Below are 72,089 nucleotides of genomic sequence, written 5' to 3'. Positions count from 1 at the left end.
TGGAGCGAGTTTTATTGTTGATGACGTCAAGACCGTTACTCGATCATTTGCTATTATATATATATATATATATATATATATATATATATATGAGGATTCTGTCGGTGGGTTCTATCCTTACAGTATAAGAAAACACTACAAATGTCTCTGTGTTTTAAACAAAGCGACATTTTTATGCGTGGTTGTGGTTAAAGGAATATGCTTCTGCCTGTCAAAAGATGGGTGGCAGTAGAGAGAACTCGCGCTGCCATCTTGGACTTCATATGAGTTTTTTAATACTCCTTTCGTATCTCAAAAACTATTTAATTGCGTGTAAAATTCCTAATATATCTGAACCAGTGGCTCCCAAAATGGTCCGCAGGGACCCCCAAGGGTCCATGTAAAAGAAATAAAAAATGGGGGTGCACGAGAGGCTAATAGGGGACCACAAACCTAGACCCTATAAAAGCATATTAACACTAAATTTTGGCATTCTATAAGTGCTTCAAAGCGCAAAAAAAAAAAAAAAAAAAAAAAAAAAAAAATTTTTACTTGTACACCGTTACGAGTCCGGTGCAACTTCAAACTTTCTTCGAAATGACTTTCTTGAGAAAACGCAGGAGATTTATTTACAAATATTAATAATAGAGCAGGTAACAACAGCAAACATCCAGCAATTAATCGAATATCGTTAAACACTGTACATTACTCAGTACACCACGCATTTAAATCCAACATACGTGAAAAGAACAACAATTCGAAAATCACAGCGCAAGCGCTAATAAATTCACAGACAGCAGTGAAAACGAGACTAAACAAACTGACTCTCGTCATTCACAAGACGCCCTGCGTTTTATACCTATCAAAGAAATATCCAGAAAAACCTATTACCTTCTACTAATTTCTCATATTTTTTTTTTTAATTCATTCATGAATCTTATCAATCAGAAATGGGGGAGCCGTATACTTCGGTCGAATGTTAGGGGGTTGTATGTACATTACAAGAAACTATTTACAGGTTACGTTACTATAAGGTAATTTTAGATGAAAAATAATGAAATAAACGCCAGATTTAGCCAGATTACAACAAATTAATCACAAAAATAGTTACTATTTACAGAATTTGTAACAATACTTTCATAGTAGTGTATATGACAATAGTAAGCAGATTCAAGAATTTTTTCTCGTTTTAAGAGGTGAATAAAAATTTTGAAACTTATACCCACAACTTCTTTAAATTGTTAAGTTATTTTTTTTTTAATGAAACCCTGGTTATCTTTTTTTTTGAAATATGAAAAATTTATCATCGAAAATTACCCGTTTTCGTTATTTCACCCCACTTACGGTGTAAGATGGCGAACAGCCAATGTAAACAGCTAAATTTACACATTAAGAGAGAAAAATGATACTTTAAAAATACGTACAAACAGATTAAATCGGAAAGATCAACATGTTCTCCCTTCCAAAACCCAGAACAAGTTCGGAGCATGTTGACTATCTATATCCTTCGCAAATAGTTCCCCAGTCTCCAGTTGTAAAGAGCTTGGCAGAATGGCTCAGATGAAACAATTCATAATGAGTAATTTTTAATGTTGAGTGAAATGTAAGTTGCAGGATTTAAACAAGGTACATAACTAAATAAATAGATGAAAAGGGAGTGGGAACTAATAGTAGGAATAGTAGGTCTTAGTAGTCTATAAAGCTTTGTTTAGCGCACCCACTTCATATAAAGAAAAATCAATATCTTCGCCTCAGAACAACAATAGAATATTTTACTGTTATTTCTGAGATTTGATTCTTACTGTTGCTCTGAGGCGACGATATTTACAGCGTTAGAAATTTTAAAACCCATCAGTTTTTCAAAGTATCTTTTTTCTTTTTTCAATTTCGGATTCTTCTGCGATCTAGCCCTTCTTCGTCACAAAGTCTGCTGGTTTGCTAAAGCTGGGCTTTTCTCTCTCTCTCTTGCCTTGTAGTCTCTCGGTATCTCTCCTCACTGCGTGGGGTACGCTAAATATTCGAATATCAATGAGTCCAAAGATGGCGGCCGGATAGACAGCGAGGAAGAAGAGAGCGAAAGGGGATCCCGGCTGACCTACTGAGGATGCAGACAGGCTCAACAGGCTTCCCCCCGAGGCAGCGTCGTCTGCCGGAGATGGCTTATAAAAAGAAGGCAACCCCCGCCACAACATCACCACCTTCTTCGTCAGAACATTCATCCCACCATGCTCTTACAGGTAAGTGGCCGATTTCTGATCTCTCTATCTGTCTCACCCCGAAAGATACTAAATAATGTATAGCTCATTTCTGAAAATCATTGGTTTGAGAAAATGAATTAAATTTTTGCGTCAAAAAGAAGATTACGTTTCTTTTATAACTAAATTACTCCAATGTTAGGTTTATAAAATTAAGTATTTTTTGAACGGCTTACTAAACTTGTTACTTGAAACACGGGTTCGCAAATATGCCTTTATGTACAATTTATCCTCCTCCCTCTCTAAAAATTCAAGTGCATGTGGTATTTTTTTTAGTTTATCTTTAGCAAAGCGTTTGCTTTTGATTAGTGTTTTCTCATTTATTGCAAAGTTAATTACAGTGAGGTGTATCAACTATTTCCCCTTATAAATGTGGCAATTATTGATCACTGTTGTATGTAATTGTTGAGCATTTTCATTTCTTGCTGCAAATATGATCGGAAAAAGATAATAAGTACACAGTTTTAGTACTTTCAGATGACTATTAACGTTTTTCAACTGTAAATACTATAAAAACATTAAGAATATTAAGAAATATGGAAAAAAAGTAACACAAGATTAACGAAGAGTATTCAAAAGCATTTAGAAATTTTTAAATGTTGAGTTTTTCTAGTTTATTTTTATTTTTTCCAAAAAAATTAAATAAAAATCAATAATCTTGTCTACTGCTTAACTGGGACTCGTGATTATTTTTATATTGCTTAAAGTATTATTTATTAATTACTGTTGTATAAACATTTTAAAATATGTACTGACTACTCTAAACTTCGTAGCATATTACAGCCAAACCAGCATTTAGAGCTGCTGCATTTACTGGACAAGCTAGAAATAACTTTTCATATTTTGTTTTGGTATAAATACAGCAGTCCCATTAATAAAAACTTTCCCCCTATGCATGATCTATTGGTAGTTATTCCTATTATTTAATTCGAATTCAATTATTCAGCTTGGAAACTAAACATTTCATTTAATTTCATTATTGCTTCAAACACATTTTGATAGTTAAAATTTCAAAAACTCTCCCATTATCAAACTGAATCCAACAAAACACAAATTAAAGAAAGAAACGTAGAAGGTTAATAAACCAAAAACCAAAACAGAAAACAAATATTATCTAAATCAAAGACCAAACTAAATCGAAAACCAAATAAACCTTCCGTCACGGCCATAATTCGAATGGAAATGGTTTCTTTCAATACACCAAAGCTAAACAGAATTTTAAAATAGGGAAAAAACTAATTTTTGGAATCATTATTATATTCTTTTTTATCTCACGGTACATATCGATTGCTCGTAAGAAATTGGTATCACATCGTTGAAATAAGCATGTTAAATTATGTGATTTGAAAGTTGTCGAAATTATTTTTTAAGCACCAAGAGTTAAAATAACTCAAAATCATTTTTGCTATTGGTAAGCTTTGACATTGTGATAAAAATAATTCATGCTGAATCGTAATTTTCCTTCTTACTTATGCCAGAAAAATGTTAATATTTTTCTTCTTTCTATATTGTCAACCTATTTTAACCTTTGCATTCAACAGTTGATAGCTCCACGTTTTGAAAAGCTATTGTTTAATTTCAGATTTTCGTTTGAAGTTTTTTTTTCATACTAATCATCAAATGGAACGGACTCGAATAAAACGGAACTCTTTAGAAGTCATACTATAATGCGTAAAACAATGGTCAAAAAATTAATTACATGCAGCAAGAAATCAGAGCAGCTGTATAATGTCAAATAAATATACTGATAAAAAAATTGACATTAATTTTTTACTAGGCAACATAATAATTAAAAACAATATTCTGAATGAATTACATTAAATAACTTTCGTGTAAAGAAATTCTTAAATTTGACTTGATTTAAAGAGAAATCACATTTACAATTACGGTGTATAAGCACTTGAAGTATAAAATAATGTTTCAAGGCTCTATGTAAAAAAGGATGAGAACAAAGAATATCCTATCAAGGAAAAAAGAGACAAAATACGAGTACAAGGGAAAAGAAACACGGTATTTTTACATGTGAAGAAAACTGTTGATAATGTGCTTTCTCTAGGCATGGAATGATTTTTTTTTCTAAAAAATGCAATTTTCAAGAAGTAAAGTAATTTGTCTCTTCTGATTAAAATCGCCTGGTTTTGACAAAAGAGCGGAATACCACTCGCGGTGCTAAGAAAACAATAAGAGGTAAAAAACGGAACAAAAGTGCTAGGTGATACAAAAACTATAATTCTACGCTCAAAAAGGCGCTTAGAGAGTAGGAAAAAAAAGCAAGGGATTGACATTTAAAAATATATATATAATACAAATTTATCCTTGTACAATTTAACATATGTGCAGATATTTACTGTTTTTTATCTCTTTATGTTCAGATCGTCACTGTGTGCACATTAGCCAGTCTGGTTGCCGCCCAGTACGGCCCAGCGGGTCTTGCAAAGCAAGATGAAGCTCAGGTAAGAAATTAGCTGTCTATAGTAGATTTCCATAATTGAAAAGTTAACAGTCCTTTTTTTACCAGCACACCATTAACAAGAATATTAAGCGTTATTGTAATCTCTCCCCCCCCCCATCTATCTACCTATTTATCTCTCTGCCGCACAGTAAGTCGTGGATTTAAATATTAAACTAAAATTTTACTTTAAATATGTGTCAAAGAGCTGTTAATATATATTTCAAATCGAGGTATATGTACTAAATATTTAATAATCTTTAAATATATTTTGCATTATAAATATAATTTGTGGAATTCTTCTTTGTAAATATGTTGGAAATAAATGTGCTAGAGAATCTGTTTACACTTTCTTTTTTCTTTCTTTCTTTCTTTTTTTTTTTTTTTTTTTTTTTTTTGTGTGTTGTGTAGTTTAAAATTTTTTTCCAATGTTTCAAATTAGTTCGTTTTAATCCTTTAACTTCCTATTTTCAATTTTTATACTATCACTTCGGTGGAAAATTGAAGAAAGAAAAAGTAACGAAATTAATCCAATTCATTTTTAGTGAAGTTTCATTGTTTTTGTTGTTGATTGTTTGTATCAATTACTTATTCTGCTGTATAACTTAATTTGAGAATAAAGTATTTTTAATAATTCATTACACTACTTTCATTAGTATTATTATTATTGACTTTCCTTTTGACAGCTCAAAAATCTTTTATGAATTAATAAATATAGGCTGTAAATGCATGCCTTCCATAAAAGCATTTATAAGCTTTCTTTATGCATGAATATGCATGCTAAAAATTTCAATGTTTCTAAACCTTCTCTTTCTTCTATAGAGCCTAGCCAGATAATTTCAATCTGCTCTGTTTTCTGAAATTCTTCTCTATTTTTCTCCTTTAGACTTGAAAATCTCATGCCTCCAACTGTACTGTGACTCCCCCCCCCCCTTTTTTTTGTCTCTCTGTATCCAACATACGTTGGACTCTCTCTCTTTGGTGGTTCACCACTCTTCATTCTTTCACGGAAAGGCACTTAGCTCAGCTGCAAATGACTAACAGGTGAACCCTAAAATGCACCTCTCCCTTATTTCTCTGGCTTGATTTAAGTTTTTTCATGGTCTTGCTTGCTAATGTCCAAGTTTCGGAAGCAAAATACACTGAGCAAAAGTTTTTTTTTTCTACTAAAAAAAAGCAGTTAACTTTTAAAATATAGATATATTTACATTATTACTCAAGTTCCTCGAATTGTCGTCGAAAATGTGTATTTTTCAAATAAATAAATAAAGAAAACCACATAACATCCTTGCTAAAAGAACTTTCTAAAATGAACTCGGAAAAATTGGTGACTATTCCTCTTTCATTTCTTCTAGTATCCACCCCAGCCATATCAATTCGGATATGAGGCCCAAGACGAGACTGGCAGCAGTTCCTTCAGGAGGGAGTCCGGAGATGCCAACGGTAGAGTACAAGGCTCCTATGGATACAAGGACCACCAGGGCATCGAAAGGATAGTCGAGTACGTGGCTGACCAGAACGGATACAGGGCACAGGTACGTCCACGTAACATTTAGAAGCTTGAAAATACATTGTAATAGTAAAGGGTGGTTTTTTTTTTTTTTTTTTTTTTTTTAATAGGTATAGAACTTTAAGTCGGGAACACTGTTTGATCTGTGGGCCATTTTGAGTTTTGTGTTTAGTTTTGTTTGCCATTTCATCATAAATAGACAAAAGGACGGTGCAACACGCCACACAGCGCGTATCACAATTGATTTATTGAAAGAAACTTTCGGTGAACGAATAATTTCGCTTAATGGAGCCGTGAATTGGCCTGCGAGATCATGCGATTTAACTACGCTGGCCTTTTTTTTTGGGGGGGGGGGGGGCTGTGTGAAGTCTCAGGTCTTCACCGATAAGCCACAGACGATTGACGCCTTGGACAAGAACATTCGCCACATATCACTCACATACGGTCCCCATTGCTGCAAAAAGTGATAGAAAACTTCTCGATTAGACGTTCTCCAAGCCAGTCAAAGTGGCCATATACCAGAAATCACATTTAAATAAAAATGGCAAAGAATCATCTTTCGAATAAAGCCAAATTCATGGCAATTTATATCATTTAACGGTGTTTTATTTGAACCTAAAATTCTATACCTCTAAAAAAACACCCTTTATAATAATCGATGTACTAAAGCAGTGGTCTTGAAACTTTATTAGTTCACGCAATATTAGGATGCATTGTAGAACTTCTATTGTCCGATGTAAACGGGGCTGATCTTCTTTTGGAAGGTCGGACTTTATGACAAGTAAGTATGCGTCGCTCCTCAGGCGCTGCTGCATATGCCACTTCTTGATGCAAAAAGACACTAAAAGAGTAAAACTGCAGCAAAACAAACACAGAAAGAAATTCGTAGAGTGGCAGGAAACTGGTGTGGCCTTGATAGGTTGAGCTATGACATTTACAATGTTTACCTATTTTTGGGTGATAGAACAGGGTAATAGGCGCTGAGTTGAGCTGGGTTACTTTCGCAGAATTTCGCAAAGGTACGTATTTTAATTCAAATCCACGCCAATAACACGTCTCTTTTCATTGAACTCCCCCAAAAGAGGGAAACATTGTCAAGTTCATAGCCAAACTCATTAGAGCCGTACCATACCTGTGTTTTAATTCTTAAACGCAGGCTTAAAAGAAGTGATAAACCTTTACCTGTACGTGAAATTTTTTTCACAAATTTTTACCAATCAAAAGAGAAACGCTTAGAAACAAACTCTGTAAAACTATCTTTCCTACAACAACGCGCAGCATTGCAGACGTCACCGTCCAAAGGCTTCACAAGTCCAAATCACTGCACAAGCGTCACACATTAAATGGGAAAAAATATCCAAGGTGGGATTTTCCGCCATGACTCAAATGTTCAGTGGGAGATTTATGAACACTACCAGCAGATTGACTTTCGTTGTGAGGGATTTCGGAAAATGTTGCTGGAATTCCCCAATCCTGCGTTCTAGTGCGAACTCCAGAAGTTTTCAAAAGTTTGGTAAATACTCAGACGGTGATATATAGCTTGTAAAAGTTAAGTTTCGTGTTTATTAATTTCATTAACAAACTTTAGAGGGTACGGGACATTCTGCAGTAATGGCAATTTTTGCATCTTAAAAAATTCCAACAATAAATTTTAGAGAACAAGAGAACTTATACACAAACTTATTTTTCATGTTATTTATTGTTCTATTTTACTGAAAATACTTGGCAAATGTCAAGTTGAAATTGGAAGTTTTAGCACAGTTGAAAACATAATTAAATTTAATTTTAAAGTTATTTGTAATATATTTCACCAGAATCATATCAGCAATAAATAATTTTACCCCAAAATTAGGATTTAACACTTTTTAAAGTTATAAAATGCTATGAGTTCCTTCTTTTAATGCTTTTTCTTATATGTTTCATGGCACTACAAATGTCCCTTTTTATTAATCATTATTTATTCCGCATTAAAAAGGCAAAAACTAACATCAATAAATAAAATAACAACTAAATAAAACAACACCTTTGTCCAGAAATTATAAATGCTAAACGTGACGTTAATACAGCACCTACCAAATTTTCAAGCTCCAACAAAAATGCTTTTTATGAGTAGTAAGAAAGAATTTTGAATCGGAAAAAGAAGGACAAATTAAGTTCGTAGTTCGAATAGACTTTACAAGAGCTGATTTTTTTCTTCTCAAAATAAGTTCAGTTTTCAATTTCAAGTAAAATGAAAATTCACAGTAAAGTTGTTCAATTACCCAGACTACATTTAGAACCGGGTGTTTACATCGCACCTCGGCGACGAAAGTGACACACTTCAAAAATCATCAATCCTTGCAAACTGACAAACAAAAATATCCTGAATTTGTATTTCCCGATTAAAAAGTATTATTTCTAATGTTTTAGTTCCGTTTTATCTGTTGGTGTGTTCAAAACAATAGTATATATAGTTTTGAAAATTCGAAAGTTTTACCATAAATTATGGATTTAAATTTTTTAGTTGCGCCACTTCTGTTGCGGATGTGCGATATAAAACATAATTAATTGTGGACTTTATTCCTGTACTGAAATAATGTGCATTTTCTAAGTTAAAAATATTTCTACATTTTGTGACATTTTTGCTGTGCAATTTTTTTTTTTTTTTGCCTTTTTATCAGAGGGTCGAGACAAGCGATACGTGTCATATGCGTTAAGCGAACCTTAGATTAAGGAACATTTGAAAAAAAAAAAAAACTATTTATTGTCAGGAATTTGGAAGTGGAATTCAAATTACGTAGTACTAAGCCAGTTATCGTTTATTTATTCGTTTTAAAACCATCAATCAACAAAATAATTCAATCACGAAAAGTTGTTTTGTATTTAATCTGCTGCTGTAGTCAGTGCTGTTTAATATTTAACAAAACGGTTTTCAAAATCGAAGTTCTAAGAGTTTCGGGATCCAAATAACTTGAATGCAGTTGGTGCCAAGCAAGTCACTTCGAAATTTTACGGGTTGAGTGATTGGTGCAAATAGTTATGTATTCAGTATATGTTGTGGGAAAAAAACAACAGAGCACACGCACAAATGCACAATTACATTGTTTCTAAAATTGTGGGGGGGGGGGGGGGCATTTGACACCTCGTACCTATTTTCTAAATGAAAGGGTGATTGGAACTGGAACGCACCAGATAGTTGTTCTGGGGCTGCTGCTTTTTTAGGCAAATTTGTTTTAACTTAATGTTTGACCAAACTTTGATTATAATATTAAACATTCTGCTTTTTGTTCCCTTTTTCATTCATCCTTTGCCTGAGAATTGATAGAATTTTCCAATAAAAACAGAAGACTAGCATCCTTCAGCAAAAGAAACGTTCCGTTTTCCATGCATGTAGCTGTTTTTTAACATGAAAATTCAATGCTATGGGGCTTACAGAATCAGAGAGAGGTGTGTTGTTTGTTTTTGATTATTTAGCAATTTTAAACTATTAATTACAAAGAGAGAAATTGAGAAATCTGGCGAAAACTTATTTTATTCAATGGAATCAATTGAGCACAAAATAGCTGAATGGTTGAAAGGTACCTCGAATGTGAATTTAACGTTCTCGAAATCCCTTTGTCTTACATAGTGATACTCTATGCAACGAAATGCGTTACAGAAATCCTGTGATGCTACAAAGAAAAATGGGAAGCTTTTAAGCAAGGCCGTGACAATCGCTGAAACTCGTGGCAACAAAGAGGGTGCTACGGGGAACCCTTGTATTCATTACGTTGCCATTGATTGGTGGATGCAGGGGTTCCGTTCAGCGCCTCTTGCGGTCAAAGGGTGATATCCAATCAAAAATAAACAAACTTTGAGACGTTGACATTGATTGGTGGATGCATTAGCGGATCATAGTTGTATTTTCTTAACACAGAAAAGTCATAAATTGTCAAGGCTCGTCAGAGTCAGTGCCATCTAGTGGGGCCATGCATTAAGTTTAAAAATAATAATAATAATTTTTCTGGTTCAAGGCAACCGTACTTTTATTGGAATAGTGATTCATTTTACGTTACTATCCTCACGTGATTTGAAGTGCCCCAGTGTGGCAGATCATTTTAATCAAGGATAAAAATATACTTTAAATTATTTTAACAATTATAATTTCTTAATTTTGGCTACTTTTTTGAGGATTTTATTCAGTTTTATGGCAATAGAAGTAACAATACTACCCTCTCAGAAACACGTGCTCGAGTCTCACAATATTTTCATCATATTTGACAAAATGGCTTCGTGAAAAATGATCCGAATAAACGTTTCGTCAAATTGAAAAAAAATTCGTGAGACTTCGATCTGAGCTTCTGACCCAGTGAGAAAAGAATCGTCGTCAATGACGAATTTCGTTTTATGATTGAAAGAGCACTATTCATTTCTGAGAGTGTAGTGAGAAATGAGTGGAACAGCCAAAATATAAGCAATTTCGAATGATGGTTGTTTGAGCAGAAGTTGTCCCAAAAAGTAATGTTTCGAAACAACAACAGTAATGTCTTTTTTAGTTTCCGTGATTCTGTGCTAGAAGCTTCGTTTTCTAAGTCGGAGGTAGTGGGTTTGATTTCTTTCTCTTATGTTGTAAATCTCTCCTGTATGCCTCCGGAGGCAAGTATGTGATGCTGTTAAGCATCTGTATAGATAAATAAATGCTCTTCTTTCATGCAGGTTAAGACAAACGAGCCTGGCACTGAGAGCAAGAGCCCCGCCGACATCGAGCTCTACGCTAACCCTATCCTGGTGAATTATGTTCCACAGCCCTCTAGGTACCAGCCCGAAAAGCCCTATTAGGTGAGTACCCGTTGCATACATCTACATTTTACATTTGTATTCATTTGTATTCATTGTGTAGGAAATCTCGAGCAAGCACTTCTAAGAATTTGTGTCCACAAGCAGGGCTTAATTTGCATGGAAGCTCACGGGAACTCTCTCAGTTCTTGTACTTCTTTCCGAAGTTTCGTAAATTTGCAAATTTGGCGAAATTTAGATTAATTAGGCATTAAAATCCTTTCTCAGAACTTTTGAGAAATGCTTTCTCACTTCTTTTGCTAGAAATTAAGCACTTTCCACAAGTGTCTTCCCATATTAACCTATGCCACATAATATACATATTCCTACTAACTCGTACCGTTTTAGAAATAATACTGTTGATTTCGTTGAAGTTGTATTCAGTTGTATGTAATAATGAGGATTGGGCAATTCCCCATGATGATGTATTCTTAATGTATTCGTTAATGTATGTGACTGAATATGTATGTGACTGGTAATAGTGGGACAGAAAGATCCAATGAGACCATAGAGTAAGAATAGAACTAGAGCGCACGATAGGGTTATTTTTCGGCTGTTAGGACAGAAGTGGCTTTTTCAACCACTGTTTGATGAGTGCAACGGTTTAGCTATCAGCCAAGCACACAAATTTAGCCAAACACGTACTAAAACTTCACCATGATTTGGGCGAGAAAGATGTCCATTATAGAACCCCTCTTCGCCTTTGACCACCAAAGGCAGACAATTTTTGCCTTGCGGGAAGGAGCACGCTCTCTATTCTGTATATAATCTCCATTAGGCAAACTGGTGTAAGTGACGAATTTGAAAATGTGGAGATTATTAATGCTAACATGGATGGAAAAACACCGTATTTTATGATAAGTGATTTTAATGGTAGAAGTAACCCTAACATTGAAGCAATTTACAATGCTTTCTTAGGATTGAATTTACGTTAGGTTTCCTATACAATTCGAACTTTGATCGCGTTATACTCAAAATCTGTAATTTATCACTTGCGCTCCTCTGCGTTTCTCTACATTCATCGTCTTGTACAAGTGTACTAAAAAACACATTACTCCTCATTTTTAGCCGTCGTCTCTACTGCCTATCATTTCTGGATTGTTCCTATACGAGCAAGGGATCGACTCTCGTCAAAAGAAGCTTGTTCATGCTGTTCCATAACACTTGGTAATGTTCGTAATAAAGTTTGTTGTTCGTCTTGCTCAACATGTTGTGTTCTCTTTCTTTCGTTGTCATAAAAATCTTCCTGAAGCATCTTATGCACATAAATTTATACACAAGCACACATACATGAAAACAAATATATGTTTTTCTATTCCCCTATGCATGAACTCCTATAGCGAGCTATCTGCTCAACTAATCAGGCCAAAGCTTCAGTTGTTTGAAGGTGCGTCCTGGAGATTGTGAGTATGTAGTCAGAGCAACTGCTTGACATATTAGAAGCGGTGGGTTTCAGCTCCCACCCTCGCTCCGGATGTATTTCCCCCTTCTGTGCTTGATTGTTAATCGAACTTTCTGTAATAGCTACCTATGTCGCCTCCTATTTATATCCTCCAGATGGGTGTCACCCCGGGCGGACCGCCCCTTCTCAAGAATGGTTTTTCGACTTGGCAAATAAGTTTTTTTTTCTCTCAAGATACAGCTTTCAAAAATTGAAAATACACGATTTGATCAACATCTATTTGTCAAACATTAAAGAGCATCAAATTGATCCTGTTAATTTTGCCCCTTCCCATGAGAGGAGAAATTAAAAATAATAATAATAAAATAAAATAAATAAATAATGTTGGAGTCGGAGTCAGACGTTTCAAAATCCAGGAGTCGGAGTCGGCCACTTTCCTTCCGAATCCGCTGCCCTGGTATGCACGCTGAATACACCATCAACTTGCTTCAAGTTTGTTAAAAAATTATTTTTTGTTACTGAAGGATGGAGACTAAACTATTTATTCTACTCCATTGGCGCACCCAAGGAAGGAGATAAGGGTCTTAAGCCACTCCAAAAGAACAGAAGCAATTCAGAAATGGCCATAACCCTCTTGACCAGACCCAAGAAAAGGCCGAAAGCGTTTTTATTGGGTCTTTAATTTTGGAAATTTTAGGAAATGGTTGATTATAACTCTTCTTAAAATACAGCTGCTGTAAAAATCCTTCCATAAAAGAATTTTCTCTCTACACAAAGGGAGTCATCTTTTTTTTTCTTTCCTTTTTTTAAAAATAATATTTGTTGCATTATTTCTTTAGTCAATGTTTTTTCTTAATTTGAGCAAAATTGGATTGTTTCCGAAATTTTAAAAGTATTTTTTTCTGAAAGAGCATGTTTAAAAACATAGGGTTTTACCAATTTTTAAATAATTTGAAAGCGTTTAATATTTTAAAATATTATTTTAATCGGTGGGTATTCATTTTTTACGCTTCTGCACATGACATCACAAATGATGAAATACCATTCACTAATGCCATTAGCGCAGAGCGCAATATTTAATTTTCTTCTTTACTCATATGTAGTGGCCACGATGTGGTAGATAGCAAGTATAGAGCGCAATACCTAATTCGCTTCTGTACTGTCATAATCTGGAAACGCGGTAGACAGTTAGCGTAAATATTTAACGCGCCAGTGGAATAGCGTCAAAGTAAATCATTTGTGACGTCAGACCACGTCTTGTTTGAAAAATCAGACACTTAAAAAAATTAATTAAAAGTTAAATGTTTTGAAAATTAAAGATTTTCCTAGTTCCATGTTATTATTTTTTGTTCATTGTATCAACTTGAGTGACTAAATATAGCACTTTTGACTGATGGAAATAACCCCATTAGATTGGTGTGTATCTTTCATGATTTGAAAATTCACCCTAATTTTGGGTTTTGATAGATAGAGAGAAAGATAGCATTGAGAACAGAAGCGAAAAAATTTAATCTTCCCTGGAATTTTATTAAGTCAGTTTATAATTAAAATAAAAACTGTATAAAACTTTACTAATTCGAAACTTAAAAAAAATCTGCATGAATCTGGGAGAGGTTGAAAAATTGCTGATTTTGCCCCTTTCACGTATCCGAAAAATTCTAACCCCTCCCAGGAAAAACTAATGAGTGCGCCACTGTTCTACTCTCAAATTTTCATTTTGTGTTTAATTGCATTACGTTAACAAGTTCACTAATGTCAAAAATTTCTTGCATCTCTTTCTTGACTTCTTGATGTGGTAAATATGCACACACATCGGGCAAAAGCTGCAGCAACTTCGTGGTCCATTTTGTAAACAAACGAAGCGGATTTGACATTGACAGTTGAAAAGTGTGTGAATGCTCGTGACGTCTTTGCGCAAAACACTGGCTCGAGAGTGTGTACGCCCCTCTCATTCAGCGCTCCCCTCGCCAATCTCTGGGCCATAAAAAACCTCTCGTGCTCTCGGGGGAGAATGTGGAGGAAGCGTTTAAGAAATATGGCTCTTGAGGGTCTCAGGAGTGAAGATAACTGTGGACTTTTTATTCGATAATGTTCGATGGGTGAACTGTTCCTTCTAAAGCACTTTGCAACCGATTTTAAACGGTCGTTACAAGTACTATTTATGCAACTTTGAGGGTACAAAAAATTCAATTTAATATCCAACAAAAGGCCCTTTGGGACAATAGTTTTTTTTTTTCTTTTTGAGGGTAGTGCGTTTTGAAAAACGGCCTTTCGTGCTACAGTCGAAACTAATAACCATTATCATTTAAATTTGGTTCCACATATGCATTGAAACATTTTCACATTCACTTTTTTTTTTTTTTTGTTTTTGTTTTCGCAAATGCCAAAATAATTGCTAAGAACTATTTATTTATATTGTCATCTCAAAAACGTAGAATCATTATATTGTCCTTGTAGTACAATTTTGAACATTCCATGCATTTTGTAGAAATAGGCAAACGTGGTATTTAATGATAGTTTATATTTATGGACAGAGGGGTGCCCTGAGTTAAAACTTTTGTGAGTAGGGGAAGTTCTCAATTTAACGAATGAAATTCCAAACTTCACGGAATTAGGAATCAATTGAAAAATAATGTAATTTTTTTTTTTTTCAAAAAAAAAAAAAAAAAAATCGCAATGTTGCAGTACTGTCTCCAAATTTGTCGAACCATCAACAAAAGTTGTTGAATAATAAAATTTTTAAGTGCTTACACTGATCTTTTATTTGCGGAGGAGTTAGGAAAGAATGAATATTTTTGAAACATATTTTTAATTAAAAAATATCAATATTTTTCAGTCCAGAATATGAAGTTTGTAAACTTTGATTTGAATAAGCATTCGAAGAATAATCCCCCCCCCCCCTTCCTTCTTCCTTTATTTTTATTGCAACTGTTATTTCTTGCGTAAGTTCATATAACGATATTCTTGAGTATCTGGGTAATAACTCAATTGACTTGTTAATTGCAATCAGCTAATTACAGTAAGTTTACAAAATGCCATTCCGTAATCAGGTACTGTCAAAAGAGGTCAAATAAATAAATAATTACTTTAAAATAAAAACGAAAACACGTAAACTCGTATTAAATAAAAATCAACAAATCAATTGATGAAAAAGTTATCAAATTTTTAACCAAAAGAAAAAGAAAAACAAAGTAAACCAAACAAACCTAACTAAAAATAATTTGTGAACAATGAAAGAAAAAGAGAAGCGTAAAAGAAAAGTGACAGATCAAATAGAATAAATACCCTATCAAAGTATTATGCCAAAAATGATAAGCTAAAAGTTGACATTCAAAGGGAAGAGAAAACCAGGTTATGAATAAAACCGGCATTTTTGAAAACTGCCTTTATAAATTTGGGGTAATAATTTACCATTTCTTTGAGCAGGAGGATAGCAGATAAAACTTTTGCACCTGCAAACTTTCCTTGTGCAAAATCTATTTTTAAGAAGGTAATGGTCATAGGAAAACGGTCTCTTCTCCAGTATCTGCTCAAAGAAATTCAATAACAGGATAATAAACATTAAAAAAGTATTCTGAGAGGTGGAATTTCCAAAGCGAATTTCAAATTATGAGGGTCCTTTTTCAATAAAATTTTTTCTAAGCTACAAAACTTGTAAAATTTGAAAATAATTGCACAAAAAAAAAATTATTCATTCATTCATTCACTCATTCATTTATCCATCCGTTCTTTCATTCATTCATCCATTCGTCCATCCATCCATTCATTCATCCATTCATTCATTCATCCATTCATCCAACCATTCATTCAACCATTCATTCAACCATTTATTTATTTATTTATTGAGAATTATTGATGCATTAATGCATTTATTCATAGATAAAAAATAGTTTTCCTCTAGATCATTTAATAACACTGATCCACAAAAAAAAAAAAAACTTTTTTTCTGTCCTAAAACTTCTGTTGACATGGTAGTATTTTTCAGGCTGAATTTGAAAATGTAAACCATTTTTCCACACCACATAAGGGTTTTGCATGAAAGTTGCTGTAAAGATTCACGCGAGAAGCATTTGCACTAAGGAAATCAGATAATGTGCACCTTTTCTCAAAGGCCTGACTTTAGGCATGTTTCGACTAGTGATTGCAATACCGGTATTTGGAGCTATTTTGCAATTTCGTAATACCGGTATCTGCTGGGGTAGAATACACGATTCGGTATTAGCAAAAAATGACAAACAATTTTCAATTCAACTAACTGGATATCTACTGTTAATTTAAATATATGTTACGGCCAAAGCCCGAAATCGGCCAGGTCGCGAACTGGCCAACTTTGCTGAAAACTTACTGGCCAAAGCCCGAAATTTTCTTGATTTCGGGGTTTGGCCAGCCAATTCGCGAAATGGCTAGGAACGATCGGTCAAAGTACGAAGGAAGAAAGAAAACAAGAGCAGATTGTTTTACACATTTTTAAAAATTATGTATTTTGAAATGAGTACTTCGGTGTACTTTTTCTTAAGTACACTTATTTCAGAAGCGAGTTCAACTGTAAGTGACAGCTCAGGCCGTGGCAATCGCTGAAACCACGGAGTAGGTCTCTACCTCCCTGGCTGAAACCATTGAGCTGGCTGAAACTCATGCCACTGGCTACCCCTGTTTTTGTTTCCACTTGGCGTGATTGTGAGCGTTGGCGCTTTGGCATCTGTGAATACGTGATTTCTCGACTTATTATCGGGCGTACGTCATTTGACGAAAATTTTAATTTCAAAAGAAGAAGGAATGAAGAGAAAAAGTGCTGAATAAACATTGTATTACAAAGGTGAAGAGCATTTCTTATTGTTATTTTAATATCATATCAAAAATTAAGCGTAATGAAAATTTTAAACTAAACAGAAAAAACATATGATTTTTTTAAAAATATTAATGCGTAATTCTTAATACATTTTTTCAAACGCTTTTTTTTTTTTTTTTTTGAAAGCTTTGCATATAATTTTCAAATTTTTTATTGAAAATCCCTTGGGGTTTCCTTTTTGGATACAACAGTTCTAAGATTGATGATATATGGCAGGCAGCCCTCACCTCATTTCTAATTTTACATGCTCATTTACATGCGAATTTTTTCTGCTCAATAAATTACATCGTAAAAAAAAAAAAAAAAAAAAAAAAAACACGCTCCGCAATCTGTAAATACATTCATTTCTCAAAACTTGAGAGGGTCATTCATTGCCCCTTTTGATCCTGATGAGGATTAGAGGGGGGGGGGGAGGGAAAGGAATTTACGTTAACAATTGCCATTCTTTTCGCACGTAATGTAGTGTATATTTTACAACGAATACTAGAATTTAACTAAAAATGTACGCTGGGAACAGGCCCGACATTTAAAAATTTCCGGGGGGAGGGCAAAGGTTCTGTGTTCGGGAAAAAACAACAAAATACGAGCAAAAATGCCTAATTTATGTATGTGTGTAAAATTTAGGGGTGTCATAATTGCCCCCTCCCCCCGTGATATCCCCACTTGACAGGCCTGGTTAGGAATATTCTTTTTTAAATGAAGAAGAACAATAGAAAAGTTAAAAATATGATGGCAGTTTAAGAAAATGAACCATTAACATAATTTTAAAAACATTTAAAATCAGAGTGTGTCTAATACATGGTTCTACGACGGGTCCGTGATTCTCGCACCAATATTTTACGGACACCAAAATAATGTCATTTATCTTTTTCCCCTTCCATTTTTAGCACATCTCATGTTATAATAACTTTAGTGTAGATTTTAGTAGTATATTAGTGCACAATACGCATAGAAATGCACAAACGTTTAGTGCACAAGAGCTATTTCGAAAAAGGGCAGATTTTTTTCATTACGAAAGGAAATTCATAGAATAATCAAAAAATAAATAAAAATAACATGGAACTAGAAAAAACTTTCATTTTCCCGACGCTTAGTTTTTAATTAATTTTTTTAAATGTCCGATTTGGAAAATAAGGCGTGGTTTTTATGACGTCACAAATGATGTACTTTGGCGCATCTGTCTACCGTGTTTCTTCTATGATCAAGAAGCGAATTACATATTGCACTCTACGCTTACTATCAATCATATAGTTGCCAACACATATGAGTAAAGATACTAATTGAATATTGTGCTCTGTGAGTGGCATCAGTGAATGGCATTTCATCATTTGTGATGTCATCAGCGGAAGATATATATATATATATATGTAATATGAAAAATCCTTTGCTAGGCCTTTTCCATATTAAGTTCTATTCACTTATATGTCAGCGCGTATGAGTCACTGACATTATTTATTACACACTTAAATGCTTCTCATACCATATATGGCTATGTTCTGGGCTCAGATGAGATTCCCCTTAAAGTACCTATCAGACACTTTTTTTTCCCTCCAGACTTAAGCCAGCCTCTGTCTGCGGTGCAAAGCCCAATAATATTTCGTTGTTGCAATCTGCTCCTCCTATACAGATCACGTGAGATCACATGATCAAGGGATAATTATCTGTAATCTTTTAATGATATTCCCTTTATAAAAATCGTGGCACAACTAAACAAGTTAGTTAAGAGAAGTTCCTGCTGTTATATTCCATGTAAAAATAAAGATGTGATTTGTGAATGTAGCTTTGTCCTCTTCCTACGTGGTGGATTATCACGGCACAACACTGCAACAAGATTCGTAATAAGAACCGAGCGGCGGTTCTTACAAGCCGGTAGGATGATAAATGAGGGCAGAACTGTAGCATTTTAAAATTTTTACAGCATTGAGTGATTTGCGTAAGATAATACCATGCTTCATCCGCAAGAGGATTTTTTGCTTCAAGACATCGAAACAGTGTCTTTCGGAGTTAACCGCTAACAACAGTGAAACCACTTCAGAATATCCTAAGAAAGAAAAAGAAAGTTTTAAGTGCCAGATGGAGACCAGAGATCATTTCAGTGGAACTCCAGCGAAGATTTTTCCGAGTGTTGGTGCTCAGCGCATTGGCTGAATGTGTGTGTGTGACCCATCCAGTGTGCGAAAACATCATTAGGATCCACTTGCTGGTGATAAATTGTGCCACCATATGGTTTACTGTGATGATCAGATGAAAGGGCCCTCGCTCGTTGAAAGTTCGATTTGCAAGGATCTCTTGTGTGTTTTTTTCCCTTTCGTTCAATTGAAATCTTGAGATCAGGCTGGTGATTGAGTTACATTTGTTTTTAGATTTCGGAATATGATACTTTTACTTTCTTGAAATAAGTATTTTCGTTCATATTGTGATTTCTAGGGAAAGGTTTTCATGATCTCTTTGCATTAATTATGGTTAATATGTATAATATTTATCGGCCAAGCTCTTTAAAAGGCTCATGCCGTTATGGTAGTATTTTGTTTGGTTGCCAAAAATATTTCATGTAATGTAAATGTGTTTTCTGTTCTGATTTAAAGTAAGATAGTCTCTTTTGTGGTACTATTTTTATATGTCTTTAATTTGTAGCATTTGTTAAAATTTTACTAAATAATTTGAATATGAATGTGAAAAGTAGAAGAAATGCTTTAAAGTTTGGTGAAATTAGAGATAATGATATTGCGTAGTGGCAAAACTAGTCAAAACCTTGAAATAGACAATGACTCAGAAATAGTCCCTTCTAATAAAAATAATTCAAAAATGGAAAACAAAGAGTCAAATCTAAAAGATGCGGAAACTCAAGCTGAGGTACCGCCTGAATTAAACGTAAATAACACAGATGCGGAATGCCAAACTGTTACTGAGAGAAAACAAGAACTAAATTTAGCCGGGATTTCTGCTTCTGAAAATGAAGCAAAACAAACAAATACGGGTAGCAATCCAGAAATCTTATTGTTTGAGCCAGAGTTGGGAATAAATTTTTCAGCTTGGTTAGCTCATTTTAACCAACAAACGAACCTAAATAAATTAAACGATAGCTGGAAGTTAAAAAATTTTCAGAAATTTATTCGCGGATCCGCCTTAAAAATCTATGTTAATCAATGTTTGTGGTGCACTTCTTTTCGCGAGATAATAGACATTTTTGAGGAACATTATTTCACCCCGATGAGTAGTTTCACAGATTTCCAGAACTTAAGATTCTCGGGAAACGCCAAAGAATTATTCTCTTATTTCACTGAAAAAGTAGAACTGGGGAGGAAAATAAATCTCAGTAACAAACATATTCTAGAAGGGCTCTCAGTTGGGTTGCCGCAACAAATTAAATCTTTTCTGCTAATTAAAGACCCGCAAACTCCCACAGAATGGCTTCAAGTGGTCACTAAGATAATTAACGAGGTACCACATGAAATGTCAAAATATGAATTTAAGACCAAGACACAACAACCAAGTGCTTATAGGGGACCTACCCAATTTTATGAAAACTGGGTACCGCGAAACCAAATGCAAAACAATTTTCGGCAAAACCCTAATTACGCTCACCAAAGTAGAAATAATTTTTCACGAAATAATTTTAGTCAACCACAGGACAAACAACGTCGTGTTTTAAACCAAAATGAGGAAAAGAACGCCCGTAAAAAACAAACAACACATTATACACTGGAGCTACCTCCTAATCCTTGTAAATTCTGCGCACAACAAGGAATTATTAACGCATATCATTGGGGACAAACCTGCATAAATAAACCAAATACCTCGACGGTTGAACCATTACTAGAGTCCCCGAATAAGGATAAACAATTTAGGGAAGGAGAGGAAAATTCAAATGAAGCATGACAATTACTAGTTCCCGGGTATATAGAAGGCGAAATAATCTACAAAAGTGAAAATAAATTATATAATGAAGTGTATACTAAAACTAAAAGAAACTCGAGTTTATTACAAAAGATTTGTTTAAATTTAGATACAGGATCAACCTTAAACATTATTCCTAGTGTGATTGCAAAAACATTAAATGTCTCGATTGAAGAAAAAACAATCGTGAATGTTAAGCAAACGCTGGGAATTCTGACACTTAACCGAACATGCACGCTCCACCTTAAAGTTGGTAATATCGTTAGACCGGTGGAATTTTTTATTCTAGACACCGATTTACCATATGCCATATTAGGTTTAAAGAGTTGCATTCGATTTCATTTAGTCATTGACTGTATGAGACGGGTCGTTATGCAGGATCGGAAAAAAACTGATCACTTTTTCTGAGTCCGCGCTAAATGATTTGTCTTTGCACATTTTGCCTGAAATCAAGGTTAAGGACGGTGAAAATAATGATTCTGGAAATGAAAATACTAAGTTAAAGAAAAGTAAGCGTAGAAAAAAAGTTAACAAAACTAAAAAGAAAAAATGTTTTAAGGAAAATGGAACTGAAAATAGCATAAAAAAGGCAATTAATAGCACCAGTAATCAAGAAGGAGAAGAAAAGAAAATTTGGAGAAGCGAAAAAAATGATCCTCTTCATTTTTCTAAGGTTTCCGTGTTGGATTGCGTGGGTGGAGGCCTATGCTCACGTCAGTCAATCAACGGGGATTCGGAAAACGGAGAAAATGCGTAACTGAAGGAAATGCTCCAAAATTATGACGATATATTTTCGATAAATAAGTATGATGTTGGAACTATTAGAATTGAACCACAACGGGTAAGGTTAACATCCGACTTACCGGTGACATTAAGGACATATAAAACGTCCCCTAAACAACAGGAATAAATTGACAATCAAATTCGAGAATTGTTAAAAGCAAAAATAATAAAAGAGAACTTACAAAAAGTATTGAGTATTACATAATTTTACCTCAAACTAAAATGTCATTTTAATTGTACTGTGTTTTTATAACTTTAGTGTTATTGTATATGTAATGTGTATAATGTTATAACATTTCAGATTGAAGAAAAAAAAAAGGAAAGAGGTTGCAGATAATTTCCCGTCTTTATTTTTTTTTCTTATTCAATCCTGTCGTATTCTTTGGGGGAGGGGGGATGTAATATGAAAAATCCTTTGCTAGGCCTTTTCCATATTAAGTTCTGTTCACTTATATGTCAGCGCGGATGAGTCACTGACATTATTTATTACACACTTAAATGCTTCTCATACCATATATGGCTATGTTCTGGGCTCAGATGAGATTCCCCTTAAAGTACCTATCAGACACTTTTTTCCCCTCCAGACTTAAGCCAGCCTCTGTCTGCGGTGCAAAGCCCAATAATATTTCGTTGTTGCAATCTGCTCCTCCTATACAGATCACGTGAGATCACATGATCAAGGGATAATTATCTGTAATCTTTTAATGATATTCCCTATATAAAAATCGTGGCACAACTAAACAAGTTAGTTAAGAGAAGTTCCTGCTGTTATATTCCATGTAAAAATAAAGATGTGATTTGTGAATGTAGCTTTGTCCTCTTCCTACGTGGTGGATTATCACGGCACAACACTGCAACAAGATTCGTAATAAGAACCGAGCGGCGGTTCTTACATATATATATATATATATATATATATATATATATATATATATATATATATATATATATATATATATATATATATATATATATATATATATATATATATATATATATCCCATCCTATATTTATACGGTGAATAGGGACCGCATAAAAAAATCGTGTAAAAAAAATGCTTGAAACTTCACCAGTAACTTTAAAAAGTTTTCGTAACTGAGTTAAAAAATATTTTTTTATGCGGTGGATAGGGACTGCATAAAAAAAGTCTCGCATAGAAAATACCCAAAATGTTATATTTAAACGAAATCAAAATAAACCAAGCAATGATAATTTTGCCGACTCCCGAAAAATTTCCCGAATTAAGAAATTTTTGGAAAGTCACAGTGACTTCCCATCGGATGCCCCTGTAGACCTTTGATGATACTACCACGCACTCGTTTGACAAATAATTTTCGCTCGTTTTATAAATAATTTTTATAAACTACACAAAAAAAGGACCGCACAAAAACAGGTTTGGGTGTACACACACACATCGGAAGGCGCACAGACCGAAGAGCGTTCACTTTAGCTCAGGTTCTATCCCCACCTCCAGGCTCCCACCTTACCTATAGCATCCCAGGTGCTATTGCTTCAATATATTTTTCAATTGTTATAAAGTGTTCACGCAGTAAATAATCTTTATGATAAAGGTCGGATTCGGCCATAAAATATTTATCTAATTTACGGCCTCGTATTACCTATTCTAGAAAATTAACAGTCATATTATGACGGGTGCAAATTTCTTGGTCATTTCCATTTCATTCCATTTGCAGAAACAAGAAACCCAACAAGTAGGATCCTATTGCAATTCATGATCGTGAATAACTTAATTCGAACTCAAGCAGCCAAAATTCAAATTACTATAATTTTTCAAAATTAATTTTTAACATTTAACAAATACATGCAATAGGGAAAGAAACTCCTCGAATATCTACACATGAATTCTACACATGAAAACTAATTTTTTAAAAGAAATGGGGAATAGATTATTTTACAAAATATCAACACTGTTGATATTTTGTAAAATTCTAGCAGGGGAGAGTTCCGCACAAAATTTATTATCGATAATGTTATATTAGAAAAATTGGCAAAAAAACCAAATGAAGCGAATATGTGCGAACGCAAGCATTCCTTGCGTTCGACGAACCTCACCGGTCGACGGTTACTAACCGCAGCGTTCTATGATCAACCGGTTACCGTTCTAAGCAGTTGATTGGAGCACGTGATCATTAGCTATCACGTGGGTAACTAACCGGTAGCTACCGCAACGTAAGCATTGAGAGCGTTTCAAATTTCGCCGCCGGGAACATTATGGGCGCCGAGCATTTTGGACGCCGGAAACATTGGGCGCCGAGCATTTTGCGCCCCGGGAATACTGGGCACAATATGCTCGGCGCCCAAAGTTCCCGGCGCCCAAAATGCTCGGCGCCCAAAGTTCCCAGCGCCCAAAATGCTCGGCGCCCAAAGTTCCCAGCGCCCAAAATGCTCGGCGCCCAAAGTTCCCGGCGCCCAAAATGCTCGGCGCCCAAAGTTCCCGGCGCCCAATATGCGGCGCCCAATAGTCGGCGCCCAATCTTCGGCGCCCAATCTTCCCATTTCGGCCTGAGGCAAGGCTTCTTCTTCTGTAGGATTAACATGGAGAGTATGACAGTGCTGTGGAAAAACCCAGAATCTGGAAAATTATAGGTGAGTCCAAGATTTTAATGCTCATATTACTGTTCTGGAGTGTTCAAATTATACGTGTGTAGCTTTACTTGAGTGAGTCCATTCCTATTTCTTTAACTATCGCGTAATTATGTCAAGAACATGTGTTCCGGTGTGATAAAATTTTATTTTGACACTTTATTTGGGTCTTTTATAGTTATTTTTTCTGTTAAATCGATGAGTCCAATCACAACGTTATTGAAACACAACACTTTAATACAAGGCAAAAGTTTAAATTGTGTAAATTAAATTTTTTTAACGATAGATTTCTGCATTCGGTTTGGTGCGATCAATTTCGTTCTTGGCGACGAGTGGAAGTAAACAAAACATACACTTGTGATGTGAGGTGATCTTAACTTGTGATTTGTATTATAAATACTGTATGTTGCAGAAATTTTTATTTTAAATGAATGTGACTTTACATTAAAACACATTTTAACTTATGTTTTAATGTTAAGGTTTTTATTTTTCCTGATCATTTCTTAGACAAAAATTGACTTATGAATCTTTTTTAATGTTCCTTCAAGCTATGACTCCAAGTTAAATCTTCTTTTTAAGTGTCAATTTTTTTTTTTTTTTTTTTTTGTTATGATTTTCTGCCATATATTTATTAGTTAAAATTTGTAAAAAAAAATGTCAATTCAATTATGAAATTAATGTGACCACATGAATTTGCCAAAGCGTTTGAGGTGGATATGAAATAAAACACTTGCTTGACACAAGGCACAGTTTTCATCAATTTTTTAGGTTGAGCGAGCCAATTTGAAACGTACTAGTTTATCAAAAATTCAATGAATTGCAGGTAGTTTTGGTTATTTTTGTAATTTACTCTTTTTTTTAATTAAACAAGCATGTCAGTCGCTGTGTGTTCCATCATAAATAGAAAACTGGGGAGTTCTAAGTTCGGTTCAAGTAGTGTGTTGGTATTTTTTTATTATATATGCTCTAATTAGGGTTTACTAATTTTTAGGTTGCCTAGTTGTTTCCTTTACATGCTACACTTACTTTATCACCTGAAGAATAAAGTGCATGCTATCACCCCACTTCAGTTTAGTAAAAATTTCTATTTTTATTGAGAAAATGATTTTGAAATAATTATGCCATAATTGATACATAGTTGAGTTTTAACAAATGTTTAATTACCTTTGAGATAAGGACTGTTATCGTGGGTTTTTGAGATTGTAAAAGTCCTCCCAGCCACAAAGCTCTTGTTTGTCAGAAATTAGGTACATTTAAAGTTTTGCGGGTTGAAATATCAATACTTTTATGATAAAATGCTGAATCAAAGATTTTTTAAGTGAAACTTTTTATGCGAGGGCTTTGAAGTTATAATCCAATCTTTTTGTGTGACGAAAAGTAGTGGGGATAAGTAATGTCGGTTAGAAGGAAAGCAGTGACTTGCTTGCCTTCAGGTTATTGGAGAAAAGTGAGACATTGCACTCTTCTCACTTCCTTTCTCATTTTGTATGGTTGTATGTACTGCGTTCAGGCAGCGCGGAGATCAATATGTACATTTGTAATTACTTACTTTAGTTATCGTAAACAGATCATTTATCTTCTTAAGAAGGAAGAACACAATCATTATCAGTGGACACATGTATAATATAATTTTATGTAAAAAACGAATAAGAAACACAATCTATTCAAAAGTGTTTGATGAATAATTAAAATGTTTCACATCTGTCGTGTGTCATTATGACACAATCCGTTTCTTGGAATCAAACTTTAGAAGAATTCTACTCTTCTAGATCAGCAGAAAAATAAAGTACATGGAGCTCTCACCCCTCATCAAGTTCGTAACAATTTCGATATTTGGTGGGAAAATGATTTTTAAATAATCCTATCTCGATTAATGTGGAGTTAAATTTTAACTAGTGTAGAATTGCATTTTAAAATAAAGGCTGTCATCATGGGTTTTTGAGATTATCTGTAATGATCAGTGTTCGAAAACATCCGATATTTTGATATCTATTGGATATTTTGATATTTATCCGATGTTTTCAACCAATGCAAAATAAAGTCTTTAGTAACTGCTTCCTTAAATCAGTTATTTATTTTCTTATATTATTATTATAATGCATCAACTTTAAAAGTAATGTTTCTTTTATTATTTATATTCATTTATTACATGTTCATGATTTCGCCTCGCCCTCTCAAAAAGTAATTCAATTGCATCCGAGTTCATTTCAACCGCTCATAAAAATAAATATATAAATAAATAAATATTCAATTTATCAGAGCTTTATCTTAATTAGTTGAAGGCTTTGAAAAGCAATATACTTTTATGAGGAAATAGAACATTGAAATAAAGGGGAATTCAAATGCTCTAAAACAGTGGTGCCCAACATACGGCTTTCAAAACTGATTCATGTGGCTAGCTGAAATATCTGGTATAGATAAATGAATTTACTGAAAAATGTGGCGTTATTTTAAAGGATTCAAATTTAAGCATCAGTATATTGCATTCTCTATATTTTTACTTCACTTAAATTTACGTATTAAAGACAAATAAGAAGAGTTTGTATTTAGTTTCTATAGTATGCACTCACATTTTTTCAATCACAAGCACAAGTAAGCGCTTTGATGAAATAGTAGCATTCACGTAAAAGTTTAAGACAGGAGTTAAATTTTTTTTTCTGCAATCTTGACTAAAACCATTTCTGAAAATTACTCAGGACTACTGAAATAACAAATAAAATTTGTTCAATGTAACTGTGCCATGTGATTTCATTATAGTATTTGTAGGAGCATAGGAGCTATTTGTTGGTCAGAAAATAAAATAAAAAATATTAATATTATTAAAATAATTGGGACCGGTACAACGTGCCCCACTGTCCAACGTACCCCACCACCCCCTACAATTTTAATGTGGATATTCCTAAGTGAGGTGCAGAAAAAACAAGCAAGTTTTTTCACGGTTCCTAAAAAATTTAGAATCACGAACATTCATTACTTATTTTAGTCATCATAAACTGATCATTTCTCTTCTTAAGAGCAAAGATGATGCACAGTAACAAATATGTACATTAACGAATGAAAAACACAATCTATGCCAGTCAAAAGAGATTGATGAATTAAAATATTCCCCTGTAATATGTGTTTTATCATGTGTTTTTAAAACACACCGTGTTATTTGAAATTAAACTTTACAACACACTTAATGCAAAGTAGTTGAATTACGGCTCTACTTCAATTAAAGTGTGTTTCATTATTTTCCATTTATAATTTTATGAACTACTTTAAAAAACATTCCCGCCAATTGTGTCAGCCATAGCACATTTAAAGGGTTTTACTTCTGCTTTTAAATTTATTTGCCCTTAATATTTTTTAAGTTTCTTCCAGATGTTCTGCAACTTGAAGAAAACTCAACTACTTGTTGAATTACAGCCCTGACGCAGATGTTCTAGAAAACTCATGATAATATTGTACTGTTTGCTTAAAAAATTGTATGATAGAATGATCTCCAATATTAAGTTTACTAGGATGTCCAGAAATCATTTTCCAAGTTTTCTTAGCTTGACAGCTTTATCAAAACTAATTTTAATGAAGTTGTTTAAAAAAATAATAAACTTCCATACATAATATGCCAATCATGTTTGTTATGCTTTACATTATGCTGACAACTTTGGAAAATTCATTGCCGAAATGATCTTTGGACTTTCAACAACAACATACAAATCAACGAAAATTTTCTGTTTGAATGCTAAATAGTGTACTTTAATGAAATTTTGATCTTCATACAAACAATGCTGCATTTCTGATTTGTCACACTTATTATCAAATTTATTATCATTCATTTGTATAATAATATTAAAATGTAAAGAGGTTAAACAAACAATAATTTTGCAGTAGAAATTGAGAAATACCTGGAATTCTGTTTTGATTCTCTAAATTTAGAGTTTTGAATTTGTTTTGTAAAACAAATGCTTTCTTAAGGTTTATGCTTGTTTGTTATGAAAAATATTTTTTTTTTAATTTAGATTTTCAATAAAATTTTTGCTGTTTAATGCAAGGCTAAAAAATTTAGCTACACATAAAATTATGAAAGATGTATTTAGGTTTGTTTATTGTTATACCTTACTTCAGCATTAAAGGAACAGTTCATTGATGCTTATTCTCTTCCTGTAGTTATCCAGAAATCCCCCGCCCCCTCTCAAGAAGATATTTTTCTCCCCACTTAAACTACAGGACAGGATTTGGATAACTGAAAAAAACTAAAATTTTGGAAGGGATGTGTAGCAACTGTTATCTTAGTCTACTTCCGACTGTCAATTCACCTGTTCTGTTTCTGACTGAGTTATGGAAACATTTTTCAGGATGTTGGAACATAGGCTGTGTTCATCCATCCATGATATGGAGTAATGAATAGAATTACAATCTATGTGAAAAAATCTGAACAAAAAATTCAATTTATTTCAATGAAATGTTTTTTTTTTTTTTTTTCACAAAAATTCACTTTACAAATAGTATAAAAGAAAATAAATTACTAGCATCAGTATATTTTGCCCTGTCTAATCGAAACTCCCTGATTGAGTACATGGGAGTAAAGCTTATAACAAAATTTTTTTTCTTTATGCTTATAAGTGACTGAAATTTTTGATTGAACTTATGTTTTGTCCATAGTTATTAGTTTTAGGAAATGATACTTTGGAGTAAGGAATTTTTAAAAATTTGGTAATAATAACCACATTTTGAACATCTAAATATTTTGAAGTTACGTTGCATTTCAGAAAGCACAAAGATTAATCTTTGCTTATTTTGTTACTTAAGCAGTTATTGACAGTAATAGTTTGTCCCAAAATCTATAAAATCCACAAATCCTGTTTGGGTTCCCTGAATTTGATTTTGATTGCCTCATTGAGAAAAATGTCTTCGTTTCCTCTTTTTCTTTCGTGTAAAAATGTTGGAAATTCTGTGTTTGAAATAAAGTTTACAGATGTAACAACATCAAAAAATAAATTGAACATTAGAGACTTTTGTTGTAATCTTTATGTGGTAATGACCTGAAGACTTAGTACGGAATGAATGAGTTTCTTCATGCTAAGTTGTATTTAAAATATCTGTCAAAATTAAATGTAAACATTGCTTTTCCACGAACATTGAAAATAAGTACAAGTTCTCTACTGGTGCTGTGAATGATTTTTTTCTTTGTTTCATTAAGAAAGTGTCTACTTTCCTTTATTTATAATATTGTTTTGATGTGAAAATATTGTTCAAAATTTAAGTAATAGATGTATGATGCAGAGAAATAAATAAATAACAATAGATACATTTGTTTTTTCTTCATATGAGTTGAAAATAAGTAATGTTTAAAATTACACCCCCTCAACTCCTAAATTTATTTCTGAATATTTCTATCTACATCAAATTAAAGTAATAATTTTCAACTTTATTCAAATTAATATTTTAACCAAGAGTGCCTACTGAATCACTAAAATATTTAGAGGTTCTTGGTATCTTTTTTTTTTCTTTTTGGTGTTGGGGGGGGGGGTTACCTTGTTTTAACCATAAGCTTTCAAATTTTCCTTTGCATATTTATCTTTCAAATTTTTAATTTAATGTTTAACTTAATCACATTTAAATCAGAAAATTGTACAGGGTAAACTTAGACATGCATTTTTTTTTAATAGCAAACCATTTTAATTAGTAATATTGCTTTTTAGATAGTTACAGGAAATAATTTTTGATTTAAAACTCTTTATAACACACTTGCCTTTCCGAAACAAGAACAAGCAATTTCTTATGTGCATTATCTGTCATTTATTTATTTATTTTCATTTTCTTGCCTTTTTTCAATCTCTTCATGTATTTTGAATCAAAAAAATTCTAATACATGGAGGTGAGAATTCACATGCTTCGAACCCCCCCCCCTCCCCCCAAAAAAAAAGAAAGAAAGAAAGAAAGAGAAAAAAAATTATTCCGAAAAAAAATTGTCGGCAGATTTAAATAGATATATTTTTGCTGAAATTTAAAAATAATAAATTATTCCTTAGTTCTAACTATAAAAGACATGTGACAGCAAAGTTGCACTTCTTGAAGATTAGCCCGTTAGTGACTGAAGTTTTTAATTGAAATAATGTTTTGTTAACAAGTATGGGAAACGACACTTTGAAGTGAGGATTTTTAAACATTTTGTAATAATAAAACACATTTTGTACATCAACTATTTTGAAGTTGTTTCATTTCAGATAACACTAAGACTGTTCTTTACCACAATAGTCACGAACATTTAATTTTAAATCCTGTAATGGTACTTTGGTTTTGATTGCTTCATTAAGAAAATGCATTTTTTTTTTCGAATGAAGATGCTGGAAATTTTGTGTTTTAAATAAAGTTTATAGATACAATAACACCAAAAATAAATTGAGCAATAAAGATCCATGTTGTTTACAACATCATCAACAAGATTACAACAATAAGATCATGCTATTGATCTGAAGACTTATCTGAAGACTGATCTGAAGCATGAAGTAAATGAGTTTTCCTCATAATAAATTGTTTTTAATTTTTAGTTTTTGCTTTCTCATAAAAATTCAAAATAAGTACAAGTTCTTTTTTGGTGATCTGAATTGTTTTAACTTTGTTTCATTAAAAAAATGTCTACTACCTAACTTCCTTTCATTCTGTTGTTGAAAATTTTATGTAATAGATAGTGTACTCTTGAGAAATTAACGTAAAACAATGGAGACATCTGTTTCTTATGCATATATGAATGTTGAAAAAATATAATGTGTCAAAACACACCCCCCCCCCTCAAACTCCCCAATTTATTTCTGAATATTTCTATCTGCATCTAGTTTCAAATAAAGATGACCTCTGATTAATACAATTTCAGTTCTCAACTTTATACAAATTAATTTTTTAACTGGGGGGGGGGGGTCCAACGACCTGTGAAATTGAACAAAAAAATTGAAAAAAACCTAGCACAGATTTATTTACCGTTACAAATAACCCACAGATGGCCTCTGAGATACAGATCTGGCCATACAGATTTTACTGCAGGGAGGCCCAAAATGTATAGATCCGAGCGCCTGGATAAGATACCTTGTTTTAAGCTTCTACATATTTCTAGTATTACTCTTTCAAACTTTCCTTTGCATATACATGGGTGCCACACCCCTAACAGCACCCCTCAACACCCCCCCCCCAGGTGGGCATCCCAGGCATATATTTCCCTTCGGAATTTTTAAGCTAATGCTAAATTTTGTTCCATTTAAATTAGGAAATTGTATTTTTTTCCCTTTATAGAAAAAAAAAGCAATGCTTTTGATATCAATATAAGAAATATTTCTATGTTGAAAAATCTTTATAACGCTTAATTTAATGTAGCAAAAACAAGCAATTTTTTATGTTCGTTATTTGCTGCTTATTTATTTATTTTCATTTTCTTAATCAGTTTTTATTCCTTCATTAATTTTGAATCAATTAAAACTAATATAATTTTCGTTGTCTCGGAATCTTTTGATTAATTTAAAATTAATCGTATTAAAGAGTAAAAGGTTTAAGAAAAAATCTGCTTTTAATTCTGTTAACACAGGGCCATTTTGTCTTTTTTTAATGTTTGAATCAAAATCGAGCGTTTCATTTATTGACAGCATGCATTTTCGCATCCGCGTGTGCTTACATCCTTCAGAACCCGTTCCGTCACTCTTCCCCGCCCGCTCCTGCTGCTTGTGACTATTTTTTTAAATGAAACTCGAAAGCGAACAAGGAGCCAATCTTGCAGCTCGGCGGCAACTCTATCTGTTTTCATATAGGGACTCTAGTTCCCACAATGCACTGCATTACTGGTTTTGACCCGCAGTGACGTCAGATGAATTGTGTTGTCGCAGCGGTGCATTGCGATCGGCCGTGTTTCACTTGAATCCCTGTGTTGGAGTTGCGGACGTTTCACAACCCATTAGGCGTGAAAACTGGTTTTCGAGCAAAATGACTTTACATGTCCGAAAGCGGGAACCGTGTAAATCGGCACTTAGGTTCATCATAAGAAACAAGCTGAAAATTAAAATTCTCTTTTTACTTTTTCCATTTCTCGGCATTTTTCATGCAGTCATAAGTCTGTGTTAGCCCTAAGCATGAATTCGGAACTCCAGCGCTCGAATACGCTACCTTGCGGTGATTTACAAAACTGCCGATGGAACTAAAACATTGCCACGTTTTAGTTCCATGTGTGTCTGTTGACGTAAACACAGGCAGTTTGTTCTGAGTATTTATTAACGCAATCGATGTGTCTTAGTTTGCTTTCAGCTACAGAAATTAATTCGTCCCCTAAGAGTATTCTCGAGCTTCTCAAAATAATGTTAGTTTTCCTTATTTCTTTCAAAAAAGTATTAAATGGTGGACGCGTAAACAAGAAAACTCTGGATTAACAAAATTGGATAACGTTATACCAAGTAAAATTTTTTATTGTTTTGTATGAATTTGTAAGAATATGAGTTTTTTTTAATCTTAAATTAATTTAACTAATCATATTTTACAGCAGCATTTAGTTGGAATGGACAGTATGCAAAATATTTTCTTGGATTTATTATCGTAGAACAAAATGAAAAATGTTTAACCTAGAAAGAATTCACTTTATTCCTTTTATTCTCAGCTGAAAGGTTTCGCCAAATTTGTTTAGGGTTATAATTTTGGTATTGTGCGAGCAATAAAGTAGCCTTGGCGAGATTTCGCGTTTTTAGTTAAACCATTTTTAATTTTTATCATGAGTGGAATAAAATGGTAGTAAGATTACAGAATTCGATAAGTGAAAAGAAATAATGGTCAATCAACTGAAAAGAAAACTACCACCATATATCCGTGAGAATTTTGTTGATGATTTGCATAACATGACACAATTAAATCGTAACTCAGAAATTAGAAAAATCGAAACAGAAAATTTTTAAATTAACCGATTCGGGAATTCGAGAGAAATAACTCAGCTACAAATGGAAAAAAAAAAGCGCTAGCCAAGCAAGGCAAAGAAGTATCATCTTCTTTCGATAATAATTTGTAATGTCATATTGAATTTTCTAGCATTAATTGTTGTTCTTGTCAGACCACAATTTTTATTTAGTTTTATCAAGAATTGATAAATATCGAATTCAACATCATGGAAATAGCTGCTTAGAACTACGAACTACGTAGTTTGCATTAATCTTTGACGTTTAGTAATGCTTCTTGAATTCTCATTTCTTTCTACGTGGGCCAGAATATCCACAAGACTTTGAAAATTAATTTAAAAAGAATAAAGCGAAAAAGTCATACGTACGAACAAAAATCACAACAATTTTAGCATTTTCTTCGTTACCATGTGCGTTTGTTTTAGTTTTCAATTCCGCCATTAGACAGTGACTTCAGTGCCCCCTACAGTTCGTTGGAGTTGCGAATAGGGTTCATTTCAGAGGTGGCAGATTTCACTCCATGTACTCCACTTATTTTATTGAGCTCAACTAAACTCAGCAGGTCACTGCTCGCAGCCGTAACTGCAAAACTGTTGATTGCGTCTGTTGTTGTTACATTTACGTTAAAAATAGTTTATTTCTTTTAAAATTGTATTTTTTAAACAATGTCATTTAATTTTAACTGGTGACGCGTATCTTCTTCGCTCATTTGTTTTGTGATATAAAAGATTAAGTTTACATATTTTAAAGCATCTAGAGCAATGGCAGCGTTATTCGCTTGTACGAAATGCAATAGCCGTCATCCCTTTGAAGAATTATCACAAGGTCAACAATTATGCAAAGTCAGTGTTTTTTTTGCAAAGTTTATTGATAGTATAGTACATTAGTTTTCTGAAACATGTAAATATTCAATTTTTTATTTTCCATTTTTGAAATTTATGCATCAATTTAGAAATCATGCTTTAATGAAATCTTTTATGATTGATTTAATTTATTTGTTAAAATTAAGAAATTTGGTGATTTTAACTGAAGTATTAATTTGTTCATAAATCGTAATAGAAAAAATTTTGAAATGTCTCGCAAAGGTTATGTCATCCATGTATGTCAATTAGTTATAAACCATTAGCCTGGTAAAAAGAGGGCTACAATACAACGTTCTTTATGACAGCCACAATCAAAAATTGAAGCTATAAATATAGATTTCAACTATTCAATCCGTAAGACCCGCAATTCATTAACACATGATTTACAATTGTTTTGTACTTACTGTAGCTTATTAATGAATAAATACCTTTGTGCTGAGAATTAAAATAATCAATTAACCAACGTTCTGAAGCAAAAAAATTACTGCAAACACGTGTTTTAATGTTACAAACAACACTTTTTTTCAATGCAACGAATTGTGAACTTCTGGATGAAAAGTCATCCGAGAATGACTTTTCATGACAGTGAGACAAAGTAAATAAATTTAAGTATCCCCTGGTTTATTGAAGGTTGATTTCACAGTAATTGCACGTGATGCAGAAACGACATTCATGCAGACATGACATTCGCAAAATTTCATTGAGCACAATCCCACAAAAAATTAACAATGAATGTTTCTTCTTTTTATGAAATTTGTGTACATTATACTCAGCAGCAGTATTTGTATGCATTATTATTAGTTTAAGCTCATTTTCAAAGAAACTTCTAGTGTTGAGGACATGGCAACTCAGGCAGGGTTTTTTAAAATTTTTAATTTTATTTGGAATGAAAGAAAGGAGAATTCAACGGAACCGCAAGCACTGCGACCAGAGGTCTATTGTACTAGTCCCCAAATAGAAGTCATAAAACAGACCTTAATTTTAGTTACTTTATATTTATATTCTCGTTGTTTGCTAAAGTTACTTTAAACTCAAATAAGCAAAATTCTAAAAGTTATCCTCTGTAATAGTGCACAGCTCCCAATAATGGACAAATCTTCCAGTCCCATGACTGTTGGTTATTCATGGGAACTACTGTACTGGCTTTAATGGTGTCCGTAGAATAATCATGAACTCAAAAGAGGAACTGATACTATATATAGCACTGGTGATGGTAGAATAAAACAGTTTACTTACATTCCAGGCAACCCTTGCATAGTTTGGGACCCAAAATCCGGAACGCTCAAGACTGCTATCTTTTATGATTTCTGAATTGTTTGAGTTTTAAATCCCGACTTTTAAAATAGCAAAAATTATCATATAGGTAAAACATTTAATACATTTTGCTTACGGATGTTTCTTTTCTTTGTATTATACATTTTTAAAAAGAAAAAAGAGTATCTGATAATGTTTTTTGTTATGTGTTGTATAATATGCCGATAGTTACATTACAATAAATAAATGATATTTATGCTAAAAAATGACTTCGTCATTATGTTTAGTATACTTCGTTTTTTTGCGATGATAAAATAACAAGACATATTGTGAACTGAAAGCGGATTCTAAAAGAGTGCTGCCCAATTGCAGCAAAATGCTAATATAATGTCCATGACACATGGCATCAAAAATGTCATAAATATACTGTTTCTAACAAGTAATGAGTAATTGTTAACAATTTTGAACATTTAAAATGAAACGAAATGTATGATTTTGAAAAGAAAAAGTTTGAAGATTTCTTTTTTTTTTAATTAAAGGAAATTTTTTTGGGTCTTTTGGATTCTGAAATTGGGGTCCCATACTATGCTATGGTATGTCGTTCAAAGTTGTTTGTTATAAAAATTATTTTGTCTTCAAAACATTTCTTCAAACATGCATTGAAAAAGTTTTGAAAGTTATCTTTTTTGAAGAAAATATAAGAATATTTCTAAAATATTCTTAATTTTTCTAAAATATTTTTTGCAGGACTGCCGAGGAAATTTTCCCCTTATTAAATGCACTTACTGTCGGACGGAATTTCAAGATAGGTCAGAAAATTGCTTTGCTTTTGTTTTGTAGATGGATTTCTTTTGTGCATTTAAAACATGAATGTTGCAATTATTATTATTTGTCTTTTCCTGCCTTATTTATTGAACATGCATATTATCTAACCATAAAACACCCTAATTGTATGATCCAGCTTGTTCCAGCCTCCACAATGCTTCCAAGTTAAGTTTGTCCTAACTACACTGATGAACAATGTTGAGCAGTGTGTGTGTGTGTGTGTATATATATATATATATATATATATATATAGAACTGTGACTAACTTTCATCAATGCTTCACTTATCCATTAAAAACTTCTTTACTTCAGAAGTTGTTAAATTCGTGAGAAATCTCTCTTTCATTTTGAAAACAATAAAACTTATTGCAGTTGGTTCTTAACTATCTGCACTGAGTTCACTTGCTAGTCACCCTCTCACATTATTTAAGATGAATGTTTAATGCAAAAGATTGAATTACTGTTCATTTAAAAACTACAAAAATGAGAAATTATGACTGAAAAGAGTCTTAACTGTACAGTTTTTTACTTTGAGACAAAGTGTTTAATGGATCCTTTGACCAAGCCTTTGGGGGGGGGGGGATAGAATGACAATTTTTTTTTCTCTTGTTGTTTTTTCTTTCTCTTTCATTCATGACCTTACCAGTTTATACATGAAGACTTTTACTTGTTCACCTCCCACAACAAGTTTTAGATCGAGTTAGTTTCATTACTCCTCATTTTTTTACTAGACTGGATGGATCAGTAGATGAAAGCTTAATGCATGAGTTATTCATTCGGGGGGCAAGCAAAATGGAAATTAAGGACAATTTTTGAGTGAAATTTTTTCGCCAATATAATATTTCCTTTTTTGTAAAAAGAAGTAAAAAAAGGTCAGAATTGAAAAAAAAAGAAGAAAGTTATATAAGAGCCTTGCTGTACTAAAATTTTCTCTTTTTTAAGAGTGCAATGCTGTTATCAGAGAGAACTCAGCTTAACACTAGAACATTTTCTGTATACCTAGAAAGACTAGCATGCTTAAAAGATGGGAAATTATTTCTTTTTGAGAATTTTAATCATAGAAAAGTTTTGTTTTGATGTGTTAAATTAATTAAACTATTTAACCATAATAAAAACTGTAAATCAGTCTCAGGAAGCTTTATTTTCTTAATTTTGTGTTCGATCAAGTGAAATTCATTATATAATTGATATTGAGAAAGATTAAATTTGGACAAAATAGAGGAATTTTTTTAAACATATAATAACTAATGAGTATTTTCAACCAGGCATGTGATTGGTTTCATATAGCATAAATATCACAATATACCTAAATTACATCCTTTTACAATATTTACAAAAGCTAGTTTTTATCACTTTGCCTGTACATCAGCCACAAGCTGTCTTTTTTCAATCAAGAAAATGTTCGTAGTTTTATTTACGCATTATTTCCGAGGCCAGATTAACCTCCATTTACCCCCTAGGCCAAACTTGAAAATATGCCCCACCTCACATAACCAAACTATCGAAATCAGATCCACCCCCCTCCCCAGCCATTCCCAGAGGCATAGTAGCATCCAGTAACAAGTAAAGATTTTGTGCTCCCCCTCTGTTTGACAAAAATCATCTTTCGGACATCTTTTATGACGGCCGGGAAATGGAAGGGGTTTAGACGTTCTTCCCCAGAATGATTTTTCTATTGAAGACTAGAGACGTACCGAGTACTCAGCAGGGTTTCCGCTACGGTCGCATTTTTCGCAAAATGCGAAAAATCTATTTAAATTGCGAAAATAAAACAAGGAGTTTTCGCTTTTTTGCTCAAATAAAGTACAGAAATAAAGAATTAAAAAAAAAACAAAAGCATGCATGAAGCATGATCCGAGAGACTATTAAACAAGAACAGCGATACTTACCTTAATCATATTACACTTCTTAGTTCAGAAAATGTTTCAATTACTATTAAGTTCAACAGCCAGTACTGAGTCTTTATTTGCAATCTGACCTCCTAATAAATGAATTTTTGGGCTTCATTAAATGTCGATGTTTTAGCATTTTGCTAAACCTTTTTTTCTAACTTTATCTTTTTTCCAAAAGAAGTTTTAAACTCAGCTTAAACCCTGGTACTCAGTAATTACTCGGTACTCGGCCAAATTCTGATCAGATACTTGGCCAGTACCGAGTAGTTGCAAAAATTGAATATTGTCCAAGACAGATACTAAAATTTATATAAAAAAAAGAGCAAGCATTATATTCTGCAATCATTTACAATTAAAATTTATAAGTCAAATATAAATTTTGAGAATAATGAAGTTTGTAATGCTTCAATGGAATAAATCTTTATTTTAATGTCTCCAAAGTTAATAAAACTTATTTATTAAAAATTGTGCAAAAAAGGTAAGTATAGAAAATATGGAATTTTTATATTAAAAATGGATTTTGGCTTCAACCAAAAATTAGTTATAAAAAATAAAAAAATATCTTTGCTTAAAAAATAAAAGGAAATAAAACAACGTTAAAAGTACAGTGCAGGAATGCTGAGACACATGTTTTGGCGTTGCAAGGAATTCTTTTTTCAATGCACAAAATGAGAGCTCGTGGATTTAAAGACAACAATCGGATTTTTTTGTCGAATGTCTTTACATTCTTTAGCTCACATGTTATGCACTGAAAAAGACGTTCCTTGTAATGGCGGGGGGGGGGGGGGGGGGGCAGAAACACGTGTCTGCATTGTTCCTGCACATTTGTTTTATCTGCTTTTAAAAATTATTTATATTTGGCGGAATAGAACTATAATTGATTGGTATACAGTGAAAACCCTCCTAACGTACACCTCTCAAAGGCAGACACCCCTCTTATGCTGATAATTTTTAATTCCCCAGTTCCAATGCAAATAACATGCTTAAACCCCTGTCCTGCGGACACCTCTCTATTGTGGACAAAAAAGATTGTCCTGTTAGTGTCTGGCATTAGAGGGAGTTTACTGTAATTTGTTTTAATTCCAACTTGATTAATCATACCTTTTATTTATTTTTAATTTTAAAGATATTTTTTTTGTAAAATTTTAGACACAATCAAAATTGTTTATATAATGCGTGATTAAATTTCAGCAGGAATTTAGTTTTAAAAACCATTATATGGACAAGGAGGTCTATACTTCTATTCCAATAAGTTCAAAATTCATCACGTGTGTCGATGGTTCTTCTTAAAACATAATTGGTACTTGGTAACTCGGCCGAGTACTCGGTAACTCGATACTCGGCCAAAGTGCTACTCGGTATGTCTCTATTGAAGACTTAAATACGCAATTGGAAAGCATCTCTGATTGCATTACAAGAAGGGATAGGGTTCGGTAACTTTCTTCTGTAGGTGTTTTGAAATTGAAGTCTTACCAAAAAATTTTTTGAATGATTTTAATAATGTTGAAGAAGGGCTGAAATCAAGGGCACTCTCAGGAAAAATTTCAAAGTTGAGGACCTAAAAACGAAATCTTAGACGATTTTCAATCAGCTGGGAGTAGGGATGAAATCAGAGTCACTCCCTAGGAAAATGTTCGAACTTAAGGTCCTGAAAAAGAAATTTTAGACAATCTGTCAAGATGTTAAAGTGAGGCGTTCGAGATCTTTCCCCTGAAAAGAATTTGAAATGAAAACTCTAAATATTCTTTTGTACTATCTGTAACGCATCTCATGTTATTGGGAATTCTCCTCCGGAAATCTTTTGACATTTTTGGTCATCTTCAAAATGTTGGGAAGAAGGGAGGGGCAATGATGCCCCTGCACAAATGTTTAGAAGTTGAGGTTCTATAAACGGAATTGTTTGCCAGCTTCGATGATGTTAGAGAGAGAAATAGTGTTAGGAACTTTCCTCAGAAAATTTCGGATATTTAAGTCCTAAATATGCAATTGAATCAAAATATGCAATTGTGAGATGGAACGTGATTCATTGAGTTTCACTTGGAAACTTTTTGAAATTGATGCATCATTCAATTTGTTAGGCCATCTTTGGTAGCCTAAAAAATGCCTCTCTCCTCCTATTTTGCTTTGTCCGTAATATATTTTTTTATTTTAAAAAATATGTTGTAAAGCATCCTGCCCCACTTTTCTTTTCCAAAAATCCTAACTATTTTAGTTTTCTCCATAAAAGAATTAATAAAGGAAAACCTCTGTAACTTGACCACCTGTCTATCTTGACCACTAATGTACGCCAAATTTGGTTTGAAGTATTGTAAAAAACCCTTTGTAAGTTGACCACTTGGTTTATTTTTTTAAACTTTCTTTACAAAATTATTTTATTATATTATTTATTTATTTATTTATTATTATTATTATTATTATTTTGATAGTTTTCAAAAAATGTTTTTAATGCTTTGATGAGAGACTAGCATTTTACTAACTAACCAGCAGCATAAAGCTTATGCTGCTCTTTATTCTCCAAACTTGTTTTTCATTTGTTGTTCTATTTGAGATAGTTTTTTGTACTCTGTTCAATGAAAATTAGGTGCCAGTAAAAAAGTTCAAAGTCTTTTCTTTTAGTTCCAATATGTTGTGGCAATACAGGAATTGCGCTAAAATGAGCAGGCCAGGATTTATACATTTTGGACCCCGCTGCAACAAAATATGTAGGGGCCCTCCTTAGTGGCCAGCAGTGTCTATTTGTAAAGTGAATAAGTTTTAGTGCTATTTTTTTTTCTATTTTTTCTTCAATTTCTAGGACTGTTAGCCCCTTTACGGACGCGGGCCCCTTGCTCTGCGGGTACGCAGATCTGGGCCTGCTAATGAGTAAAGTTACATGTTTCTGGTGCAAGGGATTAAGAGATAGGACATTTTAATTTTGCCTTTATGAACTGGGAGAGTCTCGCTTACTGCTCTTTGTGCTATAATTTGTACAAAAAAGGCTTGAAAAAGAAAGTTAGTTGAACTTGAGATTAATAAAAAGTATGAAATATTATATTAAAATTAATTGAAAATGGAAAAAGCCATAGAAAATTAGTCGGCACATATGGAATTTCTAAAACTACAGTGTCTAATATAGTTAAAAACAAGGGAAAAAAATAACAAAATTATTTGAATAATATTTTTAATTATTGTTTCACTTTCAATAATGTTAAACAATGAAAGTGAGTTGAACAGAAAGAATGAGGGTGAATTACTCAAAAAATGAAAACATGGTGCTAGAAATGACAAAAAAAAAAAAAAAAACATTACCGCCCTTTATAAGTTGACCACCAAAGTACTGCACTGCGAGTGGTCAACTTATACAGGTTTCACTGTATTATTATTATTTGTATAAAAGGATGTCTAATTTCTCTTTTTGTTAGATGTTGGTACATGATGTGCATGCTCATATTTTGTCATTCAGTAAGATTTGAAGTTTTATTCGGTAAATTAACAATTTCTGCCCTCCTTAAAAAAAATTCAACTTTGGACACCCCTGATGATTGGCAGTTATAAATATGTATGAATTTATAAATTATTAATTGCAAAACTCATACTTACTCACGTAATTTAAAGAATCAAGAAAAAAAAATTGGTTCAGTAACAAGTTTTATTACTAAACATTTTATAGATCATGATGGTTTTCACTAAATTTTCCTGCGTCAGAGTGGCGCGCTCCGGGAAAACTGCGAAAACCTGGAATTGTCAGGGAAAATGACAAAAAAAAAAATCCAATTTTTTTCCCTAAGACCTCATTTGGAGTGTGCTGTCCAGTTTTGGTCTCCTTATCTTGAGAAAGATATTAATGTATTGGAAAGGGTTAAAAGGCGAGCTACAAGGCTAATAAATGGACTTTCTCTTTTAGACTATGATTCCAGGCTTAGAATGCTAAAATTGTACAGTCTTGAGCAAAGAAGAGACCGACGGGACATGATTCAGTTGCTTAAATTTATAAAAATGAAAGATGTTACGGGGCTAAAGTTTAGCACTGAAAACGGGACAAGGGGTCATTGTTTTAAGCTATTTAAATCTCAGGCTAACATGGGACAAATGTACTACCTAAAGAATGTTACTCACCCTAAAAACTAACAAAAATCCATTGTGCATATGTATGACAAGAGAAAAGTAAACAAAACCGGACGCAAAAATAAAAGTTTGTTTGGCGGTCAAACTGACCTTAGTCGGTCTTTCTAAGTATAAACATTTATGGAGACTATAATAATGAGCCTAAAGAAGTAAAATTTACTTTTAAAAGATCTTAATATATAGTTAGGAAAAGTCCAATTAAGAAAAGGAGTTTGAATGATAAACGCAGCAAATATGTGCATTCGAAAACCTTTTGCAGTCAAAATGACCGCTTCCGTCTTTCTAGTGTTAAGTAACCTCATTAAATTGAAACTATTTTTTATGCATTATTTATGAAATGAGCTGCAGTACATATTTTTTCTTTTATTCCTTCAAATAGTTGTATTGAAGCTTTCTTACAAAAATGCTTTGTGCTTGTTGCAATTATGTGATTCTGCTCATTCTTGATTATAATTTCATTTTGAAACATTGCAGTTCTAAAGGAAGTTCCACTTCAGTTTGCAAGAAATGTGAAGCTAATGTCAAATTATATGGAAAGGTATTCAGCATATTGATACAAAATATATCTTATATGTACACAAACATATTGTATGTGAGCTTAAAAACATTTGAGTTTTGGTGTGGTAGAAACTGAAAAAGAAACTACCTACTTTCAAAAGAAACTGCCCTTTCAAAAGTAAAGAGGCCTTGCCTCCTCACTTTTCTGAATTAAAAATTTATAATCGATTGAAAAATGATTTTTATAGAGTGAGTTGATTTATTTTCCAAAAGAAAAAACAAAACATTCCACAAATAAATGAACTTTTCACATTTTATTTCACAAAAATGGAACTTTGAACTGGCCATCTGTCCCAATTTTTGAGACCTTATTCCACATTTTTAGGAGGTCATACTAAAGCTGAAAACTAGGAAATTTGATTAGTAGTCTATGGCCGGTAGACTCAGTTTTAGTAGGTGGCCACTCTTTAATGTTAGTAGCCACGTTTTAAAACTGCAATTATGTTTCAAATTTTTATTAATAATGAAAAAAAGTATCATCAGAATATCGCTCACACGCAAAAAAGATGACAACCAAAAAGCATAAAATTTTAGAAGAGAGAGAGAAAAAAAAAACCTTTTTAGTACAGTGCAAAATGAAGGAAAAAGTTCAGTTTTAGAGCATTAGTAAATCATTTTGCAAACAGTAAGGACCTTATGATGTTTTTTCTGCTGTAAGCAACATCTCAAACTGTTATATATTTTTAAATGAACCACAAAATATGTGTTTTGAGTTGTGTTACTTTTTTTTGTGCATGAGCGATATATTAAACATCGTTTTCTGTAACTTGTCCTAGAAGATGTATGCAAAGTGCTTTTAGTTTTTAAATATGACTAGTAAAAGAGATTAAAAAACTAGCATGACATGTTTCTGTTTATTTCAAATCTTAAGAAAAATGAATTTGCGTTAAACATTCACACTTCATAAACTTGATAACAATGAATCTATGATATCGAGAATAAAATATATAAAATGAAATTGTTCATACTTGTAGCATCGCACTAGACCACTAGAGTTTCATTAACTGGTATTTGTTGAATGGCAACCTGGGGTGGCGATCAATGACATTTTTTAATCTCCACTTTTGCAACTTTAATCGCCACATGGCGAGTGTGGTGACCGTTAATTTTCTGCTTTAGGTCATACGTCATAAAATCAGCAATGTGAAAACCTTTATCATAACCTAATTTTACAAAAAAAAAAAAAAAAAACAAATTCAGGGGCCACGTCCCCTAATCCCGCTCACTTCTTTTGACCCCCCACTTTTTGGTGCATCAGCTGCCTATGCCATACTCCAACAAAAATCCAAACTGAAACATATTCTTTTTATTTTATTGATTGTCGTCAACAAAAAACAGAATAATTATTTAGCATTAATTAATGAAATTAATTTATTAATAACAAATGCGTAATCAAAATACCAAAAAGCACAAGAATATATTTACTTTTCTAATAATTAAAAATAAAAACAGTGAAGCAACATTATAGAACAATTTAAGTTCACATAGAGTTAGAAAGAACAAAAATAAATTTTATTTTTTCATTTATTAAATCTGAAATTTTTGTTTCCTTTGCATGGAATTATTTTTCATACTACATTCATGGGATTATAGTCAATCAAAAAAGCTCAAGAGCGATGGGAAGGGCTCAGACCCTCCCCTTATGTGCACCACTGGAAAAAATACATTTTGAAGAAAATGTACCAATTAATTGCAACACAAAAGTGAAAATTTTTATTTAAAAAATGATAACCTTTTCTTCTACACCCCCCCCCCATAAAACAGAAAAGCTAAATAATGCAGTTTTTAGTCATAAATTATAGTTACAATATTTGTTTCAATATATTTTGTTTAATTAGAAATATTAAATGTTTTGACAAAAAAAAAGAAAGAAAAATCTTTTTCATGTGAGTAACATTGCAGGGGCAAATGGTGGTCGTGTTTTGATTTAGGGGGTCATTGTACATAAAAATCAGTAAGAATAGTGCCTGAAGCATTTTGAAAGGTTTCTTTTGCTATCAGACAAAGTTCATTTTATGAAAGGGATCAGACCTTTCAATTTGTATGAAAATTTAAAGCATTCGATGGTTTTTTACTCCAAATTAAGAAGTTAGAAAATTTTGCTTTAATTTGAAATATAAAAAAAGCAAATGTTTAGTTTTAAAAAAAAATATTTTCTTTCCTGCACATGTAAAGGACAATATACAGTCGAACCTCCACATATCGAACTTTCACATATCGAAATTTTCTATGTATCGAAATCCCAGCAAACTTCTATGTTCATTACATAGAAAAATTGTTTCTATGTATCGAAAAAGTCTTTATATATCGGAAAAAAATTCGAGACATTCGTCGATTTTTTTTTTCCATTTTAGACTTTGTCTCATGAAAAATTAAAGTTAAGGGAGAAAATTATGTTCACTAAAGATTGCTACGAAACTCATAAGAAATCTGCTGTTGAGGGGGTGTGTAGATAGGTCGTTGTTTCATTCTGGAGTTCTTTAATTTCCTCAAGTTTATTTTAAGTCTTAGTTGTAACCAGTAGCACTGTAGTTTCAAACTAACTCTTTTGTCTGTTGATTATCATTCCTAGTCTTTTTTAGCTTCAGTAAATATCATTCAAGTTAAGTAGATTAATTTTTTACTTTTCTCCCGATTACATTGTCAAAACGAAAATCCCCTAATGTTGCGGATCAAGTTGAATTGCCGAAGAATGAAGATGTATGATGGAGTAAAAATGTGTAATTTCTGTTACTTTTTTAATTATTAATTTTCATGTAATCTGAAACTCGTATAAATTATAAAAAGGGTTTCATACACGAAAATTAGCTTTAATTTTAATCTTTTGTTAGATTTTTATGATGAAATAAGATCGTTTCCATATATCGAAATTTCTATATATCGAATTTGTTTCCGGCAATTTGCGACTTCGATATATGGAGGTCCGACTGTAATTTGAATGAGTTCCAGTCCTCTTCTCCATACTAAAAAAATATGGCAAAGTTTTTGATTATTCATCCCCTATAAATGAAATGACTGTTGTAAAACTTGCAAACAATGTTTGTATCCCACAAATTTGTAAATCTATGCAGTAAGCCTTACATGATTAGTAATTACAAATGAAGGGAACCTAAGACAAAAGGACTGTCTGGCATGATTTTCTGATTTATTTCCAGCCATCTGCCTGTGAGTACTGTAATATTATTGCAGCCTTCATTGGTGCAAAGTGTCAGAGGTGCACAAACTCTGAAAAGAGGTATGGTCCTCCTGTCACCTGTGAGCAGTGCAAGCAGCGTTGTGCATTTGACAGGAAAGATGATAGCCGCAAAAAGGTAAGTCTAAAGCTTTTGTTGCATTCATTTGATAAAGGAGTTTAAGAAGTATGCCTCACATTCTAAAGCAAAATATTTTGTACATGACAAAACTAAAAACATTAAAGACCTGTTTTACCCTTAGTCATATGAGACATAATGAAATGTGGCTTTTCATAACAAAAACTTTGTTTTTTTTGTTAGGATGAGCAAAATCAAGAGCAATAGGTGTATATCAGTGTCTCTTTTAAATCAAAACAGTCTCTTTTTGCTATCTTGTGATTCATTTTGGTAGATTACACTCTCACTTAGCATGTAGCATATGCAGCAACAAAAATGGAATTAAAAAGGAATAGCCTGAAGTTGACAAAATATCTGTGAAACGTCTAATGTTATTTGTTTCAACTATGGAAGCAAAGGAATTTTCTCTTTGTGTGTGCAGAGACCAAAAAAAAAGAAAACCGAATTGAATGCTGGATTAACAGTCTGTTAGGTTTTAGATTTCAACATTAGGCTATAGATTTCAGCTAATATTCCTGAAGTTAAAAGTATTTTAAAATGAAGCACAATTGCAGGCAATAAATTAAAAAAAAAACTTTTAATTATTTGTCGTAATTTGAAATGTTTTTGTTTATTCTTCATGGAATATATGTAAAAAAAAAGCTACCTTACCATTCATTATTTCATTAAGATGTTTGCACAGTGATAAAAAAAAAGGATGCGATTTGCTTAATTTGAGTAGGTTAAACTTTAAATATCCAATTTTTTCTTCTTTTTGATCTGGAGGTTTCTTCAAGAATACTATAAACTCAGAGTTCCTCATAGTTAGTGTTCCCGCTAGGCCTTTTTGAAGGCTAGCGCCTGCTTTCCTTATCGGCAGAATGCGCCCTGCCCTTTTTCAAAAATAACAATATGCACCCTGTGTTTTTAAAAAGATGCCTCAAGCATCGTTGGGACCCGCAGCGATATCGGGGCGATTTTATTTGTCCAGCGATCGTCTGCAAAAACGCTCATGTCTTGCCATTGTCCCCAGAATTTCACCCTGAAAACGGCCCCATGAATAAAAGGAGATGCAAACACCTAGGCAAAGAGGGGATGAGATTCTCGGAATTCTAACAGACTTATCAGTTGGAAACAAAAGATAGATTTCTTCCTTCTGCTGAGGATTGGTTTGAAAGGGTGAGGGAAGGTGTTCGGTCCTCCGCGATGGCGGGGGGGGGGGGGCGGGGGAGAGATTATTGTTTAATTCCTCCCCATCTTTGAGTTTCTGAGAATCAGCAATGAGAGAGGGAGGGTGGTAGGTAGTTTTCCTATATTATTTTCATCTGTAGGACCAGGGGGCGCCAGTTCCAGGAAAAGTAGAAGGGGTACTACTTGTCAGACAAGAACAGATGCAGATGAACTGCTCCATTTCTTGTTCGAAAAGTCCGAGTGCAAACGCAAACGGTTCTTGATTTGAAAATACACGGTTATTGACGATGATGCCGGCCGAAAAAATATGAAGTTTACTGAAATATTTCAGGCTGTTCTTTTTCTTTTTTCCTGCAAAACAGAACAGAAGCAGGGTTCGTATGCTCCTGATAATCCTTGTAAAGGGATTGGAAAGAGCGTTTTTTTTTTCTTTTGAAGTGATTGATAAAGTTTTGAAAGTTAACTTAGTGCTTGAATTGCTTAGAGTCTAAGGAATGCACAACCTATGGCCCGCGAGCCAAACGGGGCCCACGAATCCTGTTGAATTAATCCGCGAAATTTTTTAAAAATATATATAAATAAAAAAATTAAATAACTAAGTTTGTGAAATTATCGTTTTAAAACTCATATTTATTGTTCTAGTTAACAATTTCAACGTTCAATACAGGTCGATTTTACCCCATTTATAACTATCACTTCCCCGAAATCGCACTTGCAAAATCGGAAGATTAACGAAAATAATGTAACAAAAACGGCATCTTCACCAAAATAAAAATTATTTTTGAAATAGAATGTTGAATTGAGCAATAAACATCGTATGAATAGGCAATTTTCGTAGCGTTTCAGCCCTTTGTGTCCGTTTTTCTTTTGCACGTGGAAATTAGGCTTAGCTAATTTTGGCGCATTGCTAGTGATTGTGAAGCAATCTTTTCGCATCTGGTTCTGATTGGTGAACTTTCTAATTGTTTTCTAAGTAGTACACAGTACAAAGTCTACTGAACCGAAATACAAGGGTATTTCTTTGTTATCTTGAATTTTTAACCCCCCCCCCCCAAAAAAAAGAACGTTTGAAATGGAAACATATTGTTCTGTGTAAAATTTGCCAGGGAAATTTTCTGCTGCGAAATATTCATTCATTCCTTTTTGCTGAGTATTTGTATTATCCTTGAATACGATTTGTATACTAACAGATTATTTAAAAAAAAAAAAAAACTTATTGACATAATTAAAAACATACTTTTGACATACTTATGCTTTTTCCAACTAAAATGATCTTTTACTGTTTCTTTTTTATATATATAAAAAACTATAATATTGCTTTTAAAAAAAATCACAAAAATAAAATGCTGATGTATTAAATTTTCAGAAAAATTGTCAGTGAAATTAAAATCTTGGATTGTCCCCAGCTACTTGGGTAGCGCATACATCTGCAAACACATTTGTGTCATGAAGTTGTGTCAAATCCAACAATAGGCATTCAAATAAAGCCTTTTTTGTTTTGCATATTGCTACGACTGCATTTTTGAAGCACTGCACACAGTATTTTAATAATTATTCTGTTTGAAGTATAATATTTTTTAAAAGTTGAATTTACATTCATCATGATTTTGATGTCTACTAAAATACTTAATGGCATAAAGCACATTACTAGGCAGTTTTTAGATAGGAAGGGAGGATCCGTAATTAAATACTGTTCATCATACATTGAAATTCAAAGGATTTTGAAATGCCTAGAATTTTTTATTCTTATAGGAAAAGTAGTCACAATTATAGCCTGAAAATGTTGAAACACACCCAAAGCTAAGATTCAGCATTAGCTAAATGTTCCTACGGAGTTTGAAAAATGTGCTTAGTTGGCATAGGGGGGGGGGGGGGCAATCTAACCCTTAAGACAAGTGCATTTTCTGGAAGAAATGATATTCAATACTGAAGTCAATGGTGGCGATGGGGGGGGGGGGGGCAGGGGTGTGCACAGAAATTTTAGGGCCCGTCACAAATGTCTTTTCCGGTCCCCCTCTATGGATGAAATTTTTGCAAGGTGTTTTAAGATGCTATTTTTCTTCCTTTTTTTGGGGGGGGGGGTCAGTACTTTTTGAGAGGTGCGTCATTGGTCTTGGATGGGGGAAGACCACGTTAAAATAGTGCCCTTTTTATAATAAATAGTGCCCCTTTAAAGACCAGCACCCTGCCCTTTTTTTTTTCTAGAGTGAACACTACTCATGTGTAAGGTTGAATACCCTGTGTGGCAGAAATGGCGCAACGCCGGCGATGTCGCGAACAACGAAACTCTATAAGCGCGGACAGTTCTTTTGGCGCTAAAAAAAAAAATAAAGGGGTTGTCGCAGAGAAAAAAAAAAAAGCTGTCATAACTGCCGGATATTTCAAAGTCTGTCCAGATTTTTCACAGGGTCCGTTTTTTGTGAAAAATAAAATAATTTTGTGAAAAGTGAATTATTTTTGTGAAAAATAAAATAATTTCGCAAAAAAAAAAAAAAAATTTTTTGTTAAATCGAAATTTTAGAATTTAGAGCAGGCACAAACTACATCATTTAAACTTAAAGTAGAGTGTTTTCCTCTTCTATGTTGAGAATATCATTCTGGGGTGTTTTTCTAGTATTTAGCGGGGGGGGGGGCGGCATCGCTAACTCAAGTAGCAATATTTATCTACCATTCTACATTATGTTAAATCATACTAGAAATATTTCTGTACCGCATTTAAAATAATTGTAACAAAAAAAATAAATAAATACAAACACAAATAAATAAATAAAATTCAGACGAGGGGGTTCAGCATTTAACTTTTTGACTCAAGACACTCTTAAAATTGCACAGAATTTCGTTTAAAACTTATAAATTCCGTGATTTTAACAAAAATAAAAATAGATTTTATTTGTTTACTTCTTAACAAAGCGTACTAAACATCAAAAATTCAAAAAATCGGAATCCCATAGCGGATGCAAAGAGATCGCAATTCTCAAAGTGAAGGCATCAAAGGTATAAAAACGGCTTGTAAAAGAAATATTTTTGATAAAATTATTTTTAAATTGCATTTTAGAGTCCTGTGATAAACATATCATTAATATCTGTGGACACAGCTAAAGCAAAAATAAAATTAAACCATTGATTCAGCATTTTAATTTTTGACTCATAAAAGAAAATGGAATTTTGCTTTAAAAACTTGAAGTGTGTGTTCTAACAAAAATAGACTTTTCATTTATTTGCATCCTAATAAAACGAAGTTAGCTTGAAAAATGAACAAAATATGATTCTTATATCGGATGTTAAAAGATTGTATTTTTAAAAATGTAGACATCTAAAGAAAAAAAAAGGCAAGTAAAACAGTTTATTTAAAGTTAATCATCCTTGTTAGCATCGAAAAATCAAACCAATATAATTTTCTCCCAAAATAACAGTTGAACATCGCACCGCACCATAGAAACGCAAATATTGACAAGCTGGTAGAATGATGAGAATATTTTCTAATCAAGTCATTATAAAGGTTTAACGCCAGACGCTAAATGGCGATAATTTTAAAGTTGGTAACCCTATCTGAAGCGATCACATTTTTTCCCCACCCTTACTATCCCTTTGCAGTTTGAAGTTCATTTCGCTGATATATATTATTATTGTTTATTAAATCATCAGCGGGGGGGGGGGAGAAAAGTGCTTACCAAACGCCTTTTCAGAAAAGTTTACAACAACACCGCTGCTAATTAGCTGTGATAAAACAAACAAAATTATTTGAAACCAAACTTATTTCCAGCTGTTAATTTCTTTCCAAGAAGCAAACAACAATCATTATATTTATTTGGCAGTAGCAATTTATCGCTTGCAGGAGCATCACAAGAGTGCCGATTTTTTTTTCTTTGCAAAATTAGCAGATTTTGTATAAGCTGATCCCTCTAATTTGACTTTAAGAAAGGTTCCAAAAATTATCGGTTTAATATGCGTTACTTTGCTTTCAGATTTGCTCCTTCAAAAAACAATTTGTGAAAGATCCGATCTTGTTTATCAGAATTTTGTGAAGGGTCCGTTTTGGTTGATCGGGATTTTGTGAAAGATCCGTTTTGTTTGATAGGGATTTTGTGAAAGGTCCGTTTTGGTTGATCGGATTTTTGTGAAGGGTCCGTTAACGGACCCAAATATCCTCTGGCCAGACCCTGTATTTGCATGCTCTGATTGTTCTTGTTCAACTGCCAGCCTGCCTGCTGCACTTATAAACCAAAACAAAACTATCCTTTTCAAATTGTTTACTGAAAAAGCAAATCTTAAATCAAAATAACGCATATTTCTGTGTATAATCGGCACTTTTCTGTGATACAAGTGATAAATAACAAAGTGAATAATTTGTTATTTATCACTTGTATCACGGTATTGTTTTTTTGTTTTATATCGTTAGCAGTGGTGTTTTAATCAAGTTCTCCAAAAATGCAGCGTAAATGGTGTTGTAATAAAGTTCTCTAAAAATGCAGTGTAAGAACTTTTTCTTCCCGCTAATGACTTAAAAAAAAAAAAAAAGCATTTATCCGTGCATTGAAATGCGATCGCTTTGAATAGGGTTACCAGCTTTTAAAATTATCGCCATTTAGTGTCTGGTGTTAAACCTTTACTCATCCTTTTTTTTCACCACTCCGAATTTTCTGTGAATATGTTAGTGATATTAATAAAATTCATCATGCAGACCTGTCATACAGTAATTCTAAAATTATTTTACTTTAATACACTTTTTTATTTACTGTTTTGTTATACTTTTAATGCTTTCATTTTGAAAAATGCAATCTGATTGAATTAGAATCAAACTTTTGCTCTTTTTTTTCAAGCTAACTTCGCTTTATATGGAGGCAAATAAATGAAAAGTATTAAAACCATCATTTCAAGATTTTAAAACAAAATTCCGTTTTTGTTTATGAGTTCAAAAACCTGAATGTTGTTGGATAGGCGGTTTAATTTTAGTTTTGCTGCAACTGTGTCGATAGGTATTAATGATCAGTTTATCACAGGCTTCTAAAATGCAATTCTAAAATAATTTTTTAAAAATTCTTTTATGAGCCATTTTTATATTTTTGGAGCCTTCACTTTGAGAATTGCGATCTCTTTGCATCCCCTTTGAAAACCGAATTACTCGAATTTTGGATGTTTAGTACGCTTTGTTAAGAGGTAAACAAATAAATTCTCCTTTTATTTTTATTGAAATCACTAAAATTAGAAGTTTTAAACGAAATTCTGAGATTTTTAAGAGTTTCAAAGAGTTAAATGCTCAACCACTGCTTGAATTTTATTTTTTTTTGTCTCAATCATTTAACAAGAAATTAATATTATTAACGGAAAAAAGAAAAAATATCACAAAAACACCCACTTTGAAATTTCGTTTTACAATCCCTCTTCCCCCAATGCAAAATTATTTGATTTTTCGGAAACAAAATGGACCCTGTGAAAAATCCTGGACAGACCTCTGTTCAATAGCCAACGCATGTTTGCCAATGTCAGGTGCCCACCAAGGACAGGGGTGTGGGGGGGTATCAGATTGCATCATTGAACTTTTAGAAGGAGGTCATTTAAGAAAGATTTTGGTCTCAGTTTGGGGGGGGGGGTGCGTTCTTGAGAGGGGAGTGCCTCAAAGAATTTAGGGAGGTGTGCCATTCTCTTGGGGGAGGGGGAGGCACCTCCTGCCTTATTTTAAAAATAGTTATTTAAAAAAAGACTTTTATTTTTTTTTTATTGAAACCACGCTCGAAATTTTGCCGACAGATTATGAAGTTCTAAAAGCTTGTCGCAGACAGCTACAAAACTTTTTGCCACTGTGGTTGAATACCTCTGTCTAACAGATGAAATAGTGTTTGTGTTGGCCTAGTCAAACCCAATTGAAGTTTTAGTACAAACTTCAAACTTTTTTTTCACAGGAAATTGAAAGAAATCTGTGAATTCCTGAAATGTTATTCAAAACCAATCTATGATGTTTCAGAATTTTCTTACAGGGTACGTTTTGAAAGCCCACTCTCCCAGCCAAAACCATTAAAGGGTGTCTCAAATCTCATTTCCAGAGCTTCAGTTTCGCAAAATTGTCAGGAGAGAACTACCAAACACCTCGCCTTCTAACAACATCAAAAATCGTTTAAGATTTTCTTTTTGGAACTACAATTTTGAAAATTTCTTATCCCCTGACGTTACCAAATATGGTCAACAGTTGTGTTTTAAGACTTCAATTTCAGAAAACATCTGGACAAGGGCCTCAAACCCCCTCTCTATAATATCCTCCAAATCCTCATAAAATTGGATTTTTTAAACGTCAATTGGTTGAGGCCCTTAGCATGCAGTCTTCTTTAAATAGAGTGAGCTGAAGCTCCGGGATGAATTATGTAAATGAAAAAACAAAAATTCCGGAAAAAATGAAGGGGAGAACTTTGAACCCGTCCCACTAGTATCACTGAATATTGCTTAAAAACTTCGTTTTTTGGGACTTCTATTTAAAAAGGTTCTTTGGGGAGAAACCCTAGGGCCCCCTTCAAGTAATATCATCAAAGTTTGTCGGTACAGTCGAGTCCCGACTTACGCGAGGGATGCGTTCCAAGACACCTCGCGTAGGTCGGAATTTCGCGTTGTGGAACAAGGTATGTTTAGTAATTTTTTATAAGCATACCCAATTGTTTCAGACGTTTGTAAACGCCCCTCATATTGTTTCAAACCATTTATTAACTATATATTGCAGTATCTTTTACAAAGAACTGACTTTTTCTGTATTTTATAAAAAGCGTTATTACTTGACATAAAATTCTGTAATTTAGCACAAAATAGATGATTAATGGGGGAGAGAAACTTAAAATAAAGCATTATGGGGTACTTACAGTATGTACACTACAGCATTATTAAAGCACTTAACAGTATAGATATAGTAAATATATTTATAATTTAAAAAATGAAGAAGGTTTATGCAGCGCGATCAGAATATATTTTATCAACGTTCATATGTAAAATGAAAAGAAAAAAAGTTAAGAATTAGCGGTTATTTGTATAAACTAAAGCAAAGCGTTGTTTATAGACTAATACAGTGGGTGAACTTTCGCTTTCAGAGATGCTAAAAGGATGAAAGACCATTCACAAAACCAATATTTAGTGTCAAAGAAGCCCATTCTAATTCTCCGCCGCTCTTTTCCGAAAAATTACATGTTGCATGCGAGTAATTTGTGTCCGCATTAAAAAAATCATTACTCATGAAAAATTCACGTTATAGCCATTTTGCGTAAGTCGGATCGCGTTGTAGCGGGATCCGACTGTAACTGCATTTCGGTAATTCAATTTTGAAAAATTGTGAAAAGGTTTTGTCGATTTCACTCTATTTTGAATTTGTTTCCTGAAGAAACAAAATCAGCACATTTTCCTGATTATACTAACCTTTTTGCCCTAAAGAAATAAAATACTGATGCATTCTGATATAATTTTATATTCTCTGACTGTTAATTAGAGTAAAAGCCCAACTATGTCAAAAGTAGGAAATGCTGAATTTTGGATTCACCAATTTTTACTTTCTTCTATATCTAATATATAGAAGAAAGTATTGGATTCGTGCAAATTTTCGAATTTCGAATTTTGACGGATTTGAACGTTTTAAGGTGTGCCGAGTTCATTTCGACCATTTTTGGAAAATGTGTCTGTGTGTCTGTGTGTGTGTGTTTAACGTATGTGTGTGACCAGTTTTTTGTGGCCGCTCTACAGCAAAAATTACTGCATGAAATTGAACAAGATTTGGTACACACATGTGCCCATTGGTTTTTGGCGTGAATTCCTCCAAGGGGGGTGGAGCAATAGGACATTTCTTGAGTTATGCATGCCTGCTATTGCCCAGGAGTAACTGGCGGAATCAAACAAAATTTGGTCCATATTTGCTCCAAGATTGCCGACATTTAAAGTAAGAGAGCTTCCCAAGGTACAACATCCTATTGTACCTTGGGACACTTCCTGTAGTAATGGCCAAGTCTTTGTGATTCAGGAAACAGCCATCAGGGTCTGTCCAGGATTTTTCACAGGGTCCGTTTTTTGTGAAAAATCAAATAATTTTGTGAAAAATGAATTAATTTTGAAAAATCAAATAAATTCGCAAAAAAAAAAAATTGTTAAAACGAAATTTTAGAATTTAGAGATGGCACAAACTGCATCAATTAAACTTAAAGTTGAGTGTTTTCCTCTTCTATGTTGAGAAAATCATTCTGAGGTGTTTTTCTGATATTTGGCGGGGGGGGGGGCATCGCTCTCTCAAGTATCAATATTTATCTACCATTCTACATTATGTTAAATTATACTAGAAATATTTCTGTACAGTATTTAAAATAATTGTAACAAAAAAATAAATAAATAAAATAAAATTCAGAATAGGGTTCAGCATTTAACTTTTTGACCCAAGACACTCTTAAAAAAGCACAGAATTTCGTTTAAAACTTATAAATTTCGTGATTTTAACAAAAATAAAAAGATATTTTAATTGTTTACCTCTTAACAAAGCGTAATAATCATCAAAAATTCGAAAAATCGGATTCCCATAGCAGATGCAAAGAGATCGCAATTCTCAAAGTGAAGGCACCAAAAGTATAAAAACCGCTTGTAAAGGAAATATTTTTGATAAAATTATTTTAAAATTGCACTTTAGAGTCCTATGATAAACATTTCATTAATATTTGTGGACACAGTTGACACAAAAAAAAAATAAATAAATAAATTAATTAAATAAAATAAACCATCTATTCAGCAATTTAATTTTTGACTCATAACAGAAAATGGAATTTTGCTTTAAAAACTTGAAAAGAGAGTTCTAACAGAAATAAAGAGACTTTTCATTTATTTGCATCCTAATAAAGCGAAGCTAGCTTGAAAAAAGAACAAAATATGATTCTCATCTCGGATGTTAAAAGATTGCATTTTTCAAAATGTAGACATCTAAAGAAAAAAAAACGGTAGTTAAAAGAGTTTATTTAAAGTTAATCATACTTGTTAGCATCGAAAAATCAAAACCCATATAATTTTCTCACAAAATAACAATTAAACATCGCACCGCGCCATAAAAACGCAAATATTGACAAACTGGTAAAATGATGAGAATATTTTCTAATCAAGTCATTATAAAGTTCAATGCCAGATGCTAAGTGGTGATAATTTTGAAGTTGGTAACCCTATCTGAAGCGATCATATTTTTTCCCCACCCATATCTCCCCATATCCTCCCTTTCCCCTATCCCATTCCAGTTCTAAGTTCATTTCGCAGATATATATTATTATTGTTTATTAAATCATGAGCGGGGGAGAATGCCTTTTCAGAAAAGTTTACAACAACACTGCTGCTAATTAGATGTGATAAAACAAACAACCATTGTATTTATTAGGCAGTAGCAATTATTTATCCCTTGCAGGGAGCATCCCAAAAGTGTGGATTTTTTTTTCTTTTTCAAAATTAGCCGATTTTGTTTAAGCTGATCCCTCTAATTTGACTTAAAAAAAGGTTCCAAAAATTATCGATTTATACACAGAAATATGCGTTATTTTGCTGCTCTTTCAATAAATAATTTGTGAAAGATCCTATCTTGTTTATCAGAATTTTGTGAAGGGTCCGCTTTGTTTGATCAGGATTTTGTGAAAGGTCCGTTTTGGTTGATCGGATTTTTGTGAAGGGTCCGTTAACGGACCCAAATATCCTCTGGCCAGACCCCTGGCCATATACTTATTTTGCACCAAAAAACAGTGTTTATTTTTCATGATGAATTAAACCATGAATAATGAATGATGAATTATGAATAAATAATTATCAATTATTATCTAACATTAAATGTGTTTAAAAGACTACATAAGATTAGAATATTGTTCCATGTTCCTAAACATATCTTAATTATTAAGAACCATGCATATGTTGTACCTTGGAACATATTCTAAGGTACAATATACAATATGTTTGGCTGTCCCAAGGTACAATCAATATGTGGTTTAAGGAAAACCAAAATGGTGGTCAATCTAGATGCACTATCATCATTTTCTCATAACCAAAATATTTAAAGTACTTCTCTTTGATAACAAAATAAAATTCAGTTAATTAGTTTTACAAATACAAAGACAAACAATAAAATAAAAATTAAGAAAATATTTACTTTGAAGTCATGACATTTTCTTTCTCTTACAAAATGGTCAATTTTACTCATTTGATGCTGATTTTTGTTATGGCACCATTTAGTGGTGAAGGTTACTATTAGAGATTACAAGAACGTGGCTGCTAAAAATAGATTCTTAGAAATTAGCAGTGTCCCAGCTACAACTCTCCCTTATATACATGTGTGTATGGGTGCAATTAATTTATTTTAACTCTTATGTGCCGCAGCATTCTCACGTAAATAAAAATTAATTAAATTTTTTTGTATATGAGAATAAGTTTTAATTTTAGCAATTTTCTAAAACTCTTAAAAACATTTGTGCTTTTTTGCTATTTAGAAATTATTCACTTAGTTGAAACTAAGATCTGAAAGCAAAAGGTCCTTGTACCCTCTAAGAAGATGCAATTTTTTTGCAAAATGTGTTTTAATGAGCTTGATTTTATTTGAATGCATTTTTACTTTTATCAGGTTGATGGAAAGTTGCTTTGCTGGCTGTGCACTTTGTCTTACAAAAGAGCCCTGGCAAAAACAAAGCAGAGCAGTTCTTCACACTCTCGTCATCAGTCGCTAAATAAATCATCTAGAGATCATAGATCATCAACATCCTCTTCAGTGCAGAGTCACAAACGTCCATCTAGCCACAGCAGTAAAATAAAGTAACGTAGTTAGACTTTTTGTCTGATTTATTGTTGCTATTATTCTTTAGCTGGCACACATGCTGATTGGTTTTGAAACTGTCTAAAAAGGTCAAAAATAGAATTGCGTTAATGCCTCGATACATAATGTATTTTGATTTTATCTCATTTAAAAAAAAAATCTGCTAATGTAAAACTGCATTAAATATACCTTGCTGGTTTACCTGTCTTGAATTTTGCCGTTTTTCTATTTAATTAGTGTGTAATTTGTTTAGTTTTTATAATCCATATAATTTTTTTTTTTTGTGAAATAAATCAATTTCTCACTTTTTATTGGATAAATCAATTCCTATCTTTTTTGCCAGATTCAAGTAGCTTACACCAAAAGCAACATTTACATCCCACATCAGAAGTTTGAGTTACATTTCTATGATTTTCCAATCTGACCAACAAAGACTACCTCAGCTAATTTTTTGACCCTTGTTGGCTCTTCTTGTGCCTTAGATGGTTAATATGTTAATGCTGCTAAAATTTTTAGAATATCTAATTCAGTGTCACAATATGTTCAGAAGCATTGATATGTTTTGATAGAGTTTTTTTTTTTATGTTGAAGGAAGGAGCATTCTCCAAGTAAGAAACCACGTACAGAATTATCCAAGTCAACAAATGGAAATTTGCCATCAAGGTATAATTCTTCCTTGTTTCAAATATTTAAAAATGTTTCTTATTGATCAGATTCAGTTAAGTTATCATATTCTTTTGGTGCTGAATGGAAATACGAAATACAGTAATATCTCACTGATTTAAGTCCTGTTAATCTGAGGTAGCTTAAATAATTTATTTTCAATTCAAAATATAATCTATTGGTTTGCTGAAACATAGGGGAAAACTAAACCAGAGACAATAAAGAAGAGCTGGCATGATGACTTAACAACTTATAACATTCCACTATAAAATGGCAAAGTAAAACTAAACATTAAAAATATTCTCAAATCTAAAACATAATAATTTACTGGCCAGCTCAAAGCCCTTGGCAGGTATCACATACTCATCTGCAAAAAAATACAGACACGAATCCTTTTCTCCCTGCGTTCAAAAACTTGGTTTTACCCATTTCTTATCTTTAACCAACTGTCAGTAGAAGTTCCCTGGACTTTGCGTCTTCTCGCAGCACCTGGCGCGGTAGTCCAATTCAACTAAAGACCTCAAAGACTAATAAAAAGCAAAAATAAATGAGTAATACTTTAAAATTTAAAATTGTGTTAAAAATATATGGCTATTTAGAAGTAATGTGATTTTTGTCAAAGAATGGCTTCATGGTAGCAATTCCGGTTGACCACCTGTCAAAGGAGATTGTTTTTTTCGTGTATAGAATTAGTCCCATATTATATAAATTATTCTCTAACAGTGGTTACCAACCTTTTTCACGTCGCGACCCCCTGTGTTCCTCATATATAGTTTGTGTTTGTGAGTGTAATTTGCGTATGCTCACATATCATATTTTGCATAATGACTCAAGGTGCTTGAGGTATTTTATTTATGCTTAATGTTTTTTTTTTCTACAATAATTGCAGAAATAAAAAAATTATGTTCTGGATAATGTTAAACGTACATTTCGGCACTTTGAAAATTTTGCTTAAAATTTCGAATGCAGGATTTTGTTTTCGGAGGAGCTGAGGTCATAAAATCTTAAATAGTCTCAGTGTCTCGAACTTTAATTGAAGCAAATGATTATATTTTACTTTAACATGGCCGTCGTGAGGTCAAAACATTGGGAGGAGAGTATTTAGAAGACTGTCGATTTTTATCAAACGTATATATAGCAAGAGAGAGAAAGAGTCCAGATTTATGCTTGAAGAAGGGGGGGGGAGGTGTTATTGCTGCCTTATGATCATCTAAATTAAGAAAATCGCATTATAATATAAGTAGACGAAAATAATTAACAATATGAATCTACAGTCGGGAGTGTGATGCAATCACGACTATATATGCAATATGATTTGCGATGATCCTCGCCCAGAAATTGTTCAAAATTGTAGTTCTAAAATTGCAGTTTATGTGATCTCTGGTGATGGTCCGATTAAAAGAGGTTTGGGGACTTTTATGAACGGTTCTATCTCAGAGACTGTGCCTTTGAAATTTTGCGAAGTTGATATCCTAAAAATGAAGTTTTAGACGATTTTTAACGATGGGAAGGGGGAGATAGATTGGGGATGCACTCTGATTTTTTGAAAATGAAAATGATATCCTAAATAATCTCAGTTGTAGATCATCTTTTTTTGAAATTAAGGGAAGAGGAGGGGTTCAGGCGACCTTTCCCCGGAAAAATTTTGAATTTGAGGTTCAAAAACACAATTATTGGTCATCTTTGTAAATGTTAGGAGAAAGGTTTGGGTTCAGAGACTCTTCCCCTCCCTCCGGAATTTTTTTGAATTGAAGCTCACAAAAAAAAGAGAGTTTTAATGATGTGAGGGGAGAGAGGATTTCGGGTCCTCCCAAGTACATTTTTCGAAATTTAAGTCCGAAACACAGAATTGTAGGTTTTCTTTGATGACAAGGGTAAATACTTGGAGATCCTCACCTGAAATATTTTTTAAATTTAAACCCTTAAAATTTTTTTTATTATCTTTAATAATGTAAAGTGGGACAGCAGGCATTCCCGTAGAATACTTTTCAAAATTAAAAACCTAAAAACCCATTTCTTGGCTATTTTTGATGAAGTTAGGGGACAGGATGAGGTATAAGGTTTTTCTCAGGAATATTTCCAAAATTAAGTCTTAAAAATCCAACTGGAGGAGATTTTTTTTGGTTAAAGGTTGGAGTGTAGATAATCTATCACAGAAAATATTCAAAATTGAAGTTCCGAAAACAAAGTTTTAGACGATTTTAGACAATGTTAGAGGGCGTGAATTCAGAACTCTTTTGCGAAAATTTTTTGAGATTGAAGTCCCTGAACCAAAGATTATGAGAATCTTAGAGGATGTTAGGAGATCAGGTACTCTGGCATGAGAGGGGGGCGGGGGTCGGGAACCTTATAGCCCTTTTCCTGGATTTGACATTGCATTCAAGAATTGATGCTACTCTAAAATTTTATTTTCCACCTAATGTATTTGAATTTTTCAACTATGTAATGATACATTTTTAACTATAGGGGTAACATTGGGACCCCCTTGGGGGTCATGATCCACAGGTTGGGAACCTCTGCTCTATAAGTTGACCACTAAAGTTAGTAGTGTGACACTAGTAATCAACTTACACAGGTTTTACTGTGTTACCTGTTGCAAGTTGACCACTAAAGTAGTGTACCGCAAGTGGTCAACTTATACAGATTTTACTGTACCAGTATATGCTAAGGTAAAAAAGCAGTATTTTCGCTATTAACTGCAAAAATAATAATTATTTAATTTTAAAATTAATCTATTATTATTTATTTTTAGATTTCATTTACTTCTCTTTGTTTCAGTGAAAGCACATTGTTAGATACCAGTACCAGTGATCATGTTGTTGCAATGCATCAGCTAAAAGATCAAATTGCTAACCTTCAAAGACAGCTTCAACTGAAAGATCAGCAGATTTTAGCCCGGGAGAAACAGGTGCTGTGAAATATTTATTCATTTATGGTTCATTGAATTATTAGACCTTATTTCAGTTTTGAGGTAGAATTTTGTTTCTTCCCTTATGTATTGCTTTCATTATACAAATTAAATATATATCATAATGTTACTTGGATCTATCTGTAAAGGAAATTATGTAACTAAGCATCTAAAAAAATGATTGAGAAATATATTTTGTTTGAAAATAAAAAGCTATAAAAGACTCTAATTAAAACATAGCTCTCACTAAGTTGAATGAGATGATTTTAGAGCAATATAGTCAGCTTCAGATTCGTTGTTAGAAAATCAGTCATTCAAATGCAACAAAACAAAGGAGCATGAATTGAGATAAGGTTACAGTTAATGTGAATGCAGCTAAGTATAATAGTGACTCTGCTAATATAAACAAACAGTTGATAGCGAAAGAGTATTTTCGCAAATTATATTTATTTTTTTGAGATCAAAGAAACAAACTCAACTTAGAAAATACTGAGTTTATTAATGATTTATAATTAACTGACTGAAACATAGTGTACAGTTTTTTGGTAATGTATGTATAAATACAAATACAAATACAAAAGTGACGACCAGCAACAAGCTCTGGGCCCAGCTAGACTGGTCCTAGTCAATTCACAATCCCCAGTGAAGATCAATGGCCCTCTTAAAGTTGGTTTATAAATGGTCAGTTTTATTACGTACTGCTAAAACATTTTAGAATGTAATGTTTACATTTAAAACTTTCCTAATAAATAGGATAAAATATTATTTTTGTGATAAATATTTATCATTATGCTGATTATGCTAAAAGAAAGAAGTCAAACCTTGTTTGGTATAGATTTACATTAAAAATCTTAAAATGCATTTTGGAGTTACACAAAACTGTTTTTTAGTGTTAGAAAATGAAGCTTTGAGACAAAACTAGATTTATGGTGTTGGTGTACTTTATTTCTTTGTATGGAAGAAGTTATGCGTTGTAAACTCAGAAATCCTGTGTACAATTTTATGCACTTTGTGGCTAGCACTTCATTGAATTTATTTGTATTCTTTAGTCATTAAAAAACATTAACACTTGAAATTACATTATTTTCCTATTAGATGTAATCTCTTCACAACCTAATTGTTGGTTATTTTTCTGTTTAGTATGTTATGTACACTGTTGTAACAAATGACTGGGCGACAGTTAAGTAAGGAAAGGTGCCTTTTTCTCACAAGAAAAAATGCCCTTTTTTCATCAGGAAGTGTCTCTTTTTATAAATCCACTCTGCGCCTTAAAAATATACATATACAATCGAACCCACTATAGCAAGCCTAGGATGTAGCGATGCTGCGGTTGTAGTGAACCTTTTAAATGGTTCAAACTGAAACTCTGTCATTAATGCAATTTCAAAGGCTTATAATGGTCTCTGAAAACTAGAAAATCGGCTATAGCAACCCAAAAATTTCTAAAATTTCAAGTTTTTCTGGTGAAAATGTGCGAAAAACATCCTATCATTTGCAAACAAACCTGATATAAAAAGTGGGTTTAATTCAAACACTTTTTTGTACAGAATTTTTGACTTTGACATGTTAAAAAAGTGTCTTATGAGTTTTGGTATTTTCTAAACAATTCAAATGCCTTTAACAAGAACAACTTGACTGTAGACTTTTCTTCTGATATTGATGAAGAAACAAAAGATATTAGTCCTTGACCTTCGTTATTTTCTCAAAAGCAGCTCAGCTGTCAATGTTTTCAACATTTTTTTTTCTTGCAACTCAAAATATAGACCAACATGTTTTGGATTTTTTTTTTTTGCTATAGTTGACAAAAAATTTGCAAAATCTAAAAGCTTGCAAAAGGAAATTATACTTTTCTTCCATGAGTAGAATTTTTTTTAAAAAAAAGGGTAATTCTTTATAGTTTGCTTGTTATTGAGTACAATATGATCAATACATCATTGAGTACAATATGATCAATACATTATTGAGTACAATATGATCATCTCGCAATTAAGATGTTCATTACAGAACGTATCTTAGTGAATTCAGACTTTTTTTTTGGAAAATTGGATGTAGCTAACCCTATAATGATTTCTCAAGTCTGTCAGTTGATGGTTTGTTATAGCGAGGTTTGACTAAAAATGTATTTTTAATAAATAAAGTTAACGCTACAAATCAACCATGTATTTCTAAGTAAATGAATTTGTTCAGGTTTTTTTTTTTTTTTTGGTTATTTGACAATTGAATAAATACTATTCTCCTCTGTAGGCTGGTGAGGCAAAAGCGCAACATGGTGTAATTGAAAGAGAACTTCGTTTGAAAATACAAGCTATGGAAAAAAACACATGGTGATACGGTTGAAGATCTGCAGGTATTTATTGCTTATTTAAGTTTAAAGTACTATTGATGAGTATAGATGATACAAGCTTGAATAACAATATTTGATGATTATTAATCATTTGTCATCATCAGGGAGTCATAGTCTTGAGCCATTCCACGGCTCTGGTTTTAATTTTGAGCACTGATGGCAACTTTGAATGGCTGTGTAGTCCTAGTGGATTGAGACATTATGCCACTATTTGAGTTTAAATGAAGTTATATAGGCAGAAAATATATACTACAGTGTTAAGTGCAAAAGTCATACTCTGCAGTCGAGTTTAAAATGATTATTTGCCGCTTGAAGTTTTGCGCCTCCATGCATTTGATCCAGATGCAAATTTTTTGTCAGAATTTTTAAAAAATATTTCCCATTTTCAAATGACCATAAAACATTGTAATTAGTGAAATGTGTGACAGAGAACCACCCAGTGACCGTAACTCAATTTTGATACAAAGTGCAGATATGACTTATATGCTTAGCATACATATATCACACATTGTGATTTCAGTGTTTCTCTGATATTTAAAACACCACTCTGATAAACCACCTAAATAGTAACAGTATCTATTGTTTTTCATGAATATCTAAAAAAAAAATTTCTTTAAAAAAGGATTAAGAAAATGAGAATTCTGTGACCAGAAGAATTTTTGACATTCGTGATTCCTTTTTTAAAAATATATTAAATATTCAAAACTTATTCACAACTTCTGCAAAGTACTTTCAGTGCAAAAATGTAGTCGTGAAAAGTTTTGTCCTCTCTTTCTGTTCTTTCCGAGATTTGACCCTCTTATATTTGAATTAGAGAAATTAGCAGGTTCAAAGAATATGGATGAATCCTTTTTACTTTTTGTTTTGATGAAATAACCAATGATGAAGATAAAAAGAATCTTTGGATCAAGGGCTTGTTGTATATCAGAAAATAAAATTAAAAAAGTCAAAGCATATGCAGGGGCCAATCCAGGATTTTTTTTCCTCACTACCTGTAAGGGTTGCCCAAATGAAAAGTAGACAAGTGCAATAACATCAGAATGAATGATTCAATTAGAGCGTCACTGCACAAGTATATAAAGGGTGGTATGAGGTATACATCTCAAATGCCGTTCAGCAGTTAAACCTGTTTGAATATACAGGAAATTGTACAAAAGGAAAGTAGTGCTATCCATGGATGCGTCCAGATCGGAAAGCGCGGTAGTACGGTTAAAGGTGGCAAACGACATCAGATCTGCAGATACTATGCCAAGCAAACATCGCAACCACCAATGATTCCATTGTCTTTGTTAATGAAATGATCCAAGCCAATCGAAAGATTAAGAGACCCGTGAAATCTGTGACAAATTCAACCTGAGTAAAGGAATGGTTCACACTGTCATCCACAAAGATCATCCCAGAAAATCCATACGACCCTAAACAGATTTTCTGTTGGAAAGTTTTGGAGCACCCCCGTATATAGTAAGAACTTGTCAACATGTGACTTCCATATCTTTGAGCAACTTAAGAGAGCATTACAGGGGAAAAGTTTCCATTCAGACGATGAAGTGAAGGAAGCCGTGCAGGACTTCCTCAGGAATCAGCCCCGATCTTTTTACAGCAATGACTTCGACCTGCTGCTGCAACGCTGGGACCTGTGCTTAAATGCCCATGTCAATTTCTTTTGATTTACATTAAAAGTAATATTTTTATTCAACTTGTCTACTTTTCATTTGGGCAACCCTTATATTTTTGTGTTTTTTTTTTGCTTAAATTAGATTTTTTAAAAAAGATATTTTAAAAACATATCCTAATTTTTGAACCAAAAAAAAAGAGCAACTTATTGAAAAGTGCAAATGTAGGGGAGACGAGATACTTGATCCGCACTTTAAATTTCAATTTTTTTCTCTGCTGCAAATTATCAGTTTTTATTATATTAAAAGTACGTGAATAAAGGTAATTTTTCCCTCTATCTGATTTTTTTTTTGTTTTGTTTTAAGTTGAAATTAAACAGATAATTTTGGTAAAATAATTTTTTTCAATAATTTTATAAAAGAATCATGTATCCCCACATCAAGGGACACATGACTCCTTCATGGGGGATACTTGATCCCACTGAGAAAATGCATAGAATTTTCATTAGAGCAGCAATTTATGTATGGATCTTAGTTTTCTACATAATGTTTCTGAAAAATAACACTATTTCTAATTTTCTTCATTAGATTATAATAATGTGAACACAAAATAACATTGTTTTAAATTCCACTTGTACATTTGTAAAAAAACTGAGTATCACAGGACATTTTCAAACTGATGAACTTCAAGAACTGATAGGATAAATGGCAATCAAACAGCGTTATGACGCACAAAATTGGCAGATTGTCGCTAATTTTGTGCACCACAATTTGTTTGATAACCATTTACTTCTCCGCACAAAGGTATTTATTTCTTAACTGATAGGATTGTCTGTATTCATGCAGGAAATGAAAATCTAAATGGCCAAAGGAATTGTTTAAGGGGTAAAAAATTAACTTTGTTTCTCTTTTTTTTTTGTATTAAATATTTAAAAAAAGTCTGTTATTGTTATAATGTAGAGATTTGTTTAGAAATCCATACATTTAATTTAAATATATGCTGCCCTCCCCTGTATTTTGTGCAAAACAATTCCTATATTTTTCCCTGCAAATGTTTGTCCCAACAGTTTAATTTCTTAAAAGGATCCAACTTGTTGCGATGATTAGATTTTTACTGCATGTCATGTACAGTAGAGTGGAATAAAAAAAAAAGTTTTTGATTTTCAATTTGCCATAGTGCAGAAAAGTTCCCTTTTCACGCAAATAAGATGTAAAAAAAATATGAAAAATATTGAAGCACTTCTGAGGTGCCGCAAAAAGCGCAAAGTTTTGCAAATTAAATTTTTTTTTTAAATTCAAATTTATCTTTATGCTTCAAATGCTGTCAAAAAGCAATTTTTATGCTCAACAGGTCGCACAATAACTTTTTTTCGTTGTTCGGATTATGTCTTGAGGTGCCGAAAGAGCTAAGTAAGTTTTGCAAAAACGGCCTTTTTGCCGAATGCACTGGCATCTGGGAGCTTGAGTCATTGCAGCAGCAAATGTTTAAATGGAGCGGGGCTGGTCAGCAGTGATTTGTGTGGGTGGGGCCAAGCTCAGATCAGGTGTCAATTTCTTTGTTGAGTCGAGTTAGTGAGTAACGTAAAATTTTGTTGGTAAGATACTTCATTGTTGTGAGTGGCAATGGCTCAGTCTAAACAAGTGCAGATGAGACAAGCATCAGAATGTCCTATTTTTGGAATCTTTAGCGATTTCAATGAAGTTTTACTACCTACTTACGAAGATGTAATAAAATGCTACTGTTTTATTAGACATGGCCTAAAAAGTGCGGCTGGAAAAGATCATTCTGTAAGTGAAATATATATGACTTTTTAGTTTCCAGAATAGATTACATTTGGCCAAGAGCTTTTTTGAGACAACAGGAATAGAAGCCTAATGGATTCTTAGATGGTAAAACAAAAGAATCAAAGGAATTTAAAGATAAAATAAGTCAACAGCTGGAAACCTGTTCTAATCTTCCTGTGGTTACTTCCTTACCTATTGAAAATAACCTTCTTTTTGAGAACATACAAGACATAAGTACCGATCACAAATATGTATTGGATATGTGTGTCACTATATCAAGTGGGACTTGCTCACTAGATATATCTTCAAGGAACCTGGGAAAACTTCCCCACTCGAGATGACTTACATTTGCAAATTGTATATTTCGATTGTACGCGGCAACTAAAAATCCGACTGAAAATATCAAGACTCTGACTCAGTACATTGTTAAAATGTAGTAAAGTATAGTTTCCTTTATATAGGCGTGGCATTTCGCTAAAATTGTTTGAAACAAATAATAATACTGAAATATATCAATAGTAATCATTATTCATTCATACATTTTCAAGAAAGGATCCATTTCTTGTATGGATCAAGTGGGCAACGCGTATGCTCCTGTGTGGTTTTACATCAAAAGTTAAAACTTTCTCATACTTATGGCTCTAAAGATTTATTTGAACGTATCTTACATTCACGATATCTCTTTCATGATTTTAAGAACATTATGGACCCGGTTATATAAAGAAATGGATATTTTGATGCAACAGAAAATCTCCATTTGGCTATGTTATGCAAAGAGCATAGAAATGTAAGAGAACTTGGATTACGACGTGTGTTGAATGCAAGAACACAAAGTAGAGGTGGGGTTAAGAAGTTTAAAGTTTAACAAATAATTTTTGCTGCCAAAGATTACATCGATTTGATCTCATGGGGTGAAAATGAAATAACCGAACCCCCCTTGGTAAAACATTTGTCTAGTGAATCCCTCAAAGGGAAACTTATAACCCCTAAGCGGCTCTTAAAAAGTATGGTTCAGTCCCAGGAGACAAAAAATTGACTCAAGAGTTAAAAGAAGAAAGAGTTATTTGGTACAAAAAAAAAAAAAAAAAAAAAAAAAAACACTTTAATGTGTCAAAGAAGTAGACTCAAACACCATACATGTTTAACCGTTTATTTACAATCATTAAGAATACTTTGAATGGTAAAAATGGAATTGTTAATGTCTTTTATAGTGTACTAGTGATACCCGCACGGCTTTGCCAGTTGTAGAAAAATTAAAAGGTCATTTGGTTTGCTCGTACATTTACAAATAATGCAAGAAGAATTTCTTGCCAATTGTCTTGCCCATGTTACGGTTCCACGTTATGACAACCTGGTAATTTACTCGCCCATCTTATAATTTTGCTCGGGTTAATGTGATTAAAATTGGAATAGAAAAAGAACAAAATCGAATTTTCAGAAAATCGCTTCAAGGTGCACACCTTCATGCTACAAACTAACTTTGTGCCAAATTTCATGAAAATCGGCCAAACGATCTAGGCGCTATGCGCGTCACAGAGATCGAGATTGAGATCTACAGTACTGGCCAGAATGGATGACTCACCACAAAAAACTGATGTTTATGAATGCACAAGAATAATAGCATTTTACTAAATGTTTATTTTATGGGAATGATTAATTTTAGCTATATAAGCACATTATACATAAATAATTGAGAAAAGGTTTAATATTTGGTGTGGAAATTTTTTTTTCCAGTACAGCTTGTATATGATCAGGCATGGAAATGCATAATTTTTCGCAATAGTGGGGTGTAATTTCTAATCCTTACTTGTTTTATAGTTTCTCTTAAGTCCAAAAGTGAGGTGGGGTTACGCTCAGCAACTTTGCGCTTTAAAATTACCCAGCAGTTCTCGATTGGGTTTAGGTCTGGGAAATTTCTTGGCCACAGCCCAAGGATCTGAAACCCCTTTTTTTGCAATACATGTCGTAACAGATTTAGTCTGGTGGCAAGATGCTCCATCATGTTGGAAGTTGTGCACTGGTTGATATTCTTAAACGTTGGTAACTTCTCTTTTAGCAGATCGAGATAAACAGTTCTATTAATTAATTGATGTGTCTTCAGGCATTAACCACAATTCACATCTTTCCTAGGCACAAATGGCTCCTCTGATCATGAGTTTTGCAGCATTTTTAACGGTGGGAATACTTAGAGTTGACACTCTTTTATTGGGAGGTCATCGTATGTTTCTACAAAATGCATAAAACTGCGATACTTGAGTCTCGTCAGAAAACATCGCATGTTTCCATTGCTCCGCAGTCCTCCCCTGATAATTTTTACAAAATTTCAGTCGGTCAGCAATATTTTTGAGACAATTTAGGCTTTTTAGTAGGCTTGTAGGACTTTAAATTGGCATTGAATAGCCTCCTGCAAATTGTCCTTTGGCTAGGGACATTATCTTTTGGTAAACCGGCTTGGATTGCTTTCACTGATTTTCTATGTGACTTCTTTGGGGCCAAAATTATGGAATCGTCCTGTGCTCTTGTGAAAAACTTTTGGCTTTGAATATCCATAATTTCCATTTTGTAATTACTTATAGACTCGGAAACTGTCTTTTGTGTCAATTGTAATCCCGCAGTACTTCCCCGAGCACTTTTACCTCCTTCGTTCAGAATCTTTACTTGTGCATGCATTTCGCGTAAAATTCTTCTACTGGGCATTTTGATATTATTTTACACTTCTGCAAAAATTTATGCGTCAATACACAGCAAACACATCTAATAAACTAACCAAATGCCAAGCAAGAACACCATCACTTTCACAGTCGGCCAAAATAAACATGTGGCGCCAATACGTTATTATGAATGGGGAAAAACAAGCGAGTCATCCATTCTGGCCAGTACTGTAGATCTCCAGACAGACTTTCAGCTTCATTATTAGTAAAGATTATGATTTTTTTTAAAAAAACTGTATTTTGTAATTAGTATTTTTTTCCTAATGCTTAGAAAATGTATTTATTGTCATATTTTGTGCCGTTTAGGAAAGCATAAAAGGAATTTCATTGTTAAATGGAAATTTCGGTTATTATCAAACTTTAAGCTCATTGCGGCACCTAAAGATGATGTAGTAAAGCAATGAAATTTCTTCTGCTTCTTTTTAAACTTAAATGACAACTCCCCCCCCCCCCCACGGCAAACCAAAAAAATTGAAAAAAATATTTAAGGTCATTTTTATTCCACCCTAATGTACAGTATAACCTTGATTTAACAATTGTCAAAGGACTGGAAAAAGTTATCGTTAAATCAAGGGTATCATTTACCAAGGAGCATAGACATTTAATGCAGTCAAACCCGGACCAGTGAAATGTGTCCATTACACTGAGGAAATTGTTAAATCAAAGTTATACTGTGCATTAGAAACAGTAAATGTCAACTTTAAATGACTGAATGCACTTTTTCTTTTCAGTCTAAAGTACGTGTATTGCAGAAACAAGTGATTACACTGAACAAGGCAAACAAAAAGGGGAAAGATACAGAGAGCCCATCAAGGTTATGAAACCTTACCCAGCTTAGGCACAATTGCATTTTAATATTGTATGACTACAGAGGTGAAAATCTCTTCAAATGTCATCAATGTAACTTTTTATAATACCTCATATCTTTCTCCTGTAATTAGAGAATCATTTTTATATTTTAGTCTATCGTATTTTTGGGAATATGCGCCGCACCCGTTGTAAGCGCCGTTTCGTAATATATTCTCAAAGAAAAATTTTTTAATGTATGCGCCGCACCTTCCATATGCACGCACCCAACGTTAAACAACTTAAAAGCACAAACAGTATTAAAGAAAGCTGGATTAAGTGAAAATAAAAATATATTTTTGTTTCTCGTTATTTTTAATTAACAATAATGAAATATTTTTTAAAATCCCCCTTTTGCACTTTTTGCCTCCGGCATCCCTCGATTGGCCATCACTTTCGATGGTTAATTTATCCGATTTCCAATGGCGAATGCATCTCTCATCAATGCCAAATTATCTGGCAGCAAGGCGATTTCCAATTGCTTCTGCGTTTTTTTTCTTAAACTTAAAGGCTGCAGTATAACTTTTCAATCGCTTAGGAGCCATTTCAAAAGCAACTCTGTAAAAAAATTCCGTAAAAAAAAGATAAGCAAAGAATGCACGAACGACAGTAAAAGATGCAACGCGACAATGTGAGTGACTAATAAAAATTAGAGCTAGGAGACAAGTTTTCAATTAGGTTGCTTGAGCGAGCAACCCACTTTCGTGAGGGCGATGGTAAATTCCGTTTACAAAACTGGACATCCATCCCCCCCCCCCTTACTAGTACTTTTGCTGCCTCCTCTCCCTGACCCCTGAGCTCTGATGCGATAAGCCTTGCTCGCCCACGTGAATCAGCGTTTCTCTCCTGAGTGAAACACGTGCAATCGCTGACTCACCTTCCCTCCCACCTCTTTGATTTACTTGTCGCCCAAGGTCAAAGGATTTCTAGAGTCCTTCGATCCCATGCGATAAGGCTTGCTCGCCCACGTGAATCAGCGTTTCTCTCCTTAGTGAAACACATGCAATCACTGACTCGCCTTCCCTCCCCCCTCTTTG

The 72,089-nt window shown here is 33.1% G+C and overlaps 2 protein-coding genes across 2 annotated transcripts; both read left to right on the top strand.

The window, feature by feature from the left end:
- Positions 1–2,115: 2,115 nt before the first annotated feature.
- Positions 2,116–12,111, top strand: LOC129230725 (cuticle protein 10.9-like). The gene is made up of 5 exons (XM_054865185.1): positions 2,116–2,216; positions 4,607–4,687; positions 6,039–6,218; positions 10,868–10,990; positions 12,056–12,111. Exons 1-4 carry the CDS (start codon positions 2,205–2,207, stop codon positions 10,988–10,990), a joined length of 396 nt encoding a protein of 131 aa, XP_054721160.1. The 5' UTR covers positions 2,116–2,204; the 3' UTR covers positions 12,056–12,111.
- Positions 12,112–34,187: 22,076 nt separating this feature from the next.
- Positions 34,188–71,027, top strand: LOC129234374 (protein FAM76A-like). Its single transcript, XM_054868371.1, is given in 10 exon segments — positions 34,188–34,268; positions 36,291–36,348; positions 42,831–42,901; positions 46,077–46,232; positions 57,994–58,181; positions 58,774–58,845; positions 61,624–61,753; positions 63,998–64,072; positions 64,074–64,100; positions 70,938–71,027. Coding segments are annotated over 10 exon segments (948 nt in total).
- The last annotated feature ends 1,062 nt before the right edge of the window (positions 71,028–72,089 follow it).

The sequence above is a fragment of the Uloborus diversus genome, chromosome 1 (genome assembly GCF_026930045.1).
Source record: "Uloborus diversus isolate 005 chromosome 1, Udiv.v.3.1, whole genome shotgun sequence".
Taxonomy (NCBI): domain Eukaryota; kingdom Metazoa; phylum Arthropoda; class Arachnida; order Araneae; family Uloboridae; genus Uloborus; species Uloborus diversus.
Note: the sequence above shows the minus strand (reverse complement) of the source record. Positions and strands in the feature narration are given on the sequence as shown.

Excerpts from the sequence above, each read along its gene's own strand:
- LOC129230725 (XM_054865185.1), top strand. Across the intron at positions 4,688-6,038 it reads CAAAGCAAGATGAAGCTCAG|TATCCACCCCAGCCATATCA; the intron begins GTAAGAAATTAG and ends CATTTCTTCTAG. Across the intron at positions 6,219-10,867 it reads AGAACGGATACAGGGCACAG|GTTAAGACAAACGAGCCTGG; the intron begins GTACGTCCACGT and ends TCTTTCATGCAG.